The sequence below is a fragment of the Akebia trifoliata genome, chromosome 8 (genome assembly GCF_017979445.1).
Source record: "Akebia trifoliata isolate Shusen 1 chromosome 8, ASM1797944v1, whole genome shotgun sequence".
NCBI lineage: Eukaryota > Viridiplantae > Streptophyta > Magnoliopsida > Ranunculales > Lardizabalaceae > Akebia > Akebia trifoliata.
Window position 1 is genome coordinate 49,208,442 of NC_141382.1, and position 72,089 is coordinate 49,280,530.

The 72,089-nt window shown below is 33.4% G+C and overlaps 7 protein-coding genes and 1 long non-coding RNA gene across 15 annotated transcripts in view; 5 read left to right on the forward strand and 3 right to left on the reverse strand.

Moving 5' to 3' along the window:
* Positions 1–301: 301 nt before the first annotated feature.
* LOC147397463 (beta-glucosidase 22-like) lies at positions 302–16,068 on the reverse strand. Of its 7 annotated transcripts, none has more exons than XM_086449158.1 (12): positions 15,832–16,061; positions 15,585–15,648; positions 11,272–11,330; positions 10,073–10,148; positions 9,909–9,980; positions 9,527–9,614; positions 9,176–9,431; positions 8,557–8,672; positions 8,070–8,290; positions 7,320–7,442; positions 6,071–6,161; positions 302–1,264 (listed from the first exon to the last, which is right to left on the reverse strand). In XM_086449158.1, the coding sequence occupies exons 1-12, from the start codon at positions 15,964–15,966 to the stop codon at positions 1,261–1,263; spliced, it is 1,305 nt and encodes a 434-aa protein (XP_086305284.1). In that variant the 5' UTR covers positions 15,967–16,061; the 3' UTR covers positions 302–1,260. The 7 variants fall into 7 exon arrangements, with proteins under 7 accessions (XP_086305284.1, XP_086305280.1, XP_086305279.1 ...); XM_086449154.1 differs by lacking the exon at positions 302–1,264 and adding an exon at positions 5,426–5,910 and having other exon boundaries at positions 15,832–16,062; XM_086449153.1 differs by lacking the exon at positions 302–1,264 and adding an exon at positions 5,426–5,928 and having other exon boundaries at positions 15,832–16,062.
* Positions 16,069–22,395: 6,327 nt separating this feature from the next.
* On the forward strand, positions 22,396–23,124 carry LOC147397464 (uncharacterized). Its single transcript, XM_086450203.1, has one exon. The coding sequence runs from the start codon at positions 22,396–22,398 to the stop codon at positions 23,122–23,124; it is 729 nt and encodes a 242-aa protein (XP_086306329.1).
* A 6,526-nt stretch (positions 23,125–29,650) lies between these two features.
* LOC147397465 (uncharacterized) lies at positions 29,651–30,376 on the forward strand. Its single transcript, XM_086450204.1, has one exon. It carries the CDS (start codon positions 29,651–29,653, stop codon positions 30,374–30,376), a length of 726 nt encoding a protein of 241 aa, XP_086306330.1.
* Positions 30,377–36,268: 5,892 nt separating this feature from the next.
* On the forward strand, positions 36,269–36,994 carry LOC147397466 (uncharacterized). The gene has a single exon (XM_086450205.1). The coding sequence runs from the start codon at positions 36,269–36,271 to the stop codon at positions 36,992–36,994; it is 726 nt and encodes a 241-aa protein (XP_086306331.1).
* Positions 36,995–54,420: 17,426 nt separating this feature from the next.
* LOC147397467 (uncharacterized) lies at positions 54,421–56,781 on the reverse strand. The gene has a single exon (XM_086449161.1). It carries the CDS (start codon positions 56,468–56,470, stop codon positions 54,572–54,574), a length of 1,899 nt encoding a protein of 632 aa, XP_086305287.1. The 5' UTR covers positions 56,471–56,781; the 3' UTR covers positions 54,421–54,571.
* Positions 56,782–57,242: 461 nt separating this feature from the next.
* On the reverse strand, positions 57,243–57,768 carry LOC147397468 (histone H4). The gene has a single exon (XM_086449162.1). It carries the CDS (start codon positions 57,710–57,712, stop codon positions 57,401–57,403), a length of 312 nt encoding a protein of 103 aa, XP_086305288.1. The 5' UTR covers positions 57,713–57,768; the 3' UTR covers positions 57,243–57,400.
* Positions 57,769–59,681: 1,913 nt separating this feature from the next.
* LOC147397469 (uncharacterized) lies at positions 59,682–62,316 on the forward strand. The gene is made up of 2 exons (XR_015180686.1): positions 59,682–59,837; positions 61,908–62,316. It is a non-coding gene; the product is annotated as an uncharacterized LOC147397469 (long non-coding RNA).
* A 4,308-nt stretch (positions 62,317–66,624) lies between these two features.
* The window catches only part of VDAC4 (voltage dependent anion channel 4), a 6,927-nt gene continuing 1,462 nt past the window's right edge, over positions 66,625–72,089 (forward strand). The window contains exons 1-6 of one of the 2 annotated variants that reach the window (XM_086449163.1): positions 66,625–66,798; positions 67,820–67,901; positions 69,260–69,327; positions 70,948–71,064; positions 71,267–71,353; positions 72,032–72,089. The exon at positions 72,032–72,089 is cut by the window's right edge and continues 151 nt beyond it. In XM_086449163.1, coding sequence (XP_086305289.1) covers positions 67,853–67,901; positions 69,260–69,327; positions 70,948–71,064; positions 71,267–71,353; positions 72,032–72,089 — 379 coding nt within the window. In that variant the 5' untranslated portion in view covers positions 66,625–66,798; positions 67,820–67,852. The remainder of the gene's footprint in view (positions 66,799–67,819; positions 67,902–69,259; positions 69,328–70,947; positions 71,065–71,266; positions 71,354–72,031) is intronic. The other variant, XM_086449164.1, reaches the window with a different exon arrangement.

Here is a 72,089-nt window from a genome sequence, read left to right on the forward strand (position 1 = left end):
GGGTCAATCGGACCTTAGAGAGTGGAGTCTCAAGGAATTCATTTGTGAGGTTTCAAACATTTGACCAATCCTTCTTGAGAACTTACGAAGGCTCGGCTTGCCACTAGGACAACCCCTTGGAGTTTAATATAATCATCAGTTACGTGTTCCAGAGTAAATTCAACTCGATATTGCTATTCTGAGCAGTCAAATTACATTATTATTCTCTATGCTACATTTTAAGTGTAAGGAAGCCAAAAAAGGGTTAAAAAATATTATATTAAGTCGATGTCACATGTATTGAACCACCACCAGCTGCATCTTTTCATCGTAAGATGAAACATATATGATTAGATTCAACAGAATTATTGGCCTTCAATTAAAGCCCAATCACCATCTCTCCCTCTCTCTCTCATACATACACACGCGCTCGCACACACACACACACACACACACACAGAGGGTGGTGGTTGGTGGACCTCTAACTTTCTTTTCAGTCTTACTGTACACTTTTTGTTTTTGTCGACAAGAACTAAGGGATGAAGCTTTTCAAGCACACTTATCTATTTAGGTTCTGTTCATATGAAGTGTGTAGTATGTGGGTATAGCTTTTTTTCTGTTTTGGACCAAGAGCATTGGATTGGAGTGATCATGAATGGAATGGTGGGAAAGGGTAGTTTGATGCATGATAGGTGGCAGACAAGAGAGCAACACCAGTTGACCCGCTAAATGGACACCGTGGCCTATTGGAAGCTGAGCTGTCATCACTCTCTCCTATCCACAATCCTTCTCTCCATCTCCTCTCTCTCTGGTCCACTCGACTTGGCTAAGATCTTTCATACTCTTACCCAACCTCGACAATGAGGTGTATGCATGTTTTTGCTAAGTGAGGAAAGAATAAAAAAATATACAAAAATAAAAAATGGACCCCTAGTTTACAATCCGAATATTTGGAAGTCCAAGCCCATCACTCACAAACACCTGCTTAGCCAATGGTGGAAGATAACCAATATTTTAAAATTTAGCAAAAAAATGTACAATGGACTCCATTATTTGCTAGAGCATCAACAATATGTGTGCATATTTCTAAACAATAATGTGATTTACTAATGTTCTAAGATCACGAAATAGGAATAATATATAGAAGTGAATTAATAATCATAAATTACGTTCCTTGCATCAATATTTGGTGTACTCGATTTCCTGATCCACATAATTCTGAATCAATTCAAACTTTACCAATGACTTAGAATTCTCTTGGCTCACCTTCTCTCCTCTCTATTACCTACAAAAGACATATACTCTTACAAGAAATTAATGGTCCAATACCTTTCATTTATAGAGTGGAGATAGTGTCGAGAGTTTATATTTCAAGAATAATGATGCATGCACATGATTTTTGGTACGTGGCAAGGGCACAAAACTACAGTTTTTTTTCCTGTGTATCCCGAATAAAAAGATCTTTGGTTCTGTGCCCTTGCCACGTCAGCCACGTACCCAAAACTGCGTGTGTTCATCACGATTCATATTTCAATTAGATTTCTTAAATCATCAAGAAAAATATTTATTTAATATAAAACATTTATTTTTCACAGTAGTTGTAATATGATTTTCATTATTATTGGAGATTCTGATTAATTTCAGAAAGTGAGCTAATGTGGGCCACATATAATAGAAATCTAAGGGTCTCTACATAAAAGACAAGTTATACACATACATTCAAAGTAAGCATTGACTATTAACAACCTCAATTTCTTTTTTTTAAATGTCATAAATGTTCTTGAAAACAATTTTACTTTTTATTTTTAGTGGTAATAAGCAAAGAATTTTATTATTATTATGCAATCACTTTTGTATATTAACTTTTCGAGTTTAATTCGCGGTGTTTGTAAATTTCTCATTGCACAGTCCTTAGTTATATATACTTATGGATATCGTGTAGGATGATTCAACATTACAATGATTTGTTACACCGTGGATACCAATTTCACAAAAAATTAGTTCCTTTTGAAATCACTGATTTCATGAAACAGGAAAATTCAGATTCTTTGAACGTACCATTACCTGGGCTTCACTTTTTGCACGGTTCATAGTATCGAAGTGGACTTTCCTTTTTGAGGAGTTGATTGTAATGGGGAGTAAAAAGAAAAATGCTGAAATAACATTGAAATTGACATCGCTTCAGACATTGCTATCGTGGATATGTTTATAGAATCATAGATGCTTTTTATTGAGATACGAGTGAGAAGCATTTATGGTTTTATGCACACCAATGTCCCAAACAATACCAATTTCAATGTTACTCCAGCCCGACTCGTAAGAAAATATATGAGTTATACTTGATCCCTATTCACATGCATGCATTGTCGCTAGTGGACCCACATGTCATGTTGAAGGATTCTACCGTGCAGTACTGATTTCTTTATATTATAGAGTTCGTGTTCAAAACGAATCAAATCATTATGATATTAATGATCTCATCATTAAAACATAAGGTAAAATGAAAAAAATGAATTTTTAAATAAAATTATAATTTGAGCAATGTTTATATAATAAGTTAGTAATGTAAGAGTAGACTGATTTTTAATTGCATTGATGGTCCTGAGCAGGATGATGCACTTCACATAAGGTTCGTCCAACCTGATTTTCATGCAAGTACTATTAGTGATGTAGGAGAAGAGCAATCTCTAATTGGTTCGTTGATTTTCAAAAGAATACCCAACAATTGGACATAAAAAATTTGTTGATTCATATGCATAGAATATCAAGCAATTGAAAAACAAAAAAAAACAAAAAAAATTTAATAAGGTATAAATTTTATAGTCAAAAGTCATTTCTAAATTATTACATTCGTCAATTTATAGATTAAAAAATCTCAAATCTATCCAAAATAATTTTTTTCTTTCAAAAATAGTAAAAACTTCTAATTCGACTTAAACACTTCTAATACAGTTAAAATTACTATTTTTTTTCCTCAAGAGATTGATGTGACGAAGATGTTAGGTCATTTTGTTAGTTTCCTGGAGAAGACTAGTCAAGGGTTATACAAAAAAAATTGAAAATATAGTGGGGATCCATATCTCAAACATTCACTTTAATATGGAGGGAATGTCTAAATCACCATAAATTAAAGCATTGTTGGATTTGAATATCACAAGGCCAACACAAAAAGTTCATTCCATTAATGCATCTACGGTTATTTTCTTTAGAGAGCTGCTATCAGCAACCCTACTTTTACTTATTACACTCCAATTTTTAAAATTATTTATCACACCCCAATTAAAGATTAAAATACATCATTCAAAATATTACAAGGGTTTGGCTCAAATTATTATCTCAACATTACAAAACATTATAATATTTGTTCAAAAAATTTCAATAGTTGTTTAGAATTATGATTTGGCTCATATAAAATCTTAAACCCAAAAAAATAGAAATCTAGAAAGAAAGAAGAGAGAGCTTCTATTGGCATCCCAACCTTTACTTCTTCTCAACCATTTACTTATTGTTATCTATTTTTTAATTAATTTGGTTGTAATAAGTAAAAGTTGGGATGCCAATAGCAGCTCTCTTTCTTTAACCACAGAATGATTACCTACCTATAACCAAAAATGATTTTCAGATCAACAAACCAATGCATCCTGCAAAATAGGAAGAAAGAACAGAAAAAGAAAGAAACAAGGATATTTGGTATGGCTTTTTGCCAATTCCCTGCCATGAATAATACCTCTCCAAGCCATGAAGCATTTTGAATAGGTTGGCAGGTCCAAATATTATTATTTCCAACATATTTTTGACGAGTCCAATTTGCCCATAGGGAGTCATTTTCAAAAGAGATTTATTTTATCAATATCGTTCAAATCCTTTAGTCTCCTTAAGGCAAGGCCCCCCTCATTTAAAGGTTTGCAACAAAAATCCCACTTAATCAAATGATGGGAACGCACTAGGAAGGTCCACTCCAAAGAAATTTAGCGAGAATGGATTCAATTGTTTTTAAGACTTTGGAAGGAATACTAAATGCCGCCAACCAATAGATTTGGAAGGAAAGAAGGATTGATTTGATTAGCTTAATACGCCGCCCCGAAAAAGAGAAAAATCAGGATTTCCAACCCTCAATTCTCTTAGAAATTTTATCAATCAAAGGTTGACAATGGGAAAAAGACATTCTAGATAACGAATAGGAAGAGACCCAACACTGAAATGCAGGATATCCAAAATTCTGTCTCTTGAAGAACAAGATTCATTAAAAAAAATTTGACTCTTTCTATCATTAACTTCAAGACCAGAAAATTGGTGAAAGGTATCAAGGACTTTTTTGATCCCTAGAGCGGAAAGAGTTGAATTTGATGAAAAGAGCAAAACATCATTTGCAAAAATCAAATGAGATACACCCGACAAATTTTATTTTTTGGAATTTTTATCTCTCCTGAATCAATGCTTAAATCCAACAAGAGGCAAAAGCTTCCATGGCAATAATAAATAAATAGGGAGAAAGGGGGCAATCTTGATGAATGCCACACTCACAAGAAAAGAAGCCATGACTAGTACCATTAATAGCAACTGAGAAAGAAGGGGAAGAAATACATTCCAATACCCATCCTATGCAAATTCTAGGACAACTAAGTTGAATTAAAGCAAACTTGAGAAAATTCCAATTGACACTATCAAAAGCAATATCAATTTCGGTACCAAAAAATTGGGAAGTAGAATTAAGATGCATATAAAAAATTTAAGGTTTTTATTTATTTATAAAGTTCTTCAATTTTTCATAAAAACTATGTATAGGAACGTAAAATGGGCATCTCTTATAAAAAATTTATTACTTGTAAAAAATATGAATTTATTTATAAAAATAATAATAAATTCTAGAACAAATTCTAATTAAGTTGATATTTTGTAGATGATATGTTTTTTTTTTTTAAGGAAACAGTGTTTATAATAATTCGGAAGATTATTTTCTTCATTCAATTGTTGAGAATAAGAACTGATGGGTACCTGCATTTTTTTTTTTTTTTTTGGTTTCAATATCATTTATGTGTAATGATTTTCAAACTCAACTTTGATAGACTAACTCAAAAACTCACTGATGTGGCATGTGCAAGAACCGTAGATTTTAATCTCGAGATAAACACATCCCCATAAACATATGCAATTGTGTATCCCGAGGGAAAAATCTATGGTTCTTGCCCATGGCACAACGTCAGTGAGTTTTCGAGTTATTCTGTCAGGTTGAGTTAGAAAATCAGCACTCATAAAAAATAGGTGCAACGACACTACTTCAAACTGCAATTTATCAATCACCAAGGTGATTAGATTCCAGGACCTCACGTCAAAATAGTGGGTCATGTGCTTTTATGTTGGAAGTAGTAAGACCTACCATCCACTCAAGTGGGTCACAACAGATGCCACTCACCCATTAAAAAGAGAAGCATAGAGAGAGAGAAAATACATAAAAATTGCAATTCATAAGACTCGAATCCACAACCAATAAATGATCACCAACTAGATCACATCGATTTAAATAGTTTAACATAAAGGATATCACACCCTAAAAAGCTATGCAGCTCTTCTACATGATTAATGGAATACTACTAAATAACCAAAGTATGCATTTGCACAATGTTATTAAATTTATTGAGTCTTCATTACGTGTTGAGAAGCCGAGCCTACGAGAGACATCATTTGCGTCTCTACATGGCAAAATGAGAAGTTCTAGGGAAAGTCTTCTTCAATTCAAGACTACCAGTGATATTGATACCTCTTCCCTTGAGAAAATTGGAGTACCAATGCGCAGAAAGCTTGGGATGTCTCTTCAAATCCGGATCATTAAAATCCACATAATAGAGGCCGTAGCTTGTTTTGTGGCCGTCCAGTATTTCAAATAAGTCTAAGAAGGACCATGTAAAATACCCTCTAACATCCGCCCCATTCCTTCCAAAAAGAAAACATCTAACATATAATCCTGCTTAGAGACAAAATTTTATAGATATATTTGATGAAAAACTAAAATAAGCAAACCAAAAATAGGGACTTAAAAAGATAACAATATTAGACAAAATGTATATGATTATCAAAACCAAACCCGACATACCTCATTGCATTGAGCATACTTCGAATGTAACCATCCATATATTTCACCCTCGGTGTATCATTCAACATCGCGTTATGCGCAATACATTGACCTGTGAACAAGAAATGGATGAATAAGTTTCATAAGTGCCTCATGTGGGAATATGACCGCATTACATGTCCATTGGTCATATGGATTGACGCAGTTATCATTTATTTCCTTTAACATAATTGCTAACGGGAAAATGATGCTAATCATTCTCCAATTTGAGTCAATAACAGTTGGATTTTTGGTTAGAAGAGATATTTCAAAGTTCAAAATCATTAGCCTTTACCAAGACCTTTATAAGAGCAATTTTAATTTGAGACTTTATATCTTTGAACTAACTTTTTTATGGCTAACCAATTATTAGAATCATATACCATGTACCAAATGAAGGGTAGAGACATAGAATATAGGGGATTTTAAAACAAAAGGAAAAAAAAAATATATAGAAGAGGAAGAAGGGAGGTGCTCCAACGTCAATGGGACAGCGGCGCCGGCCAACCTTCAATTTCTTCCTTGACCACTTTCTCACTCTCATAACCAGTCCCTTTAGGGTTCGGAGTGACTTTCTCATCTGAGTAAAAAATCCAAATCGAAGTGCTTTTTTCAGGTAAGAAGAAGAAATGGAAAAGGTTTGCTGTCATAAAAAAATAGAATAGTCATCTGCACTTCAATTCCAAATTTTAGTTTCATTATTTTGTCTTATAAAAAAAATTTGGTTAACGGATGCATTACATGGATGTGTTGTCAAGGACCAGTGTTCCTCAAAACCGTGGACTCTTGTTGTTGTAATTTTTCTTTTACTTGTCAACAATTTTAACAGATAAAATATTATATTATTTTATATTATTAAAGAGAAATACTATGAATGAATTAATTGATCTATTCAATGATACTTTTATAATTAAAAAATGATCAATAAAACTCAGCCTTCTCTCTTATAATAATAGTACATATGAGAATTGCCTAAATGAAGAATTTTAAAATACTTTTATAGATGTTGGTGGGGCTTAATAATAATTTGAAAACATAAGTGAGAGAGAGAGTGAGAGGAAATGCCACTTAGCTAAATGGTAAGACTTGTGGAGGGTTGTTCCCACGTCTTAGGTTCAAACCCTCTTGAACCCATATTTCTTATGCTAATCACTAATCATATTACCTGTTCTAATCAAACATTTATCTATCAAAAGAGAGAGAGAGAGGGAGAGAGAGAAGGAAGTTGTACCATTTTCTTGGATATGGATAGGAGGGTTCCCATAAACAAGCTTTAAATACTCCAATAGTGATTGCAGACCAGATGGATAATCAGGGTTCTCCTTCAATCCAGTGGACACATTATGATTTAAAACTGAAACACAAGGTGGAAATGAGTTACATAGCTTCAGTCAAAACTCATTAGGATTTATTAGACCATGCCATGAGATACTCTAAAACGTTTTATGGTAATTTAGACATGCCCCTATGGATTTCTTTGAATATTTGAGATACCCATCTATTTTCTAACTTATCAAGTACCACTTGACTCTTGTCTTCTATGAAAAGTACCTACTATTACCAGTCTTTGAACTCTTGCCAAAAACCTTTCATTTTTACCACAAAACCCTTTGGCTTTGTCCTTGGGTTTTGAGACAAGACTGTGATTAATTAATCACTTGGGGTTAACTATCTTGCCTTTGATGACTTTGCCAAATAAATCAAGGGTTGAAGAAAATTTGTTTTGGAAATAACAATCAAGAGATTCTTAGTGGAGAATCAAAGGATTGCCATATATATTGAAGTTTGTGCCCCTGAAGATAGAATGGATGAAGACAAGGGTATTTCAGACATCTTCTATTAAACTTTTACGAAAACCGTGGTCAATGGCTATGTCATCATTTTAAAAATGAAATGGGTTGAGTATGTCTAAATTGTCCATACTGGAGTTTTCATTGAGTCGACAAGAACTCGCCAAAGCCTTTGAATCAACTCAACATACATGATTGCTGCATGGCCGCATCAGCAAGAAAATCTCTGTGGTCCTTCTCGAGGTTGTTGGGATTGTCTTTGACGTACATTGTGGTGTAGTGGTTCAGTCCTATGAAGTCATAAGAGCCCTTAACTTGTTTAGATTGTTGTGGGGTAAAAGAAGGGATCCTGGAGCCAGCCTTCTTCTTCATGATCTCGGGGTAGTCTCCAAACACCAAAGGATTAATGAGCCTACAATTAGATAAGAAGATCATGTAAAGTGGTAGACAAAATTTAAAATTTTGCCCCAAGCCAATATCTCGATTGGGAGAAAAATTAAACAGACTAGACCGAAATTTTCCAATACAACCTGAAATACTCTCGAAACATTGAATATTTTGAATCACTGTTTTGTTCCAGTCTCGAAGGAAACCTAAATGTCTCAAATGAAATATTCTGAATAGAAATCGGTATGAAACTTTGGTGGTGGATTATTTATAAAGATGTCAAAGACTCACCAACCAACATAGAAATCAAGGGCCCTTTTAGTCGCTCTCACATCTTCAGTATCATTTGTTAGAGGAATAAACCAGTAGGTGTAGACGTTCATCCCAATGAATCCTTGTTGCTTGGCCTACACCACCATCTCCCTCAAAATCATACTCATCCCATAAAATAAAATAAAAAAACAACAACAACAACGGAATTCTCAACTGCGAACTTCATGTTATGAATGGTGGATGAAGAATTTAAGATAGAGAAAAATCGATCTAACTACTTGGTAGATGAAGTCATATGATCCAACAATAAACGATTTTCCTAAACTAATTCTCATGAAGTAAGAGCAGCTAGTCAAGAAGGAATTTAACCAGTTCAAACAAGATTTCCAACAAGATAATTGTTAATTAATCAGAATCTGAAAAATAAAAATAAAATAAGACTTATTGATCTATTAAGGTGTTAAGTTTGGGATTTCTTCCTATCGAAACATTGGCTCGGGACAAAATTTTAAACTTTGTCTACCACTTCAATTACTTTTTGACTGTCTGCTCTAACTTCGCGAGAATTAACTATGTATCACAACATCAACTAAATTGCATTGTCAAGAAATTTGATAAGAAGACGATAAAGAGAAACCTGATATTTCTCCTTGTACAGTCTTGCAGCTGAAGCATGTGCAAGCAAGCTATTATGGATGACAATGTAGGGCTCCAAGGTGGAGTTTCCTAATGTGCAGTTAGTCCCGAATGGAGATGAACACCGTTTAGGAGGTAGCATTCCGACATCATAACTCGCTATTGCAAGTGAATTGGGCTCATTCAGAGTAGTCCAGTAAGAAACTCTATCACCAAATTCTCTAAAGCACACATCTGCATATACTGTGAAATCTTTCCTTCATATATATAGAAAGACAGGTTAATATCATCATCAATAAACCAAAATAAGAAAGAATTATTAGAAGGATAAGATGAGTTTCATGAGAAGTACACAATCTTTTCGCTCAGCCATCCACCATACTCATCTTCAAATGTTTGAGGTAGATCATAATGGGACAGCGTAACATATGGTTGAATTCCTTCTCAGTCATTTCAAGAAACGGAGAAATATAAAACTAGATTTATATAGGAATTACATGAAAATTATTTCATTAAGCAAACAAGGTACAGTAGAAGGAAACTTTTTGTGAGGATGATCTTCCCACCATAGAGATCATCCTCACAAAAAATCAGCCCAGTCCGAAACTTTTAACCCATATATGATAAATTTTGGGTCTCAACGTTGGCTGAATGTGTGTGAATGGATGTAGTAAAATATGATGTGCAAATAGTAATCGACTTTCGTTGTATTTGAGATGAAAGTTAGATGATACCATTCTTTAGAAGTTCATTGATGAGGTTGTTGTAGAATTCTAAACCCTTTGGATTAATTGGCCCTCTTCCATCTGCAAAACAAATAGATGACGATGGATGATTTTATGTCTGAATAAGCATAAAAAATCACTTGGCTAAATTTATCAGAACTTTGTGATCATACTTGGGATAAGCCTCGACCAAGATATGGAAAATCTATAAGCATCTAAGCCAAGATCCACCATGAGTTGAACATCTTCCTGCATGAGATTTTTTGACAAAAGAAGCTTAGAATCATAAAAAGTTCCTTTATAGCTCGAACATCTTTTTGTCAATTGAGTTTAAGAAACAGGAATGGGTTCTATCTTTAAAATGCTAGAATGGTTATCTGCAATCCAATCTACCATAGTTAGTTTGATTGTTTTGTGTGCTATAAAAAAGGACTTTTCTCAAGGTGCCAACTCCCTTGGTGGCAAAAGTCTACGGGTGATGATATCATAGACTTGGGTTCATTTCCCGTCATCACGGGATTACTGATCTCAACGAAAATGGGCATACCGATGCACATATATATAGAAGGGACATTTCCTTGAACCACATTTGATGCACTACATCAGACATACAGTTGATATGGGAGGAAAACAACATAGGTTTCTTAGGGATCAGTATATATCTCCTAGAAATCGATTTCATTTTTAGAAACCTTGATTAACATTCTCCCACCTCAGTCATTCGTTTGATGGAGAGCTTCAACCTTGTTTGAAGTTAGTGTGTTCTTATATTAAATCAAAAGTGTGGAAATATGTTCCTTTCATTGAATTGTGTGTCATTATAAAAGTTAGTGTGGCAATTTAAAAGAGTAATGATTTTCCGAGTCCCCACTCAAAATGCTCTCTTGATGTGGCATGTGTTAGAACCAGGAGCAGATTTACAGTGGAAGCTGTGGGGGGCACTTGCTCCTCAAGAATTTTCAAAAAACCCACTGCTATAACCCTCACAAATATTTTTTTCACTCTTAGTTGCCTCCACAAAAAAATTTCTACTCTTAGTTGCCTCCACATGAGCAAAATCCTGACTCGCCCTAGCTAGAACCATAGGTCTTTTGTCCTCAGGATACACAACTGCAAATATTTATGGGGTGTATCCCAAGGCATATATCTATGGTTCTAGCACATGCTCGTGAGGAGAGTATTTTTAGTATGCCAAGTGGGGGAGTCAGATTATCACGACTCGATATAAAATTCAAATTGGTTCTCCTAGAAATGTTATACATAACCAAACTCTAATACCATTTATCTCATACCCTTTGATCATGAACCAAGTTACAGGATCATCCCTCATTCCACTTATATGTAGAAAAAAAAAAAAATGACAAACTTCAACCTTATATTTGTGATATTGGTTGCAAGCTATATCTCCAGTGCTTTTATCTGCCATACCTCCTGAAAATAAAATTTTAATGAACTTGTTGTGTTATCCAAATAATTGAAAAATAATTATCAAATATTTACTAGCGTAATAAGAGAAGGTGAAGTAGAGTATTGTCAACATCTAAATTTTAAATACTACAAGTCAGTCCATTCCAAAACTTTTAACGCATATAAGGACAAAAAAAAAAAAATTAGCTATGATGTGGGGATGCCATTGATAATAATTGGGGTGCCTTTAACCCTACCCTACATAAAATCTTTTTATATTATTAATGACTGAAGACTGATTAGTGAGTATTATTGACATCAAATCCATGTTCATTGATTTCCTAAGTTACAATTTATGCAAACGGTCATATACCTAAATTTTTGAGTTGTGATAATATGCGCCCCCTTCTAATAAACAATCCCATCACAAAATCATAGATCATTTGCCTTGGGATATGCCGAACCATAAATCTTTTTCTTGTGTATTTAATTCCCAAGGCAAATGATCTACGATTCTGTGATGGGGGCGTTTGTCAAAGGAGAGCATCATATTATCACGATTCTAATTTTATAGTTAATTATTGGAAAATGCTTAAGTGACATTAAAATTCACATCGATTCACACATTGCAGTGTAAGGAGTCATAGATGCTTTTCATTGAGAAACAATTGAATAGCTTCTATGGTTCTAGGTGCACCTCTACATCAGCAATGAGTGAATCGATGTTTGTTTTAATGTTACTCCAGCACGACTCTTATTTATTTATACCAAAATGGTCAAATTTTGTACCTCTAGCATTTTTTTTATTTACTTATTTACTCATCCTATGGACCTACATTCAATTCAAGAGCTTAAGGATAAATTAATCAGATTGATCCCCAAATAACTGTTTTAGTAAAAAATATATGAAATTGGGATAAAGATCATTATACTTAATATTTAAAAAGCATGACTGATTCAGTAATTTTGAAAAAAACACATTGATGTTTTTGTAAGGGAACACAGATTCTTCAGGAAATGAACCATGTTGATTGCACCTTGCAAAATATTAAAAACAGAGTTGTTTTTTAGGATTTAAAAAAAAAAAAAAAAAGGCGCGGTCAGCTTGAAACTTGCCTGAGTTGACTCGACTCAATTGGACATCGAGGTATTTCAGCCTCAAAATTTGATGGAAGCAATTCATTGACTCTACTAAAAAATCATTGGTGAACTAAAAAATGAAAAAATGTTGACTTGACTCGATGATGGGAAAATCATTTTTCAAAAGAGCCGTGAGACACTGACTTCAACTCTGGGCTTACAGAGAACTATCCATTTTCCTCAAGTGTACAAACTCACGTTTCGAGGAAAAGCATCTAAGGTTCTGTATAGACCAACACGCAGCACAGTATTGCAAGAAGTCAGTTTAGCATTTCTAAATTTGAAAAATATATAAATGACCCAAATTTATATTTAACTTTAATATTATTAAGGCCATTTTAATCAAAAGAAATTAGCCCCACGGTTAGTTTTCAAAAATTGTAAAAGTATACCTTAATTAATATTTTAAATTACAAAAGCTGCCTTACAAAAATTGCATAAATCCTAATCTGTGGGAGTAGGAGTGGTTCGGCACCAAAATTTGGATTTCAAAAATGTCCTGCCTTATCATTTAAACTTAATATAACCAAGGCATTTTAGTCAAAAACTAAGAAATTGCAATCCCACAGTCCCAAAAATCATGTCTCAATTTTAAAAATTACAAAAATTACCTTTTTACGAGATAATCTTCAAAATCACCTTTTAATTAATATTTTAAATTACAAATAAGCGCTTTAGATACATGTGCGTTTGCACATGCCAACTTCTATTACCACACTTTTGCTAATGCCACCCTAATTTAGATGTAAATCACCAAAGAATTAGTACACATCTTGAGGTGGTGTTAATAAAAAGGACTGATTAGTTGCACATCACATAAAACAAGTTGCACTCCATCACTTAAAAAAACAAGGGAAAATTACTTTAAGAGAGTTAAATATTTTAATATTTACAAAAAAAATTATTTTTTCAAAAATTACCAAAAATATATGAATTAAGTCGTTGGACAGTCCAACGTGTTAGTAACTTAATGGACTGTCCATGGTTGTAAATGGAGGTTAAATTGTTGGAGTGTTAAAGGAAGCTGTTAAAACGTTGGACAATTCAGTGTTTTAATCATTTGGAGGGCATATTTGGTAAATCCATGTATTTTAACACATTAAAAAGTTGGAAAGTCAAGCAATTTACTGAAACCCTGGACTGTCCAACAACTTCATTCTTTTTGGTAATTTTTGAATATATATATATATATATATTGTAAATATTAAAATATTTAACCATTTTTTAATAATTTTCCTAACAAAAAAAGATGACCTTCCACCACTATAACTTATAATTGCACTCCAAAACAAAAAAGAATAATGATTTTCTGACTCCCCTCTGACATACTCCCCCTCTACTCTTCTGACGTGGTATGTGAAAATAACCATAGATTTTTTTCCTTGGAATATACAGTTGCACATATTTATGGGGATGTGTAATTGTATTTCCGGAGGAAAAAAATTGATGGTTCTAAGCATTTGTCACATCAAGAGAGTATATCAGAGGGGGAATTAGATTATCATGACTCAATAAAAAAATGTTGCACTACTTTTCTTCTTCTTGAAAGTCATATAGGTACTACAATACTAAAGCTTCATAAACTCTAGATTTAGCTTTCAAACTTCATGATTTACAAGTAGGGTAAAAATCTTTAGAAGTTCTTACTATCTTAGTTTTTGATGTAAAATTGTTAGGAGTTTCTTCAAATGATGGGTTCTTTATCTTTAGTTTTAGTGTAAAATTCTATTTGGGAGGGTGGGATTAGGATGAAAATTTAAGAAAGACTAATGATAATCTGACGCTCTTTTTTAAACACTCCCCACATGCTTTCTAACCAAGAAGCATAAATTTTTTTCTAGTGCATCCCGAAGCAATTGATCTATGATTTTGTGATGGGGACATCTGAAAAAGAGCGTCAGATTATCATGACTTAGAAAGAAAAGAAAGGCACATTTAGGAGTGGCAATCTCAACACATCCCACGAACATGACTCGAAAACGACACGAAGTTAGTGGGTTTGGGTCAAGCTTAATTGGGTTTTGTTTATAATAGTGTCAACCCGTCTAACGCGATTATTAAATGGGTTGGATTTGGGTTATGGTCTTCAACCTGCCTAACCCATTTAAATAGTTATTGTGTCATTAGCGTGTAATTTTAAATATATTAACAATTATTTAAGAATTTTTTAAATTATTCATTTTTTTTTTTTTTTTGTAGAATTCCCTAGAACTTTTTCATAATACATTTTTTTTTTAAATCAAATTCTATAAAATATAAAGGGTGTTTTAAAATATTTTTAAATTAATAAATGATTTAGTTTTAGTTTGGAAAAGAAAAAATATTTTTCTTAATAAGTTATTTATTTATATTTTTTTTACTCCATTTTTTCATTAAAATCTAGAAGTATGCAGTGTTTGATTCTTAATATTGGCAAACTGACCCTCAATAAGATTTAAAATCTTACCAAATAAGGCTATTATGTCCCATGTGATAATGAAATGCACTTTGCTTAGTCAATAATAATCATAATAATAAAAAAAATTTGGAAGGTATAATAATAATAATAATATTGAAAAACATTTTCCTTACTAAGTTAGTAAAGAGATTTTCCAACCTCATCACCTTATGGCATCCAAAAAATATGATTTGATACCGCATGAGTATGAAGAACAAAATTCTATGAACTTCAAATTTTTTTCAAAAGAAGCTTATTTTTCACCATTGAACTTAATTTATTATTGTTTGACTTTATTTTTACTAATGATATTTTATTTTCGAGGGTAGAAATGGAACTTATATTTTTCAATTAATATTAGAATTTTATTAAATAGGTTATATATGGGTTCGGTCAAGTATACTTATTTATAAATAAGTTGGGTTTGGTAAATTTTCATAATACCCTTATCTTAACCCAACCCAACCCATTGTCATCCCTAAGCACATACTTCAATACTTGGTTGATGTATTACGGACACGGAATTGTAGATCTATTTCTTTAGGATACACAAATACAAATCCATATAAAAGACGTGTGTATCCTGAGGAAATAGATCTATGGTTTTGTGTCCTAATAAGTCAGTCGAGTATTGACTGAGTGAATTAAGACTTTCTACTTTGAAAATCATTATTCAATAAAGAAAAAAAAAGCAAACTTGCCAGCGTGTGTAAACGTGTCCCAAATGCAGGGTGTCCTCCCATCTTCCGCTGCCGCACCTTCAACCTACACACATCATATTTCGCATATATTTTTTTTATTTTTCTAAAATTACTATTAGTATAAAGAACAATAGAGGATTTTTAAAGAAGCAATTTTTGCACGAAAAGTCATACTAACCAAAATAAAAATATTAAAAGAAATAAAACATTATGTGTTTTTTTATAAATAAAATAAAAAATAGGTGACCTGATATGCTGAGGTTCCTGAACCAAAAAGAAAATTGGGTGGAAAATCATCTCTACTTAATTTGGTTGTTTTAGCAATGGAAACCACCGCTAAAGTTAGCAGAAGAAATAGCGAAGAAGAAAAGGTTCTCGACATTATTTCCAGACTTGGATGCGAGCGAGCGATTCGCTTAAAGCGACTGTATGAAATGAAGAAGAGGCGAAACTCACGAGGAGAAACCACAACCACTCGTAGAGTTATAAAGGTGGTTTACGTTCTTGAATCTGCATACGTGGCTTCAATTCCTGGCGGTAGGAGGACTCACAGTATTGAGCCTAAATGCTACAACTACACGTCACGTGATTTGCACTTTTGAGGGTTTTGCTAACGACACGTCACGTTTTTCTTTATACTTTTTGAGAGTTTTGAGAATGTGTGCCCTGAGGGCACATTTTAAGATGCATTTAAAACACCTTTGTAATGCCATTCCGTAGGAAAAAAAAAAAAAAAAAACCTCATTCTTAGCGGTTTGTTTGGGTTGCGAGAGAAATTTTTTTTTTAATTTTTGAGTTTCTCACCATTTCTCTTGTTTGGATTGTTAAAAGGGCACGAAAAGAATACTAATGGAGAGAAAAATGGGTCAATGTTTTCTCTCCAAATTGCCAAGAAATGGAGACCCATAAAAATACTAAAAATTACAACTCTACCATTTTCTCTTCAAACTTTAGTTTTTCTACTATTAAATCAAATAAGATGATACTCAGTTTCTTTTCTCTTCATTTCTCTCAATCCAAACAAAATGTAAGGTATATATCTTAAGTAATAAAATAAGTTTCACAACAGCACAATAAAATAAGATGTATTTAATGCATCTTAACATATGTCCCAACAGCACAAGGTAACAAAACCACAATATTTATGGTAAAACTATTAAGTTTCACATTCTTATTGTCCCACCCCCTTTCAATTGTGAGATTAATGATGATTCAAATTGTCAGCATTGAATTGATGATTAAGATAGTTGATCTCGATGTATGAAAATGAACAATTTAGATCAATGACTCAAATCGTCAATATCGAGGATTTGAGTTCGTGACTTTATCAAGGTAGAGCATTCAAGAAAGATTTTACTAATTGGATTATTAAGGTACCACCTTAAAAGTCAGGTGCATTCAGAGTGGCATCACTATTATTACAAGGTCTATTAAGTAATTTTCCGCTTCTAATGATATAATATAGGTGAGGCTAGTGTGCCTAACTTAATCTTTTACAAATCTTACATGGTGGTCATGGAGTAATGTGGATTGCAATGTTTGCCAAAATAACACCATGCTATTGTGTTCTAGAAAAAATAATTCAAAATAAAACTTTTATGGGTTTTATTTGTGATTTTGTAAAGAGTCGTGATAATCTGACTGCCCCACGTGCATACTCAATCGACTACTTGACGTGACAAGTTTGGCATCTATATATTTGGACTCCTCAGGAAACACGATTCCCTCGAGATACACTTTTGCAGTCATGTATCCCGAGGAGTGCAGATCTACGAATCCCAAACTTGTCACGTCAGGGTAGTCAATTGAGTTTGCCACATGGGATAGTCAGATTATCACGATTCTTTTGTAAATGAATGATAATTGAACTCCAAAATATATATTTAAAATTCAACAATAAAACATATATTTTTTTCCAATCTTATACATATATATAATGTTTTAAGTTCTTAATATTTCGAAATCTACATCCCTATATGACACCCAATCATGATTTTGAAAGATACGAGAATGAGTCTCTAAACATTCCTATCTAACTTAATCACAAAAGCGTTTTTTCTATTATAATTATGGTCCGCCATTCATTTTCTTAGAAAACGATGTGAGAGAACACATTTTGGTGAGGGCTTTCAAGTATTTTAAGAAGACCAAACTGTTGCATTTTTAGTAAACCTTGGAGTGTGGATCCACATCATAAAATTCAAATTTATGATGTCAATCCAGTACTTAATATACCTTGGAGTGGATTCTAATTGCATCAATTTTTAGCATCCAAAAACATGATATGATGTCATAGGGTTATAAAGGAAAATATTCTAAGAAATTCAAAAAAAAGTTTAGAAAAAAAATTAATTTTTAATATTGAATTTTAGATTTAAATTTGGGAATTTGGTAGCCATCAATTTTCAATTCCTACGATCAAACTCAAAAAAGGTTCTTTTAAATTTAAACTCTTACCATTTGTTTGGTATTACCATACTCATTGATTTAAGAGTATTGATTTTCTATCTCAACTTGACAGAATAACTTAAAAACTCACTAACATGGCATGTGCAAGAATCGTAGATTTTTTTTCTCTCAAGATACACAATTGTACATGTTTAGGGGGATGTGCAGTTGTGTATCCTATAGGAAAAAACCTACGATTCTTCCACATGCCATGTCAGTGAGTTTTTGAGTTCATTTGTCAAAATTGAGTTAGAAAATCATTACACTTAATTTAATAATTTAACTTTGAATCATAATAGTTTTTTTTATTTTTTAATTTGGATTGTCAAAGAAATTTTTGCAATGACTTATTGATAAGTTTATGATTCTTGTGTACTCAAGTCATCCAAGTCTTTCTACGCACCTTAGCCATAAGCTTCATTGTTCCACCTTGTACTTGTGATTTTTATTGGTAGCACCAGGGTGGAGTTAGTAACAAAACAGTCGGTGCAATTGCCCCCACAAAATTTTGAGACATTGTATTTTAAGGTAATTACATGTCTCGTTTGCCCCCACTCCCTCACTAATTACCTTCCTCCTCATTTGCCCCCCCCCCCCCCCCTTTCAATTCTTTGAAGATGATATTCCCTTTTTATTGAGCCTTCTCTCATAGACTAATTGAAAATGACGTAAATATCCTTTTCTTCAACTTCCAACTAAAAATCTCTAAATTTCTCCCCAAAATCATTCATCTTCAAGAAAATCTCTATAATTTGCTCGCACTACAAGAAAATCCTTGCTTGCCCTTGGTTAACACCGAAGTCCCACTAACAAAAAGAAAAATCCAAGCTTCACCCCAGACAAGATTGGTTAATCATCACTTCAGCAAGACTTAGAAGTATTTCTCAAAATATTAAACTTATCATTTAGAAATAGATTTTTTTATTTTAAATTGGAAAATTTTCCACCATGTTTTTTTGAAAATTACATTGATTCATCCAAACTTATGAAAAATAACTTAAATACCTCCATCTTCAAACTGCAATGGAAAATGGTCTAGTTTAAAGTTTTTTTTGTCGAGAGATTTATAGAGACAAAATTTTAATTTTTGAATTCACAAATCTAAATGCGTGTTTGAAATAATTACAAGGAGATATACTCATTTTTAAATAACTTTCTTGTAACAAAACGTTTACGTTTGTTTATGAGATGTGGGATGGTTGGATGCTAAAATTCTGGTGGACTCCACTATAAAGCAACACAAAATTTAATTAAAATTGCAATGAAATCTTCGTAAAGTGTTATGGAGAAAATACCTCCACAAAAAATTACGTTATGTTAAGTTTCCTCTTTCTCCTTCTCTCTCTCTAACTTTTTAAATATCTCTCTCCGCTATCTCTCACTTTCCTCAACTTTTTAAACATTACCTAGCGTTAATATAAGTATTATTTAAACAAAAAATCGTGGGATAGAATCTTACTTGGAGCTAGTTTCTATTTATATTTTAAAATTACAAAACAAAAACAAAAAATGATTTTTTAAATATTGATGTTTTTTTTTTAAATATAAGAAAAATGAAGGATAAAATCCTACCTCGTTAATTTATATTTATTTTTTATAAATTAAAAAAAAAAATTATTTTTCATTAGATGTAAGATATTAAAATGATTTTAAGGCGAGTTACATTTAGACACTATCAATGCTAATATTGGCATGTTTAGGACAATAATAGGATTTCTTTCCAAAATAAAAAATTAGCAAGTGAAAATTGGTATCATGTAGTAAATGTTTTAAGATAAATTGTAGCTGATTAAAGAGATTTTGGATTTTTATTATAACCTTGGTTTAAAGAGAATAGCATTGTATGACCTATATGGAAATGTTTTGTCTATAATTTTTTGATTTATTTTAAAGTGATATGTAATTATTTATCATTTTTTATTTAACTTTAAACAAAATTTTAAAAAGAAAATTATTATTATTATTATTTTACATTTATATGATAAGCAAGCAAACGTAAAATTTTAGATTGAACACAACCAAGCACTCTAATCACAAAATTATGTAAAATTTTGTGTTTGTAGTAGTTTAAACGAGGCCTATATGGTAGAAAATTGAATTGTTTCGAAATTTATCTTTAAGCATACATTATTTAATTTCTGTAATACATGCAAATCGAGTTAAAATTTTAATTGACTCGGTGAGTGGATAGTCGTATTTGCGCCAACGGTACTCTTCGAGAAGCAAAGTTTGTAAATAAGCATTGTCTTCGGGTGGCGCTAATAATAGCCCTCTAGAAGCCAACTTTAATAACCCCTTTATGAGGAAAGATGAGCTAGAAAGCAGGTACCAAGAAACCTCTACTCACAAGCAGACAATGGGGGGCTCCACTTCAGTTCAATCACACCTATAACTTGAACGCATTTCAATTTTCAACATGAGTTCAATAATATTAAAAGGGAAATGCTGGTCAACATGCTATTTTAAAGAGACATTTGGTCAACATGCTATGTTAAAGATAAACATTTTCCTTAATAATTTAGTAAGATTTTGGTTTTACTCAAACGGATTACCACATTAGTGATGCAACATCACAGCCCTATAAATTTTGTCGAAAAACTCAGATTCATTTTTTATTTTATTTAAAAATAAATAAAAAAATTCTTTGAACTTGATTTAAGATTTTGAAAATGGATGACAACCAAACTTCCACCTAACATCAAAACTTAAAATTTTAACTTCAATGGTTTTGGATTTTTTTTTTTGAAGTTCATAGAATTTTTTCCTATACAATCCTGAAGTATTAATTGGATTATGTTTTTGTTATCACAAGGTGAACCCAAATACCCCAAGTAAGGTTAAAATCTGGACTTCTTAGGAAGGCTAAATCAGACTCTACTTTAAATGATAAAAGTGCCTACGTTCATGTTACTTAGTTTGTTGATTCAGTCAGTTTGAATTTGGATTTGCAGTTTGTGGTTCCAAGACTCTTGAAGAGCCGAGTTTGTTGAGGATGTTCAAGTCATTTATGTTAATCTTATAAAAGTATACTCACGTTAAGGGTACATTTGACTAGTTTGAAAAAGAGAGGATATCTTAAAATGTAAATAGTGGAAGGAGGCTATAAGCCGTTTTTGAGTGTTGGGCATTTGTTGGTATTCGAAAAAGTGTTTTGCCCTATACTGCCAACCATCCTGATCAACTCTATCAAATCTTGGAAACTCCTAACACACCACCCAAGCATGTATTCCCTTATCATCAAGGTCTTTGAAGTCAATTGGTCAATTAATCATTCTTTGATTTGAATTCTCTTCGACTTCCTTGGCACGTTCTTTGGAAATTTTCTCAATTTTGAAATCTAAGATTGATATTTCCACCATTAATTTATGGAGCATCTTCTCATGAATCTCAGTTGTCTCCCTCAACAAATTTGTTATCTCATCGAGTTTTGAATTATGTGTTCCCTTTGCCATCCCAGAATTGACGGAGAAAAATGGATACTTTGATAATAATAAAAATCAAGTTTTAAATAAGATTTAGATCATAAATCTTTGAAATGATAAATGACATTTGCCCTCAAAACGGGTAATCATTTGTGTTGAAAAACTCGATTAAGCTTTGAAACATTTGCTAAAGTGAGGAGGACATTTAGATGGAAAAATGAGCAAGACCGATTATACAATTACTGTCTAAGAATTTGAAGTAGTTAATTAGAAATATATAAACCAATATTAGGGTCCTTAAGTAATTTTCTTCTCAAGTTGCCATCTAGAACAGTGTCCGTTTGTATAACAATCAGTGATGTCCACGTGACATGTTTTTATTGAAGATTAAATCCATGGAATAGAAAATAGTAGGAATTAACTCTAAGAATTTGTTTTCTTGTCTCGCTCTTCTAGAAAGTCAAGTAGCCAAACTATCATCACTACAAAGGACCCGCCACAGTTACACCTTCTGCTCTTTGCTGTTAAGAAATGAGGATGTTTAACAATTTGAAAGTAATTAAAACAACTGCCACGTGTTATATTTCCTCATTATTTTATTTTCTAGGACACGTGGTTACATAATGTTGATTTAAACATCTTAATACCCTAGTTCAGTATGAGCAAATCCTCAACCCGACAAACTAAACTTATTCTCTGTTTTTTTCTTTCCTTCCTCTCTTCTTTCTAGAATTCCAAATGGCGTGTCAACCACTCATCCCGAAAATTTCTACTTTTCAATCCTTCTCGCAAGTCTCGTGCGTCAGCTTAGAAGACTCAGATCCTTATATATTTGAAGTTTAAACACCTCAAATCCAACTCTACAACATAACAAACTATCCTCGACTACTCTGACGTTAGTCTTCTTCTTAGCTTCTAGAATCGCTTTCGTATTGGAATCCATGAGGGATTTGATGGAAAATCAAAAGGAAGATCAATATGAAGAATCAGAAGCAGAGGAGGAAGCGCTCTCATTCTGCGATTTTGCTTTGGGAGGAGATCGGGAAGATTTACCAGATTCTAGAGAATTTGATCATCGAAGATCAACAGAGGAGGAGTTGTTCGAGTTCTTTAACGATCTGACTTCTGAGAAGTGCTTCTCTCAAGATATCATATTCTGCGGAAAGCTTCTCTCTTACAGCTCACCTGTTACTCTTTCTAATTATTCCAATAAAATTGAAGAAGAAAGTGATGATCAATTCTTTGATTTTACTTCAGAATCGGATTCTTTGAATGAATCACAAAGATCTAATTCGATGAGAAGTTTTTATTCTTTAGACTACCGTAAATCGAAGAGATCAATGTCTCCGGCAAAGAAGAATAATCGTAATCGGATTCTTGCACGGAAATGTGATTTTCCGGTGAGGAAAGTAACGGTGAGGCCGAAATGGAATTTTTTCATGTTCGGATTGATGAAATTTCCGACGAATATGAAATTGAGGGATATTAGAATCCGGCAGAGTCAACTGAATCGGTCGTCTATGTTTCCGTCGTTTGACGGAGGAGAAACGGTTTCCGTTGAGAGAGGTGGAGGTAAAAGGTCTTCATGGTGGAGAAGAGTCCTTCGCGCCTTGGGTTGTAAGAGTCACGTTAGGGCATCGTTAGGTTGTATTCCTCACGGATTGACATAAATTTTAGGAAATTTATTTGTATCTTTTTTGCTTATAGAGATATTCGATCCATCACGCTCGAATTTTTTTTTGCATTACCCTTAATTTCTTGAGTGGATATCTTCTACGAAAATCATTCTAAATCAGAGTCGTAGAAATTTAATAAAACCAACGGTTCAACAAAACAAATGAAACTATATTAACCTTATAAATTCATTTAGAAAAGATATTTCCTTAATAAGTTGGTATGGAAAATTTTCTTTTGACATGGAGAGACATTTGTTGATGCAATCACAAAATTAAAGAACTTTAAAAAAAAAAAAAAAGCATCGTCAATGTCATCTTTGAATTTTAATTTTAAATTTAGAGTTCAATGATTATCCATTTTCAAGACCTTTGATCAAGTTCTCGAAGTGTTTTTAGTTAAATGAAATAGTGACAACGTCAACATCCAAAGAAAATTGGTATCCACTACTTTTAGAGAAGTCTTAAGATAAATTTGTTTGATTCAAAGATGTCTTTTAATAGTAGCTAGAGTGACGTTGAACTAACATTGAAATTGACATTGTATGGGACAATGCTGACGTGAATGTGTCTATCATGGTTTTAAAACTCGGTTTCATGCCTCGTCTCATCTAGACCTGATAATGAGTTGTCTCGAACGAGTTTTCTGATATGTTTGAGACGTCACATTCAAAAAATAAAAAAAAATTGGACGTGACTCCTAAATCTCAATAAATAAAAAAGTGACTTTGTAGTTGGTCTCGTTCAACTCCAATACCGAGTTAACTCAAACGATACGTCTCGATCTCAGACAAGTTTTAAAATCATGATGCCGATAGAATCATAGATACCTTTCATTGACATACATATGAGTGAAAAACATTTATTTTTCTATGCACATTAATATCCCAAACAATGTCAATTTCAATGTTACTCCAGCATAACTCATATTTTTATATAAAAGGAGTTTTATTCCTACAAATCTTAACGATTGTCTTCAAAAATGAGTCTCATTGAATGATTCAAAATCCAGGTCTCGTGATTTCTAATAATGCATTTGGCTTTTCACTTGGACTTTTGGAGGTCAAAACAGTCCTTAAAATCATTTTCCACTATTGCTACATCATTCAATCTCATTTCTACCATGATATCTAGAAGGTTGTGGTGTCAGATTGCCAACCATGTGGTCCAAACCAGAAGGGCATCCTGTAGGCAATTCCCTGAAGTGATGTTTTAATTGTGGAAAGAGACATAGTTAAAAGAAAAATTAGGATCATGGTGTAGATCAGATTTTTTTTTTTAAAATATTGAATTTTTTTTTTTTTAAGTCAAATGAAAGGCTTTGAAAATGGATGAACCTGCTCTACAATTTTTTAACGCATGGATTTTTGACATGGCAATCCCTCAACCGTAAAAATCAATTACACATAACTGCAAGGAAAAACTAGTATAGAGAATCCACCCTCGCCCAAATCATCCTTGGATTTGAAATATTGCTAGAAGACTTTTTAAACAACTACATAAATTACTATTTTGAGAAAGAAGATATTTATAAAGGAGATTGTTTATTGGACATTTAGCATAAAAATTCCATATGTTTATGGCAATGGGAAAAAATGGACAGATTTTTTAATATTCAAAATAGGATTATTTCTTATGGTAACTCATGTTTTCGGATAGAATTACCCTCACCTACAATTTCTCTAATAAACGCTTAAAATTAATCTATAAATTATAACTTCCTCTTTCTTCAACATTTTATGCCTTCAAAATAAAGAGAGATTTGCTATCTCTAGCAATATCTAGCAAAAAGTCATTGGAGATCACCAAAGAGGCAATAAATTCGATGACCAATAGTGAATCTTGTAACTCTCACCCATTTCTTTTATTTTTTAAATCATTTCTATAGTCTAAGTCTCATCTATTTCTTTCATTTTTTTAAATCATTTATAAATTCTTATAATCTTAATATATTTCTTTTCCATAACTACAAAATGAAAAATAGTCACAAAAAAAAATTTAATTAATTTCATGAATTTTTTACAATTTTGTTCATAATATTTATCCAGTGTCGAACCTTGACGCTGGAATGTATCATATTGTTAGGGTTCTACTTTAGTCGAGGCTCAAGGATACCTATAGTTGAATCTTAACAAAATTGTCCAACAGAAATTTGTGTAAGTAAAAAATGTTCATAACGTCGAACCTTAACAATAGGTATTGTTTAGCCTCGACTCTATAATACATTACAGTGTCGAGGTTCAACACTAGGTAAATTTTATAAACAAAACCTTAAAATTTTCATGAAATCAAAAAAAAAAAAAAATTGTTACCATTTTTCATTTAGATAACTATGAATGAGAAATGCATCAAGATTAGAAGATTATATAAATAATTTAAAAACAAATGAAAGAAATAGAGGAAAATTTGATTGTCTTTGGTTAATATCTTCAATAGATCAAGAATCAAACACAAAAGTACGTAGATCTACAAGGCTCTTTATGGTTCCTCATAGCTAGAGTCTATATGTTAGAAAACGGATCTCTCTCTATTTATTTATTTTGATGGTATAAAATTTTGAGAGGGATGAAGTTACAATTTACAAGATTATTTTTAAGGGTTTATTGGAGAAATTGTCCAGCAGAAATTTGTGTAAGTGAAAAATTATTTATTCATAGAACCATCATAAAAAATAATAGAAATTTGTATCTATCTCTCCATTTTCTTTTCTAATAATAGAGATACCCTACATCTTGAAATAGAAGACAATACACCTTTGATTTAGGTCTTCACGAAAAGAGTAACAGGTGAGGTTGAGATGTGAACCATCATTTGTTTATGAAATTACTAAAAGGGAAGTGTTCTGAGGCCCAAAAATAATTATAAATTGAGTTAAATAATTTATATAGTTCGGAATAAAATAATTTGGCGAAGTCAATTAGATATCAATGGGGGACAAGACAAGACAAATATCGAGATTTAAAATAGTGTCAAGGTCGATTACTAGATGCTCAATCACAAAATCTTTTTATTTCATAGAAATAAAATATTAAAATCAATTGACTCAACTAGATTTTTATAAATTTGGATGAGATTTTCAACTATTGATAGAGTCATCAAATCTCAGACATTTTTACTATTAAAAAAGGTTGTTTTAAACTCTTACCATTTATTTGGTATTTATAAAGGATTCTTTATTTGGAGTTTATCATACTCATTAATTTAAGAGTATTGATATTCTAACTCAACTTGACGAAATAACTCAAAAACTCACTGACGTGGCATGTGAAAAAATTATAGATTTTTTTACCCTCAGGATACACAACTGCATATGTTTAGGGGGATGTGCAATTGTGTATCCTGAAGGAAAAAAAATCGACGGCTCTTGCACGTGCCATGTCAGTGAGTTTTTAAGTTAGTTTGTCAAAGTTGAGTTAGAAAATCATTACACTTAAGTTAATAATTTAAGTTGGAACCATAATAGCTTCCTTTTTTCTTTGGATTGTCAAAGAATTTTTGCAATGACTTATGGATAAGTTTATGATTCTTGTGTACTCAAGTCATCCAGGTCTTTCTAGGCACCTTAGCCATAAGCTTCATTGCTCCACCTTATACTTGCCATTTTTATTTTTAGCACCAGGATAGAGTTGGTAAGGAAACAATGGGGGCAATTGCCCCCACTGAACTTTGAGACACCTATGCATTTTAAACTTATTACATGTCCCGTTTACCCACACCAATCACCTCCCTCCTCATTTGTGCCCCCCCCATCCTCGGTTCTTTCAATTTTTTGAAGATGACATTTCCTCTTGATTGAGCATTTTCTCATAAACTAAATGAAAATGACATAAATATCATTTTCTTCAATTTCCAACTAAAAATCTCTAAATTTCTTTTAAAAACCATTCATCTTCAAGCTCTTCAGTTGTACCATTATCCATAATTTGTCCCCACTACAAGAAAATCCTAGCTCACCCTTGGTTAGCACCTAGGCCCCACTAACAAAAAAAAAAAATCCAAACTTTACCCATGCAAGATTGGTTAATTATCACTTCAGCTAGACTTACAAGTATTTCTCAAAATATTAAACTTATCAGTTAGAAATAGATTTTTTTTTTTTAAATCAAAATTTTTTTCTCTATGTTTTTTTTTTTTTTTTTCAAAATTACATTGATTCATCCAAACTTATGAAAAATAACTTAAATACCTCCATCTTCAACCTGCAATGAAAAATGGTCTAATTTGAAAGTTTTTTCTGTCGAGAGATTTAGAAAAACGAAATTTTAATTTTGAATTCACAAATCCAAATGCGTGTTTGAAATTAATTACAGAGAGGTATACTCATTTTTAAATAACTTCTTGTAAAAGTTAAGAACTTTCACAATTATATGGTAGAAATTTTAATTGTTTCAAAATTTATCGTTAAGCTTACATTATTTAATTTCTGTAATACATGCAAATCGATTTGATAGTCGTATTTGCGTCAAAGATACTCTTCGAGAAGCAAACTTTGCAAATAAGCTGATGCACCACATTGTCTTCTTGGGTTGGCGCTAATAATAACCCTCTAGAAGCGCATTTTAATAAGCCCCGTATGAGAAAAAATGAGATACCAAGAAACCTCTACTCACAATAAGACAATGGGTGGGCTCCACTTCAGTTCAATCACACCAACTACTTGAACGCATTTCAATTTTCAACATGAGTCCACGAATACTTTCGAGAGACATTTGGTCAACATGCTATTTTAAAGAGAAACATTTTCCTTAATAATTTAATAAGATTTTGGTTTTACTCAAACGGATAACACATTAGCCACCCAACACTACAGCCCTATAAATTTCGTCGAAAAACTCGGATTCTTTTTTTTTTTTGAAAAAAACAATTTCTTTGGACTTGATTTAAGATTTTGAAAATATACAGCAACTAACCTTCCACCTAACTCCAAAACTTAAAATTTTAATTTTCAATTTTAAAAATTAATTTTAATTTTTTTGGATTTTTTTAAAAAAGTTCATAAAAAAATTTCCCATACAATCTTGAAGCATTGGATTATGTTTTTGATGTCAACTCAAAGACCCTCAGTAAGAGTAAAATCTTTATTACTTGTTAAAATCTATGATTTAAATTTTCCTTAACTTCCTTGGTATGTTCTCTGGAAAGTTTCTCAATTTTGAAATCCATTAATATTTCTACCATCAATTTATGGGGCATCTTCCCATGAATCTCTATTGTCTCCCTCAACAAATTCATCATCTCATCGAATTTGGAATTATGTGTTCCGTCTGTCATCTTAGAATTTGTGGTGAAAAATGGATACTTTGATTTTTTTTTTAAATCATGTTCTAAATAAGATTTGGATTATAAATCTTTGACATGATAAATGTCATTCGCTTTCTGAAATCATAAGAACGGATAATAATTAATGTTGAAAAACTCAATTAAGTTAAAAGAATGTGGGGGGGATGTTGAAACATTTGCTAAAGTGAGGACATTTAGATGGAAAAATGAACAAAACGAATTGAGTCGTGTTGGGGTGACACAGGATTTATTGTGATTCTCACAAGTCTGACATGGAGATGCGTACATAACCATAGATGATTTTTACTCGTATCGCAAGGAAACACATCTATGGTTATATGCACATATCCCACGTAAGAATTGTGAGAATCGCAGTAAATACCTTGTGTCACCTCAGCATTTTTCAAACGGATTATACATTTACTACCTAAGAATTTGAAGTACTTAAATTATGATCCTTAAGTAATTTTTCCCACACTTAAAATTGGACGTAAGGAAAGGGTATGACAAAATTTAATATATTTTATCAGGAAAAAGATCATTTTTTTCTCGAGTTGGATCTAGAACAGTGTTCGTTTGTATAACAACCAGTCGTGTCTATGTGACATGTTTTTATTAGAGATTAAATACATCAAACTACTAATGACTAGAGAAAGAGTAGGAATTAACTCTAAGAATTTGTTTTAACCTCTAACATAAAACTGCCACTTAGACACCGTTCCTATTACATAGGAACGGAACACCGTATGTGATTCTGATTCTTGTCTCGCTCTTCTAGAAAGCCGAACTATCATCACACCTGCCACAATTACACCCTCCTGCTATTTGCTGTTAAGTAATAAGGATGTTTAATTATTTGAAAGTAATTAAAAACTGCCACGTGTTATATTACTCATTATTTTATTTTTCTAGGACACGTGGTTACATAATGTGGATTTAAACATCTTAATACCCTAGTTCAGTATGAGCAAATCCTCAACCCGACAAACTAAACCTTATTCTCTCTTTCATTGCTTCCCCTCTTCTTTCTAGAATTCCAAATGGCGTTTCAACCACTCATCCCGAAAATTTCTACTTGTCAATCCTTCTCGCTAGTCTCGCGCGTCAGCTTAGAAGACTCAGATCCTTATATATTTGAAGTTTAAACACCTCAAATCCAACTCTCCAACATAACAAACTATCCTCAACTACTCTGACGTTAGTCTTCTTCTTAGCTTCTAGAATCGCTTTTGTATTGGAATCGATGAAGGATTTGATGGAAAATCAAAAGGAAGATCAATATGAAGAATCAGAAGCAGAGGATGCGCTCTCATTCTGCGATCTTGCTTTGGGAGGAGATCGGGAAGATGTACCAGATTCTAGAGAATTTGATCATCGAAGATCAACAGAGGAGGAGTTGTTCGAGTTCTTTAACGATCTGACTTCTGAGAAGTGCTTCTCTCAAGATATCATATTCTGCGGAAAGCTTCTCTCTTACAGCTCACCTGTTACTCTTTCTAATTATTCCAATAAAATTGAAGAAGAAAGTGATGATCAATTCTTTGATTTTACTTCAGAATCGGATTCTTTGAATGAATCACAAAGATCTAATTCGATGAGGAATTTTTATTCATTAGATTACCGTAAATCGAAGAGATCAATGTCTCCGGCAAAGAAGATTAATCCTAATCGGATTCTTGCACGGAAATGTAATTTTCCGGTGAGGAAAGTAACGGTGAGGCCGAAATGGAATTTTTTCATGTTCGGATTGATGAAATTTCCGACGAATATGAAATTGAGGGATATTAGAATCCGGCAGAGTCAATTGAATCCACCGTCTATGTTTCCGTCGTTTGGCGGCGGAGAAACGGTTTCCGTTAAGAGAGGTGGAGGTAAAGGGTCTTCATGGTGGAGAAGAGTCCTTCGTGCTTTGGGTTTTAAGAGTCACATTAGGGCATCGTTAGGTTGTATTCCACACGTATTGACATAAATTTTAGGAAATTTATTTGTATCTTTTTGCTTACAGAGATATTCGATCAATCATGCTCGAAATATTTTTGCATTACCCTTAATTTCTTGAGTGGGTATCTTCTACGAAAAACATTCTAAATCAGAGTCGTAAAAATTTAATGAAACCAACGGTTCAACTAAACAAATGAAACCATATTAATCTTATAAATTCTTTTAGAAAAGATATTTTCTCAATAAGTTGGTATGGAAAATTTTCGTATGTCATACAGAGACATTTGTTGGATGCCATCACAAAATTAAGGAACTTTCCAAAAAAAAAAAAAAAAAAATATATATATATATATATATATATATATATATATATATATATTCATTTTCATTCTTGAATTTTAAATTTAAATTTAGAGTTGAATGATCATCCATTTTCAAGACATTTGATCAAGTTCTCAAAGTGTTTTTGGTTAAATGAAGTAGTGACAGTGTTTTTTGGTTAAATGAAGTAGTGACAGTGTCAACATCCAAACAAAATTGGTATCCACTATATTTAGAGAAGTCCAAAGAACGAACATTGAAATTGACATTGTTTGGGACAATGCTGATGTGCATGTGTCTATCATGATTTTAAAACTTAGTTTCGCATCTCATCTCGTCCAAGCCCTATACTAAATCGTCTCGAACTAGTTTTCTGTTATGTTTGAGCCATTTCGTTCAAAAATAAAAGAATTGGACGTGAGTCCTAAATCTCGATAAAAAAAAGTGACTTTGTGAGTTGGTCTCGTTCAACTCCAATACGGAGTTATCTTGGGCCATATGTCTCGATCTCGGGCGAGTTTTAAAATCATGGTGTCCATAAAATCATAGATTCTTTTCATTGACATACATATGAGTGAAAAGCATTTATGTTTCTATGCACACTAATGTCTCAAATGATTTCAATTACAATGTTACTCTAGCATAACTCAAATTTTTATATAAAAGAAGTTTATTCCTACAAATCTTAACGAGTCTCTTCAAAAATGAGTCTCATTGAATGAATCAAAATCCAGGTCTCGTGATTTCCAATAATGCATTTAGGTTTTTCACTTGGACTTTTGGGGGTCTAAACATTTCTTAAAATCATTTTCCACTTGTGCTACATCATTCAATCTCATTTCTACCATGATATCTAGAAGGTTGTGGTGTCAGATTGCCAACGTGGCAATTCATGTGGTCCAAACCAGAAGAGCATCACGCAGGGTAGATTTTTCCAGCAATTCCCTCGAGTGATGTTTTACTTGTGAAAAGAGACATAGTAAAAAGGAAAAATTAGGATCAGAATGTAGATCAGATTTTAAATAAATATATATTGAAAAAAAAAATTAGCCAGATCAAAAGCTTTGAAAATGGATGATCCTACCCTACAATTTTTTAACGGATGGATTTTCAACATGGCAATCCCTCACCCGTAAAAATCAATTACACATAACTGCAAGGAAAAACGAGTATAGAGGATCCACCCTCGCCCAAATCATCCTTGGATTTGAAATATTGCTAGAAAACTTTTTAAACAAATACATAAATTACTATTTTGAGAAAGAAGATATGTATAAAGGAGATTGTTTATTGGACATTTAGCATAAAAATTCCATATGTTTATGGCAATGGGAAAACATGGCCAGATATTTTAATACTCATAATAGGGTTATTTAACTCATGTTTTTTTTATAGAAATACCCTCACCTACAATTTCTCTAATAAACGCTTAAAAATAATCTATAAATTATAACTTACTCTTTCTTCAACATTTCATGCCATCAAAATACAGAGAGATTTGTTATCTCTAGCAAAACCTAGCGAAAAGTCATAGGAGATCACTAAAGAGGCTATAGATTCGATGACCAATAGTGAATCTTGTAACTCTCGTCTATTTCTTTTATTTTTTAAATCATTTCTATAGTCTAAGTCTCATCTATTTCTTTCATTTTTTTTTAAATCATTTATAAATTCTTATAACTTTGATATATTTCGCATCCATAGCTTTAACATGAAAAATAGTTACAAAAAAGAAAAAAAATTAATTTCATGAAATTGTTACGATTTTGTTGATAACATTTATCCAGTGTCCAACCTTGACGCTGGAATTTATCATAGTGTCAAGGTTCAACTTTAGTTGAGGCTCAAAGATACCTACAGTTGAATCTCGACAAAATTGTCCAACAAAATTTTGTGTAAGTGAAAAATGTTCATAACGTCGAACCTTGATAATAGGTATCGTTTAGCCTCAACTCTATAATACATTACAGCGTCGAGGTTCAACACTGGGTAAATTTTATAAACAAAACCTTAAAATTTCATGAAATAAAAAAAAAAAATTTGCTACCATTTTTCATTTAGATAACTATGAATGAGAAACACATCAAGATTAGCAGATTATATAAATGATTTAAAAACAAATGAAATAAATAAAGGAAGAATTGATTGTCTTTGGTGAATATCTTCAATAGATCAAGAATCAAACACAGAAGTGCGTAGATCTACAAGGTTCTTTATGGTTCCTCACATCTAGAATCTATTGTTAGAAAATCTCTCTCTCTCTCTCTCTCTCTCTCACTCTATATATATGTAGTGAACGGTTCAGCAGCCCTAAAGTTTTTTTTATATATCCCTCCATTTTTATTTTTCTATTAATAGAGATACCATGCATCTTGACTACTAATAGAGTCATCAAATCTCAAACATTCTTACTGTAAAAATGTTGTTTTAAACTCTTACCATTTGTTTGGTATTTATAAAGGATTCTTTATTTGGAGTTTATCATACTCATTAATTTAAGAGTATTGATGTTCTTACTCAACTAGATAGAATAACTAAAAAACTCACTGACATGGTATGTGAAAAAATTGTAAATTTTTTTCCCTCATGATACACAACTGCACATGTTTAGGGGGATGTGCAGTTGTGTATCCTAAAGGAAAAAAAAATCTACAGCTCTTGCAGATGCCATGTTAGTGAGTTTTTGGGTTAGTCTGTCAAAGTTGAGTTAGAAAATCATTATACTTAAGTTAATAATTTAAGTTGGATTGTCGAGGAATTTTTTGCAATGACTTATTGATAAGCTTATGATTCTTGTGTACTCAAGTCATCCAAGTCTTTCTAAGCACCTTAGCCATAAGCTTCATTGCTCCACCTTATACTTGTGATTTTTATTGTTAGCACTAGCGCGGAGTTAGTAAAGAAACAGTGGGGGCAATTGCCCTCATAGAACTTTGAGACACCCATGCATTTTAAACTAATTACATATCATGAATCCCCCCCCCCCCCCCCCCTCCCTTTCCTTTCAATTTTTTGAATATGACATTTCCTCTTGATTGAGCATTCTCTCATAAACTAAATGAATAACATAAATGTCATTTTCTTCAATTTCCAACTAAAAATCTCTAAATCTCTTTTCAAAACCATTCATCTTCAAACTCTTTAGATGTATCATTATCTATAATTTGCCCCCACTACAAGAAAATCCTAACTCACCCTTGGTTAGTACCTAGGCCCCACTAATCGAAAAAAACATCCTAGCTTTACCTCAGGCAAGATTGGTTAATTATCACTTCAGCAAGACTTGGAAGTATTATCAAAATATTAAAACTTATCATTTAAAAATATATATTTTTTTTTTAATTAGAAAATTTTTCTCTATGTTTGATTTTTTTTTTTCAAAATTACATTGTGTCATCCAAATTTATGAAAAATAACTTAAATACCTCCATCTTCAACCTGCAATGGAAAATGATCTAATTTGAAGTTTTTTCTGTCGAGAGATTTAGAAAAATAAAATTTTAATTTTTGAATTTACAAATCCAAATGCGTGTTTGAAATAATTATAGAGAGATATACCCATTTTTAAATAACTTCTTGTAAGAGTTAAGAACTTTCACAATTATATGATAGAAAATTTAATTATTTTGAAATTTATCGTTAAGCATACATTATTTAATTTCTGTAATACATGCAAATCGATTTGCGTCAAAGATACTCTTCGAGAAGCAAACTTTGTAAATAAGCTGCACCACATTGTCTTCTCGGGATGGCGCTAATAATAGCCCTCTAGAAGCCAACTATGATAACCCCTTTATGAGGAAAGAAGACTTAGAAAGTAGGTACCAAGAAACCTCTACTCAGAATAAGACAATGGGTGGGCTCCACTTCAGTTCAATCACACCAACTACTCGAACGCATTTCAATTTTCAACATGAGTTCAAGAATATTTTAAAGGGACATTTGGTCAACATGCCATTTTAAAGAGAAACATTTTCTTTAATAATTTAATAAGATTTTTGTTTTATTGAAACGGATTACCACATTAGTAATCCAACACTGCAGCCCTATAAATTTGGTTGAAAAATTCAAATTCATTTTATTTTAGTTTTTGAAAAAAATAATTTCTTTAGACTTGATTTAAGGTTTTGAAAATGGAAGGCAACCAACCTTCCACCTAACTCTAAAACTTAAAAATTTAAATTCAATGTTGAAAATTAACTTTAATTGTTTAGAATTTTTTTTTAGAAATTTATAGAATTTTTTCTTATACAACCTTAAGCATTGGATTATGTTTTTTATGTCACAAGGTGAACTCAAAGACCCTCAGTAAGGGTAAAATCTTTATTACTAGTTAAAATCTTTTATTTGAATCTTCCTTGATTTTCTGGGAACATCCTTTGGAAAGTTTGTCAATTTTGAGATTCATGATTTCTATTTCTACCATCAATTTATGGAGTATCTTCTCATGAATCTCAATTGTCTCTCTCAACAAATTCATCATCTCATCGAATTTGGAGTTTTGTGTTCCCTCCACCATCCCAAAATTGATGGTGAAAAATGGATACTCTGATTAAAAAACAAATCATGCTCTAAATAAGATTTGGATTATAAATCTTTGAAATGATAAATGACATTTACCTTCTGAAATCATAAGAATGAATGATAGTTAGTGTTGAAAAACCCAATTAATTTAAAAGAAGGGAGGGGGGGAGAGGTATTCTGGATACTTTGAAACATTTGCTAAAGTTTAGATGGAAAAATGAGCAAAACGGATTATGCAATTACTACCTAAGAATTTGAAGTAGTTAAGTAGAAAGATAAACCTATATTATGGTCCTTAAGTAATTTTTCGCACACTTAAAATTGGACGTAAGGAAGGTGTACGATAAAATTTTATATATTTTAACAAGAAAAAGATCATTTTTTTTTTCTGGAGTTGCGATCTAGAACAGTATCCATTTGTATAACAATCAGTCGTGTCTACGGGACATGTTTTTATTAGAGATTAAATAAATCAAACTGAGAATGACTAGAGAAAGTATAGGAGTTAACTCTTAAGAATTTGTTTTAATTTCTAACAAAAAAACTGCCACATGGACACCGTATGTGATTCTGATTCTTGTCTCGCTCTTCTAGAAAGTCAAGCCAACAAAACTATCATACTATAGGGACCCGCCGCAATTACACCCTCCTGCTATTTGCTGTTTAGAAATGAGGATGTTTAATTATTTGAAGTAATTAAAAACTGCCACCTGTTATATTACCTCATTATTTTATTTTCTAGGACTCGTGGCTACATACTGTCGATTTAAACATCTAAATACCCTAGTTCAGAATGAGCAAATCCTCAACCCGACAAACTGACCTTATTTTCTGTTTTTTCTTTCCTTCTTCTCTTCTTTCTAGAATTCCAAATGGCGTGTCAACCACTCATGCCGAAAATTTCTACTTTTCAATCCTTCTCGCTAGTCTCGCGCGTCAGCTTAGAAGACTCAGATCCTTATATATTTAAAGTTTAAACACCTCAAATCCAAGTCTACGACATAACAAACTATCCTCAACTACTCTAACGTTAGTCTTCTTCTTAGCTTCTAGAATCGCTTTTGTATCGGAATCGATGAAGAATTTGATGGAAAATCAAAAGAAAGATCAATATGAAGAATCAGAAGTAGAGGAAGCGCTCTCACTCTGCGATCTTCCTTTGGGAGGAGATTGGGAAGATTTATCAGATTCTAGAGAATTTGATCATCGAAGATCAACAGAGGAGGAGTTGTTCGAGTTCTTTAACGATCTGACTTCTGAGAAGTGCTTCTCTCAAGATATCATATTCTGCGGAAAGCTTCTTTCTTACAGCTCACCTATTACTCTTTCTAATTATCCCAATAAAATTGAAGAAGAAAGTGATGATCAATTCTTTGATTTTACTTCAGAATCGGATTCTTTGAATGAATCACAAAGATCTAATTCGATGAGGAGTTTTTATTCTTTAGATTACCGTAAATCGAAGAGATCAATGTCTCCGGCAAAGAAGATTAATCGTAATCAGATTCTTGCACGGAATTGTGATTTTCCGGTGAGGAAAGTAACGGTGAGGCCGAAATGGAATTTTTTCATGTTCGGATTGATGAAATTTCCGACGAACATGAAATTGAGGGATATTAGAATCCGGCAGAGTCAACTGAATCGGTCGTCTATGTTTCCGTCGTTTGACGGAGGAGAAACGGTTTCCGTTAAGAGAGGTGGAGGTAAAGGGTCTTCATGGTGGAGAAAAGCCCTTCGTGTTTTGGGTTGTAAGAGTCACGTTAGGGCATCGTTAGGTTGTATTCCACACGTATTGACATAAATTTTAGGAAATTTATCTGTACTTTTTTTTTTCATATAGTATAGAGATATTCGATCCATTATGCTCGAAATATTTTTGACATTGAGTACAAATAGAAAGATGAACTAAACCCTAGAGTAAAGAAGAATTCACCGTGAGTGATTTTGATTTTTATATTTAAAGTTATTATTACAACAACAAATTTATTAGAAAATAAAACTAATGAAAGAATTTGTCCTAAAAGTGAAAATCGAAGTAAAAATGGATCCTAAATTTTTTAAAATGATGGGACCCATTTCATGATTCTAAATCCAGGTCTTGTGATTTCTACTAGCGCGTTTATACCCTTCACTTGAACTTTTGGAGGCCTTAACATTCCTTGAAATCATTATTGGCTTGTGCCACATCATTAAATCTGATTTATACCATAGTATCTAAAAGATTGTGGTATTAGATTACCTTGGTGATAGATTGCCAACATGGCAATTCATGTGGCCCACACTAGGAGCAGATTCTCTTGAGTTCATTTTCCGTATAATTCCCTATAATGATGTTTTAATTTTTGAAAGAGATGTATTTAAAAGAAAAATTAATACACACACCGCGTAAGGATCATGGTGTAGGTCAGATTTTTTTGAAGTATAACTAGAAATCTTTTATAAAAAAAATACATGAATTACTATTTTGAAAAAGAAGATAAGTATAAAGGAGATTGTTTATTAATAGAACCATAATAGAACATAAACATTATTTGTGAATTGTTTCTTAAGGACTTTCTCAATTATATGGTAGAAAATTTAATTGTTTTGAAATTTATTGGTAATCATACATTATTTAATGAGTTGTGCTGGGGTGACACAAACAGAGACACAAAAGTGACAAAAACTCATGGTGGCACACACATTACCATAAATGCTTTTCTGTGATATACAAGTAAAAAGCATCTACAGTTATATTCGCACCACCACATCATTTTTGTCACCTTTATGTCTCCGTTTGCATCGTTCCAGCATTTTTCTTATTTAATTTATGTAAATATACAAATCAACTTGAAATTTTAATTAACTCGGTGAGTGGATAGTTGTATTTGCATCAAAGGTACTTTTCGAAGCAAAATTTAATAAGCTGATGCACCACATTGTCTTCTTAGGAGGGCGATAATAATAGCCCTCTAGAAGCACATTTTAGCAAGCCCCGTTTGAGGAAAAATGAGATACCAAGAAACCTCTACTTACAGTCAGACAATGGGTGGGCTCCACTTCAGTTGAATCACACCTACTACTTGAACGCATTTCAATTAATTTTCAACATGGGAAATGCTGGTCAACATGCTATTTTAAAGATGAACATTTTCTTCCTTTGTTTTACTCAAATGGATTACCACATTAGCAATCTAACACCACACCCCTATAATTTCATCGAAAAACTCAGATCTTTTTTTTTTTTCTTTTAACAATTTCTTTTTGACTTAATTTAAGGATTTGAAAATGGGCAACAACCAAACTTCCAGCTAACTCCAAAATTTAAAAGTAAAATTCAACAGTGAAAATTTACTTTAAATTTTTTGGATTTTTTTTTTTTTTTTTTTGAAGTTCATACAATTTTATCCTATACAACCCTGATGCATCATAGTATGTTTTCTGTTGTCTCTAGGTAAGCCCAAAGACCCTTAGTTGGGGTAAAATCCTTATCACTTAGTAAGGCTAGTTGGATTTTATTTTAAACGATGAAAGTGCCCCCATTGATTTCTAACCTATGTTACCTAGTTTGTTGGTCTAGTCAGTTTGAATTTGGCTTTGCGGTTTGTGGTTTCACCAATCTTGAACGAACCTCGTTCGTTCGTAGAGGTTATTCAAGTCATTTATGGTAATCTCATAAAGGAAGACTCACGTTAATGGAGCATTTGACTAGTTTGAAAGAAGAAAAAAAATAGAAGATATCTTTAAGGGAAAATAGTGCCTTGCCTTCCATGTGGAAGGAGGTTATAAGCAAGTTTTCAGTGTTGGGCATTTGTTGGTACATGAAAAAGTGTCCTCCCTTTTGCTACCCCCACCGTCTGGATCAACTCCATCAAATCATGGAAACTCCAAACGCACCATCTAAGCATGTATTCCCTTATCATCAAGGTATTGGAAGTCAATTGGTCGATTAATCGTTCTTTCATTTGAATTCTCCCTGACTTCCTTGGTATGTTCTTTGGAAAGTTGCTCAATTTTTGAATCCATGACTGAAATATTCACAATCAATTTATGGAGCATCTTCTCTCATGTATATCAGGCGTCTCCCTCAACAAACTCATCGTCTCATCGAGTTTGGAATTATGTGTTCCCTCTGCCATCCCCGGAATTGCTGGTGAAAAATGGATATACTTAGATAATAAAGTTACCATTCAAGAATTTGAAGTAGTTGAAAGTAATCTTTCTCACTTAAAATTGGATGTGAGGAAGGGGTTTCATGAGATTTAATATATTTTAGACAAAGATCATTTTCTTCTTGAGTTGCATTCTAAAACATTGTCTGTTTGCATAGCAACTTGTGGTGTTTACGTGACACATTTTTATTAGAGATTAAATACATCGAATTGTGAATGACTAGAAAAAAAATACCAATTAACTCTTAAGAAATTTCTATGCTAAGTTGATGAGCCAACGCCACCTGTATTGAAAAAACAAGTGTGATTGATTCGTGGAGAAAAATTTTTGAAAAATACATTGCAACACATCCTATTGAATCATCTGGTAGGCAGATGAATATTTTAACAGCAAATTCGTACTCTTAAGTTATGTTTGAACTGAGAGAAGTGGAGAGAAAAAAATGCATTAACAGAAAAGAAGAGAAGAGAAATTTAATTTCTCGCCACCATGTTTAGATTGATTAGAGAGAACTTGAGATACCATTAGAATTTTAAAATATTTTAAAAGTAATATATGGGCAGAGTTGGAATTATAACATATTTTAAAAGGATTTTTTTTATCTTCTCTCCACTTTTGAAGAGAAAGAAAATTTACCTATTTTTCTCTCCAATTATTTTCTCTTCTCTCTCCACTTAACAATCCAATTTCGAATAAGAGAAATGAAGAAAAACTCATTTATTTTCTCTTCTCTTCTCTTCTCTCCATTTCTCTCAATCCAAACACAACGTTAAGAGACTGCGTTTGGAGCCTGATTTGTTTTAAATTCCAACCAAACACTGTCAGTAGACACCGCTCATATTATATAGGTGTGTGATTCTGATTCTTGTCTCGCTCTTTTAGTAAGCCAACATCACTACATCACTTAGAAGGGACACGCCCTGTTCAGAAATGAGGATGTTTGTAAGTAATTCAAAACTGCCACGTGTTATATTTTCTCATATTTTATTTTCCTAGGACACGTGGCTAGATTTAAACATCTTAAATACCTTCATTAAATATGATCAAATCCTCAATCCGACAAACTAACCTCATTCTCTGTTTCTTCTTTCCTTCCTCTCTTCCTTCTAGAATGAACAATAGGTTATGTGCAGTGTGTATCCCGAGGAAAAATCAATGGTTTCATGTCCTTGACATGTCAGCCGAGTATTGACCAAGTGAAAGACCTTTTTTTTCTACTTAGAAAATCAGCACTCTTCTAGAATTCGAAATTACGTGTCAACCACTCATGCCCAAAAATTTCTACTTTTCAATCCTACTCGCAAATCTCGCGCATGAGCGTAGCAGACTCAGATCCTTATATATTTAAAGTTTAAACACCTCAAATCTCACTCTACGAAATAACAAGAGAAACTATCCTCAACTACTCTGACGATAGTCTTCTTCTTAGCTTCTAGAATCGCTTTTGCATTGGAATCGAAAAAGAATTTGATGGAAAATCGGAACGAAGATCAATATGACGAATCGGAAGCAGAGGAAGCGATCTCATTGTGCAATCTTCCTTTGGGAGGAGATTGGGAAGATTTATCAGATGCTAGAGAATTTGATCATCGAAGATCAACAGAGGAGGAATTGTTCGAGTTCTTAAACAATCTGACTTTTGAGAAGCACTTCTCTGAAGATATCATATTCTGCGGAAAGCTTATATCTTACAGCTCACCTGCTACTCTTTCTAATTATTCCAATAAAATCGAAGAAGAAAGTGAAGATCAATTCTTTGATTTCTCTACAGAATCGGATTCTTTGAGTGATTCTCAAAGATCTCAATCTATGAAGAGTTATTATGGATCAATACCTCCGGTGAAGAAGAATGACCGTAGGAAAGTACCGATTTCTTCCTCTCAGACCAGGTCTAAATGGAATTTGTTCACGTTCGTATTGATGAAACCACCGACAATTATGAAATTGAGAGATATCAAATACCGGCAGAGTCACCGGAATCCTTCACCTATGTTTCCGTCCATTCACAGCGGAGAAACAATTTCCGGTAAGAGAGGTGTAGGTAAAAGGTCTTCTTGGTGGAGCACTCCGTGCTTTGGGTTGTAAGAGTCCGGCATCGTTAGGTTGTATTCCATGCATATTGACGTAAATTTATATGTTTTTTTTTTTTTTTTGCTTATAGTTATTCGATCCATCATTTTATTATCTTTAATTTTTCTTACACTAAAAAAGCAGGGTTTAATGCAACGCAGTAGCCAAGCTCTATTTTGTAGTTTCTCTTAAAGATAAAGAAGTTTTAAAGAAAAATTTTATTGATTCAAACGCATTCAGTCAAAGCATCTCCAACAATGCTATTTGAAAGAGAGAATATTTTTTATCAAAATCTGACAAATGTTATTTTAGCTAGTCTAAAATTTCTTGTGTGCTCCAATAGACTCAACAAATCTTTTATTTCTTGAAAATTGAATCAAATATTAATAATTGTCGGTGACCTCACATTTTGGAATCAAAAAACATAATCCGATGCCACATGCAGAAAGAGAGCGAAATTCTAAAAACTTTGAATACATATATTATTTTTCATTGTTAAATTTTAATTTTAAATTTTGGTAGTTCGGTAGTCATCTATTTCAACAACTTGGATCAAGTTCAAAATATCTTTTTTTTTTTTTTAATTTATTTTTGTAAATATGAGTTTTTCTATAAAATTTAAAAGGATCTTGTGTTGGATTATCAATGTGATAATTCATGTGGGCCTATCGACCTTTGTAATTTTTGAAATCTTACTAAATTGGTAAGTAAAGGATTTTTATATTATATTTTTATTTATAATAAGTCAAAAGACTTCGCTACATGTAACGACTATTCTCCTCTATTTTTAAGCTCGCTACTTTAATTATGACATCTAGCAAGTCCATTAAATGTGAAAAAGTGGTGTTTCATTTTTTATTTTAAAGAGAGTCTGACAGCCAACAAGTCTCTTGGAGTTGCTCTTATAATACCATTTATTAAAGAATAGTGATAATATGACTCACCGGGGGCATACTCAATTGACTCCTTGATGTGGATACGTTTGGGAATCGTAGATTTGTACACCTTGGGATACACAATTCCACCGAGATACACTTTTTATGAGGAAGTGCAATCATGTATCTCGAGACGTATCGATCTACGATTTTCAAACTTGTCACATTAGGCAGTCGATTGAATATGCCACCTGACGAGTCATATTATCAAGACTCTTTGTAAAATAATAATAATAATAATTCTTAAAAAATATGAAATATGAAAATAATTACAATAGAAAAAACAAACTAAATCCTAAAAGTATGAAGAATCCACATTAAGTGATTTTAACTTCTATAAGTAAAGTTAGTACTATAACAAATTTGTTGAGAAAAAGGTTTAGGGTATGTTTGATTGCACATAGAAAATAGGGTGGAAAATCAATTTCCATGAAAAATGACATTTTTCAAGTGTTTGATTGCACATGGAAATGGAAATTCACTTTCCACCCCATTCAAAAAGTCCACTAAATCATGGATTTCACTTTCCCACCCATATGGGTGGGAAAATGAAATCCACCTATATTTTCCATCCTCAATTCTTCCCTACCATCACCACCACTACTACCACCACCACCACCACCATTACACTAATCTCGCCGTCGTCGTCATCGCCGTCGTCACCATCGCCGTCGCCGTCGGTTCCGTCTCCGACCACCTTCTCTCTCTCTCTTCTTCTTTTTCTTCTTCTCCATCCCTCACTTCCGCCACCACCACCACGTTCTCCCCCCATCTTCCTCACTTACCTCCGTCGCCGTCACCACCGTCGCCGTCGCCACCACCACCTTTATTGTCACCGTCGTCACATCATCCCCCCTCCCTCTTCCTCGTCATCTTCTTCTTCCTCTCCCCCTCCTCTCATCTTCTTCTTCCTTCTCCTCTTCTTCTTTTTTCTCATATTTTTTCCATGATTTTATCCAAGTGAAATCAAACAATGGAATTTGATTTTCCAACCCTACCTATTTTCCACAACTAATTTTCTATGGATTTCAAATTCCATGGAGAGTGACTTTCCATGCAATCAAACATACCCTTAATTGAAATAATTTGACCTAGAAGTAAAGAATATCCAATGAAAAGCTATCCTTAAAATCTTAACAATTCTATTAAAAAAAAGGGCCCTCAATTTTGAATTCAGCTTGTGATGCCTAATGGTACATTTTGGCCTTTCACTCGAACTTTTGGTGGTCTAAGCGCTCCATATAAAACAATTTTCCACTAGTGACACATCATTAAATTTGATTTATACCATAATGACAAGAAGGAATTAGAAACCTTATCGCATGACAATCTATTCCAAATTAAACTAGTATTTTTAAAGTAGACTCCTAATAAAATTCTACATTCTTTTGAGACTCCTAATTAAAATTTGACTTTGAGATAAATCAATCCTTATCCGAAATTATAATCCTTCTAAGCAATGAACTCTTAACAAGGTTGAGGTGTTAGATTGCCAACGTGGCAATTCATGTGAGTCAAACCACCCTTGGATTTCAAATATTACTAGAAAACATAAGCAACATTTGTGGATTTTATAAAAAAAGTGTACAAAATTGGTTAATTATAGCATTTGCCCGACTTGAAAATATTTCAAAGTCAAATATAACTTAAAAGAAAAAAAAAAATCAGCAAACCTTTCTATATGATTTTTTTTAAATTACATTGATACATCCTAACTTATGAAAAATAACTTAAATACCTCCGTCTTCAACTTGAATAGCAAAACCCTTGCGATGTTTTAACCCCAATTTCTTTCTAGCGCCAATAAATTTACCATCCTCAATAACCATATTTCGATATACTTTAACTTTCAAACACAAGAACTAGATAGATTTTTGAGGTTGAAGATGAATAGGCAAACTAATTTTGAAAATTTTAAATAGAAAAATTAAGGGCTTCGACAAGAGATTTAGGCAACCTTGAAAATGCTGAATTAAAGACAAGGTTTAATAGATTAAAATATCATAAAGGTTTTTTACTATGGTTTCTTCCTAAAACCAGTCATATTCAATCTCTTTGGTAACAAAATCTTACCTTATTCTTTAATCGCAAGATTTTATCTACCTCAACATTAAATGACCTAGTTTGACGTTTTTCTCTAGAGAGATTTATGAAAACAAAATTGTAAATTTTGAAAGTCAGATATCGAAATGCGTGTTTAAAATAATAACAAAGAGGTATACCCAATTTTTAGATAACTTTCATGTAGAAGTTAAGGAATTTCACAATTCTATGATATGGAATTTAATTGTTTCAAAATTTAAGCTAACATACAATGTTTAATTTCCTTAATACATGCAAATTGATCCGAAATTTTAAGTAACTCAGTGAGTGGAAAGATTGTATTTGAGTCAAGAGTACTCCTCAAGATTTGGAAAGCTCATACTTGAGGCCGATGCACCACATTGTCTTCTGAAGAGGGTGCTAATGCATGATAGAGTCGTGATAATCTGAAGGATTTCTGATTCTGCATATCCCAAGGCAAATGATCTACTATTTTATGCTTGGGGAATATGTCAAAGGGGCGGCGTCAGATTAGAATTATTCTAATTAACAATAGCCCTCTAGAAGCAAAGTTTAATAAGCCGATGCACCACATTAACACTAGCCCTCTATAAGCAAAGTTTAAGTAGTCCCTTGAGAGAGAGGCTGAAAATCAGACAATGGATGGGCTCCACCTGCACTTCAGTCCAATCAAGCCTACCACTTGAACCCATTTCAATTTTCAATGTGAGTTCTAGAATATTACAAGGGAAATGCTGGCCAATATGCTATTTTAAATGATAAATGATAAAAGTGCTCACGTTGATTTCTATTAACAATGGTGATAGTCTGATTACCCCACCTGACAAATTCAATTGACTATCCTGACGTGACAAATTCTGAAATTGTAGATATGCAAACCTTAGGATAAAGCTGTACTTTCAATAATAATAATAATAATAAAGTGTATCTCTAAGGAACCGTGTATCCCAAGAAACACAGATCTATGATTTCTGAATTTGTCACGTCAAATAGTTGATTGAGTATGACACGTGGGATAGTCAAATTATCACAACTCTTCTATTAATACTTTGATTTTATGTTACTTAACTTAATTGTGATAATTTGACGTTCCTTTTTGTATAATTCTGTAAAGAGAGCATACAAAGAACGTACAAAAAAGAGCGACAGATTATCATGATTCTACCTAATTCATTGGTTCAGTCAGTTCAAATTTGGGTTGTGATTTCGCCACTATTGAACGAACCTAATTCGTAAAAGATACTTAAGTCATTTATGTTAGGAAAATGCTGAAGTAATAACATTAAAATGTACATTGATTCTCATGTTGTGAAAAGCATTTATGTACGAACGCATAAATGCTTTTCATCGAGATACGAGTGAAAAGCATCTATGGTTATGTGTGCACCTCCACATCAGCAATGTGAGACTCTATGTCCATTTCAATGTTACTCCAACACGACTCTTTATGTTAATCTCATAGAGGAAGACTCAGGTCAAGGGGGAATATCACTTGTTGGAAGCTAATTTAAATGATGATTAGTTACATTTTGAATTTTTTCTCGCCTTGCAAATTATTTGCATGAACCTCTTAAATCCTTCATAAATTTTAGCAAATAGTTTGCAGTTCAAAAAATATTGCAAATTATTTGCATGGTACAAAGCAGGGCCTAAGAATCTAAAAATTTTATCACATGGTCTGCATATAGAAAAATGCTTGTCTGAGTCAAAAGTTTCAAAATAAATCCAAAAACTCAACTCGAATATATGTTGAGTTGAGTTGAGTCAACTAAAAAACTTAGGAGTCAATCCGGATGGTTCAAACCATAATATCTTCAACCTCTAACTAGATATTCTTGATTTTTCTCCCTAAATCAAACTTCTTCAACCTAGCATCCCTCACATTCGACCTTAAGATCAATCTTGTGCAACCTTTCCAACTCATGAATGAGATATGAATTTTGATAAAGTCGAAGATGGTGGATTTTTTTTTTTTTTTTGGCAAAAAAGATTTTTCTTCAGGAGGTTGAAATTGATGAATTAAAGATGATCAAATTAAAGAGCTTGAAGATGGTAGAGTTTTAAGTAGAATCATTAAGGGTTTTCTTCTTGACATTGAGGTCTATTGATTGGAAACAAAATTGAGCAGATTTAAAAGCTTGAAGATGATGGATTTTTTGGAAATAGGGTTTTCATCATTGACTTGGGTATTTTCGGACTGACTTAATGAAGTTCCAATTTTAATCATCCAAGCTTTTGAGTTGAACAGTTGGTTGCATCAAGTATTGTGAACAAATCACCTCAAAATCCAATTGTGTTGAACTGATTCGGTGACATGGTCATATTTGTTATGGTTTGTGGAAGAATAATGATGAATGCACGCGGTTGGGTATGTGGCTGGCGTGCAAAAGGCACATAACCGCACATCTTTTTCATGTGTATCTAGATGAAAATGATCCATGGTATGTGGCTGACGTGCAAAAGGCACAAAATCGCACATCTTTTTCTTGTGTATCTCGATGAAAATTATCCATAGTTTCGTGCCCTTACCACGCCAGCCATGTGAATTCATCACGACTCTTTGTGGAATGTGATAGTAATCGTTAAAACTCTAGTTACCTAATTTGCTTAAAATATTTTCGTAGTTTCAATCTTATGTAAAACCCTAACCCTAATTACATTTTTTGGGTGTATGTATTTCCTTTTGTTTAGTGAAAGTGTCAAATTTGTAGTAAAGAGTTTTCTCTTCATAATAGAATTCATGTGAATTATAGACATGCCTCAATCTTGATGGAATCAAATAAATCTCTGTGTTTTATTAAAGTGATTTAGTGATTACATCATTATTTATACATTCATGCACAACCCTAGTTGTGTAAATGTGAAATCCTAATGGTAGGATGTATGAAACACATCCCAAGAATACATCACGACTTTTTAAGATAAATATCAATTCTTGGATTTCTCATTTACACAATTAAGATTGTGAGTGAACATATGAATTCATTTTCGTTAATTTATAGATTCCAAATTTTTTTTATAGACTAATGATAAGTTGTCGCTCTTTTTTCATACGCTCCCCCATCTAACAGTTACAGAATCATAATTTTTTTTTTTTTTTTTTTGTACATCCGGAAACAAAAGATCTACAATTCTGTGATGGGAATGTACAAGAGGCGTCTAAAAAAATGCCAGATTATCACGGATTTTTTCTATATTATTCTTGGATCAAATTCTTTACCTTCTAATCTTATATACTAAGAAATCTAAAATAAAGATTTTATAATATATAAGTCAATTTTTCAAAAGATAAGAAATCCAAATAAGATGAAGTAAAGGATCTTATAAAATATATTTAAGAAGCCACAACGACGCTGTCCTCAATTTCAAAAGCTAAAATAACTTCTCTCTTTTAATATGGCCCTTCTAGAAGCCGATAAACAATTCCACGTCACTTAAAAATGGGTCCAAACACCCAAAACTTCCTTCCTTCTAGAATTTCAAATAGCGCGTCTTACATTAATCCCCAATACTTCTTCCATTTTTAATTCTACACCTCACGTCAGCTTAGCAGACTAAGATTCTTATATATTTATGTTCCTCAACTCAAATCCCACACTCCATCAATAACGATTAACGATCATCAACTTCTCTGACGGACTTCTTCGTCTTCTGCTACTTATTCTAGAATCTCTTTTTGTGGTGGAATCAAAGAAGAATTTGATGGGATATCAGAACGAAGATCTATATGACGAATCAGAAGCAGAGGAAGCGCTTTCGTTCTGCGATCTCCCTTTAGATGGAGATTGGGAAGATCTCTCTGATTCTAGAGATTTTGATAATCGAAGATCTTCAGAGGAAGAGTTGTTCGAGTTCTTTAACGACCTGACTTCTGAGATGTGCTTCTCTGAAGATCTCATATTCTGTGGAAAGCTTCTCCCTTATAGCTCACCTTCTTCTCTTTCAAATTTCTCCAATAAAACTGAAAAAATTACTAAAGATCAAAACTTTGATTTCTCTACAGAGAGCTTTTATCATTGTAAATCGAATTCTTTGAGTGGATCTCAAAAATCTCAATCGAATGTGAAAGATCGGTTTATTAGGAGTTCTTGTTCTTTAGATTACCGGAAATTGAAGAAATCAACGGCTCCGGCGAAGGAGAATGATCGTATTCGGATTCCTGCCGTTAAGAATTTAGGGAAAAGTGATGTTCCAGCCCCGAAAGTACCTGTTTCTTCGTCTCCGGCGAAGTCGAAATGGAATTTGTTCATGTTTGGATTGATGAAATCCCCAACGGATATGAAATTGAGGGATATCAAAAAACGGCAGAGTCGCCGAAATCCATCGTCTCTGTTCCCGTCATTTGACGGCGGAGAAACGGTTTCCGTTAGTAGAGATGGAGGTAAAAGGTCTTCCTGGGGACTGCTTCGTGCTTTGGGTTGTAAAGGTCACGTTAGGGCATCGTTAGGTTGCATTCCACACGAATTGACATAAATTATAGGAAATTTATATGTATTTTGTATTTTCTTGTAGTCTTTCGATTCATCCTCTATTTTATTTTTTTTATTTGTTCTTAAATTTTTTGTTCATACTTTTGATTTTTCTTATACAAATTAGGGTTGAATATATGTTTCTCTTTTTTCTTTGATTTTTTTAAACATTGGACTCCAAATCACCACAAAGTAATTTTTGCTCTAAAAACAAGGCCAGCAATCTAAATGGATATGACCAAATGGATAATCTAACTAAGACACATGGCATACTCAATTAATTTACCTGGCGTGACAAGCTTGCAAATCCTAAATGTGTTTTCCTCAAGATACAAAACTACAACTTTTATAGGGAATCATAGTTTTGTATCTCGAGAAGAGCACATCTATGATTCCCAAGACTATCACGTTAGGTAAGTCAATATCAATACTCATGATTAAATACTTTGGGAAAGTATATTAGATTCGAGAGTAGTGTTGTAGTGAGTAGTTACTTTAAAATTGACATAGATTCACAATTTGCTAATGTGGAGGTGTGTGCAGAACTATAGATGTTTTACTCGTATCTTAATGAAAAGTATTTGTAGTTCACTACGTACCTCCACGTGAGCAAAGTATGAATTGATGTCAATTTTAAAGTCACCCCAATATTATTCAAGATTCAAATATAAAAAAAGGGCACAATGACTACGAAGGACACTTTACTAAGATTATGTACCAAATAGTCTCTTAGTAAAGAATACAAACTATTTAAAACCCACTTAATAAAATATTAACCTATTAAAGATTTTTTTTTTGAAGGTTTTTAAATATATATATAAAATGCCCTTTTAACAATTTTATAAAGTGGTGTGATCTAAAAATATATCGAGTCAAATAAAAAACTTGACAAATTTATTGGGTTATTAATATTTATGTGAAAAATTAAAATAAAAATTTATATATTAAAAGCTATTCATAAATTCAAAATAATTTTATTTGACTCATTTAAGTCGATTTACTAATTTTTGAGTTGAATCAATTCGACGAACGTTCAAGTCAAGTTTTAAAATCATGTTTTAATTATTAAAAAATTATTTATATATTTTAATAATTCTAACATAGATAAATCAAACCAGTTTGATGATGATGATGACCATACTCATCTTCATCATCACCATCTATGTGAGTTAAAGAATACTAGTTTTGGGAAAAGAAAATCATGACTTTTTTTCATTTATATCACATTTTTTTTCATTGTTCTATAAGAGATGACCATAGTCAATGGGTTTGTCATTAATTTTAAAACATAAGAGTACCTCAAATATTCTCAAATAAACACGTTTCTTTAAACCTCAAAAATTGTTGAAAAGGAAATTACATTGTTTTCGCTTTAAAAATTCTTTTTAGAATAAAATTTGATAAGAAGAGTCCATATTTTTTTGAAAGAGACTTTTTTGTACATATTTTTTTTTTAAATAGGTCTTTGCATTCATTGTCCCTAAAAAAATGAAAAATGCTTGATCGCCTATATTGGACACTGAACTGACCTGGCAATACATAGAGAATCGTTGATTTTCTAATTTGTACCTCGAAAAAAAAAAATCTATAGTTATTTGTGCACTACCAGGTTAACTCAGTGTTGAACTCAATGTCCAAGGCAAGTGGTGTAGCGAGACTAATAAAAATAAAATATGGTTCGTTGCGAACTGCTACGTCAGTGCATTGTCAAAGAAAGTCATTTTTAGAACCACTCATTTTGTAAATCGGTTTAATAAACAAACTTTTCATAATAATTTTTTATTAGGGCTTAGACTCATAACTCAATTCATTTGCAGATCGCAAAACATCTTTGAGGTCGTTCGTTCAAGTCTAGCTTATCCATAAAAATAAAAATAAATTTTTTTTCTTGGTAAGATTTTGGAAAAGACAACATATTTGGAGAGGAATTTTTTGATAATCTATCGTGAAGATGATCACTAGGAAAATCTTATCTCAAAGATTTGGGAGTTGGCCAAAGGACGTAGCAGTACACAACTACACATAGTGCTTGTTCAAACTACCATGTGTGTGATCCCAATACAAAACATGTAATCAATCGATGAATTAATCAAAGAGATCTAAATCAATCTCTCTATTGAGTAATGAAAAGATAATCTCAATAATTGTGTTGAATCATTCAAATTGTTTTTAGGAAAGCCCTTGATTCTGTAAATGGACCAACTAGTTCCACACCACCCATTACCAATTGCACTCCATCAATTAAAATATCCCATTTCCACTTCATTGGGATGATTACACTCCAAAAATAATTAAAATAATGTTGGACTCTTTTTTTTCCTTCCTCGCTCGTGCGCATAGAAATTATTGTTGGTTCAATAATTTTTACAAAGAATACATGGTCGATTCTAAATCATGTTTACAAAATTGCATATTTTAAAATTATTTTACAAGAAATACTTTGGTTCCAAGGAGAACACGAGCAAAAATCAATCGTGAGAAAAATAGAGCACTAGTAGAGATCACAGGCAAAGTAGAGAATGAACAAAGAATACAAAGTTACAGGAAGATGAATAAGCTTTAAATCCTAAAAAGTTAGGTATTGAAGTGCAATTAGTGGTTTAAAAAAAATAGTTATAAGTAGAGAAAAAAAATTATGGTTGGTGTGCAACCAATGATTCGATGTGTGCAACTAGTTGGTCCCTTTTGTAAATATCCTCCTCCTTATTAAGAGAATTAAAGTTGTATCATTTCCTTAAACAGTGAAGAAGGTGATCGCTCACAATTCACCTTGAGTTGGAGAGATTTACCAAAAGTCTACTTTGTAAAGTCTTGATTGAGATTTTCTTGTTATGTAATTTAGAAAAAAATTAATGGATAAACATCACTGGACATCGAATAGCCTATATGGCATATTCACCGACACATTAAGGGTATGTTTGATTGCATGGAAAGTCACTTTCCATGGAATTTGAAATCCATGAAAAATACGTAGGGTTGGAAAATCAAATTTCATTGTTTGCTTTCACTTGGATAAAATCAGGAAAAATTATGAGAAAAAATAAGAAGTGAAGAAAGAGGAAGATGATGAGATGAGGGGGAGAGGGGGAGAGGAAGAAGAAGATGACGAGAAAGAGGGAGGGGGGAGGATGTGGTGACGGTGGCGACGAAAGTGGTGACGGCGACGACGGCGGTGGCGGTGGCGGCGGCGACGGCGACGGAGATAAGCAGGAAGATGGGCGGAAAACGTCGTGGTGGTGGTGGTGGCGGAAGAGGTAAGGGATGAAGAAGAAGGAGAAGAAGAAAAAGAAGAAGAGAGAGAGAGAAGGTGGTCGGAGATGGAGCCAACGGCGATGGTAACGACGGCGATGACAACGACGACGAGGTTAATGTAATGGTAGTGGTGATGGTAGTGGTGGTAGTGGTGGTGATAGGGAAAAATTGAGAATGAAAAATATGGGTGGATTTCATTTTCCCACCCATATGGGTGGAAAAGTGAAATATATGATTTAGTGGACTTTTTGAATGAGGTGGAAAATGAATTTCCATTTCCATGTGCAATCAAACACTTGAAAAATGTCAATTTCCATGAAAAATGACATTTTTCAAGTGTTTGATTGCACATGAAAATAGAAATTCATTTTCCACCCCAATCAAAAAGTCCATCAAAACATGGATTTCACTTTCCTACCCATATGGATGGGAAAGTGAAATCCACCCATATTTTCCATCCCCAATTCTTCCCCAGTCATATCTTCTTCTTTCCTACCACCACCACCACCACCACCATTACACTAACCTCGTCATCATCGTTGCCGTTGTCGTCTCCGTCTTTATCATCACCATCTCCGGCCACCTTCTCTCTCTCTCTCTCTCTCTCTCTCTCTCTCTCTCTTCTTCTCCATCCCTCATCTCCTCCGCCACCACCACAACCACGTTTTCCCCCCATCTTCCTCACTTACCTCCGCCATCGTCACCATCACATTCTCCCTTCTTCTTCTTCACTTACCTCCATCGTCACTATCACCGCCGCCACCGCCACATCCTCCCCCCTCCCTCTTCCTCATATTTTTTCCAAGATTTTATCCAAGTAAAATCAAACAATGAAATTTGATTTTCCTACCCTACTTATTTTCCACCACTATTTTTCCATGGATTTGAAATTCTATGAAAAGTCACTTTCTATATAATCAAACATACCCTAAGTCTATTAGACCCACCTACATGGTTTTAAAACTCGTTTTGACATCTCGTCTCAGCCATGCACAGAGACAGAGTCATCTCAGACAAGTCTGATTTATTCAAGTAGTCTCGATCAGCCTATATGGTATATTTCATTGACACATGAAGTCTATTAGACCCATCTAGGGCTGTCAACGGATAGGTATCCGATCGGATATTGTTATATCTGAATTCGAATCCGAAAAAAAAAGAATAATATCCGAATTCGAATTCAAATCCGATCGGATAGCACTAACAAACATTCGAATCCGAACTTGAAAATTATATCGGATATCCGATAATATCCGATCCGACAAAAATCCTACAAATGGGATTTTCCTCTTTGTGTGAGAGTAAAATAGGGTTTTACTGTCTTTGAGAGAGAGGAAGTATGCTTGGATGCTCGTCGATCGGAGAAGATGACGACAATGGAACTCGCACAAGTCGAGAAGATAGTTTTTACCGAGAGAGAGAGAGAGTATGTATGTACCTGGATGAAGCCGACTGGAGAAGACGGTGGGTTATGGAGCTCGCAACCTCGCACGGTCCAAACCCTCCATTACCGACTGATTATGCGTTTCAGATTGAGGTTGAGAGAAGATGAAACAGAAATACACATCACCATATATATGTGTGTTAAAGTTTTGTTGTAAAACATAAATACACGATATACATATTCTTATCGGAGTGGATGTTATCGAATCGGATATCGGAATATCCGAATTTGTATCTGAAACTCATTCGAATGTTAAACTGACATCCGAATCCGAATCCGAAATCCGAAAATTTTGGATAATATCCGATTTTTCGAATTCGAATTCAAATTCGGATTCGGATTTCGACTATCCATTGACACCCCTAGACCCACCTACATGGTTTTAAAACTCGTTTTGACATCTCGTCTTGGCCATAAATGAGAGACCGAGTCATCTCAGGCAAGTCTGATTTATTCAAGTCGTCTCATTCAATAATGAGACGATGGAGTGACATTTCAAAAACACCTCAGGTTTGAGAGTACTTATCAACCCATCTGGCTGGTGGATGATACCAAGACGACTCGGACGAGTCCTGTCAGTTTTATACAAAATTTAAAACCATGCCTCACCTAGCAATTGAATAATCACTAGAAACAAGAATCAAGATAACAATGTCCCATTCCTATAGAATAGAAACGGTGTCCATGTGGCATGTTTTAATAGGAGTTTAAAACACATCGGCTCCTAACCAAATCATTTTTATATTGCACACAGCCTAATGTGTTTAATCTCCAACCAAAATGTGCCACGTAGACATCATATGTTGTTATAGGAACAGGACACCGCTCTGGATAGCCACTCTTAAAAACATAAAGAATATATGATCCTAACATAAGGCAATGACGTTCATTATGTTAAATCTGACATAAAATTACTCATTGGGAGTGAGTAAATCAACGCCCCATGGAAGCTATCTCAGTTCAGTTAAATGAATCATCTTTCCTAGCACTTTTTATTCTTCTAAAGCCATTCTATAATCCTTTTGCGGTACATAGCCCACTCTCTTCATCTTGACATGAAGATCTTGGAGCAAAGAACTAATCAGCTTAGCTTGACTATGAGACTCATCACCAACCATGAAAATATGAACTCTATTCTCCCCTTCAATCCAACTACACCCAGGTTTCTTCTTCAACCTCTTATTCTTCATCTTCAACCTCACATTCGCTGCCTCTTGCCACATCCCAGCCGAAGCATATATGTTCGATAACAATAAATAAGTGCCCTCATTTTCTGGCTCCATCTCCAAAAGCCTTGTTGCCGCTAACTTCCCTATCCTTACATTCCCATGAACACTACAACCCCCCAAAAGTGCCCCCCACACAAATGCCGACAGCTTAATTCCTAGCCGTTCAATAAAATCAAAGGCCTTCTCAAGTCTCCCAGCTCGCCCACAAAGATCAACGAAGCATGCATAATGGTCTTCTCTCACTTCGATTGATCCTTCTCTTAACAACTCATCGAAGTACTTTAACCCTTCATCCACCATACCCGAGTGGCTACAGGCAGAGAGCACACCAATGTAGGTGACATCATCGGGTTTAAACCCTAATTCACGCATTTCTTCCATTAATACAATTGCTTCTCTTCCGTAGCCATGGTGAGCATAGGCAGCAATCATACAATTCCAAGAAACCAAGTCCCTTTGACCAGACCTATCAAACATCTCCCTAGCAACACCAATTTCCCCACACTTCGAGTACATATTTACAAGAGCTGACACCACGAATATGCTATCCTGATAGATTGTTTTATTTATAATCTGATGAATTTGTCTTCCCTCACCGAGTCCTGCTAAATTGCTACAAGCACTCAAGATGCTTACAAAAGCTCCTTCATTAGGCCTAATTCCCTCAGCTTGCATTCTCACAAAAACCTTCAATGCCTCCTCACTCTGCCCGTCAATTACATACCCTGTAATCATTGTTGCCCAAGAAACCACATTTCTTTCGTCCATCAAACTGAACAATTCCCGAGCTTGACTTAAATCGCCATTCTGGATGAGCCCAGCAATGATCGTATTCCAAGATGTTAAATCCCTCTCAGGCATTTGATTGAAGAGATCAATAGCTTCGTCGAGCCTCAGATTCTTAGCATACCCAGTGACCATAGCATTCCAAGAAACTACATTTCGCTCGGGCATCTGATCGAATAGCCCCTTTGCTTCATCGATTCTCCTATTTTGGGATAAACCAGCAATCATTGCAGTCCAAGAAACCACATCTCTCTTGGACATTCGATCAAAAATCTGCCGAGCTTCATCAATTCTCCCACATTTGGTCAAAGCCGATATAATCGTGTTACAAGAGACAACACTTCTCTCCTGCATTTTCTTAAACAAATCAAAAGCTTGATCTATCCGACCATTTTGTGCGTATCCAGAAATCATAGTGTTCCAAGAAACAACATCTTTATTGGGCATTCGTTCGAAAAGCTTTTCTGCTTCAGAAATCTGATTTGATCGGAAACACCCACGGATCATGGCTGTCCAAGTGACGACATTCTTCTTGGCATCAGCTTCGTCAAAGAGAATTCGAGCTTCTTTGATCAAACCACATTTGATATAGCCAGAAATTAGAGTCGTCCAAGTAACAACATCTCGATCAGGCAATTGATCAAACAGTTGGCGTGCTTCGTAGATCTTCCCTTCTCTAATGAACTTAGTGATCAACCAATTTGACCGACCCAAGTTGTAATGGACTGTGTGATCTCTTTCCGTTGTGGGGATTTTGGTGGGACTGTTCCTCGAATGAAAAAGATTGCAAGGATGAAGCCATGAGAGGAAGAAAGGAAGTAATGTTGGAAAAGTCCCAAGAAGACGAGAATTGGAGAGACTTCTTATTGCTAACATGGACTACTTTGATTGCTGATCGAAACAATGCGGTCCATCTCTTGGAGAATCTCCACCGTCGAAGTTTGAAGTAGAAACAACAAAATAATTTGGGATAATTTAGACATACCCATCTAGGGTTTGGTGAATGTTTGCCATGTCCCTGTGCTTTTTTGCTGATTACATATATACCCCTTGACTGCAATCTTCAGTAAGAGATTAACTAGAAATGACCAAAAGGCCTCCATTTTCCATCATTTTTACAAAGCCATTTTTTAGACTTGCTATTATCACACCATCTGTGAAATGTTGAATTGGTTTATTTACGTATGAATTGGTGTAGCATTAGTAATGTTAAATTGGTTTATTTACGTATGAATTGGTGTAGCATTAGTAAAAGTTGGTGTGTCAATAGCAGCTCTCTTTATTTACTTTCTTTAGGTTTTAGCTAAAATTCATGCTTGTTTTCTGCATCCTCTCAAGAATCATTCAATTTTTTTTCCCTAAGTCTTTAAAATCAATGATAAAAATAAATAAAATTTTGCCAAATAAATGGATTTGACCCAAATAACCTTGCCAAATTTCAATTTTAAAACCCTAATCTGTAATGTAATTGTGAAGATTTAGCTTCGTGAACATAAATAAAACCCAGTAATCCGTTTAAATAACACAAAATTAATGATCCTGAATTGTTGATCTCACAATTATTAGATCATTTTTCAGAGCGATTCTTATTAAGGCGATATTTCTTGCAATTATTTTCCGCAAAAATAAATATTGATTCAAAGAAAAATACCTTAAATTTCTTCATTCGCACAAACTTCAAAAGTACATAATAAACCCCAACAAATCAAAAATAACTTCTCCATCAGAAATAGAAGAAAACTAAATCTAACATCTTACTGAAAATTTTTACAGAAATCTCAAAACCACAACCAAACCCTAGATAAATCAACCACCAAACCCATAAAGGGTCCTGCCCTGTCGTTTGAGAGCATAAACAACGTCCATGGCGGTAACGGTCTTCCTACGTGCGTGCTCAGTGTAAGTAACGGCGTCACGAATAACGTTCTCAAGGAAGATCTTGAGAACCCCTCTTGTCTCCTCATAGATCAGACCACTGATACGCTTGACCCCACCACGCCTCGCCAACCGTCTGATTGCAGGCTTTGTGATGCCTTGGATGTTATCCCTCAACACCTTACGATGCCTCTTCGCTCCACCCTTTCCCAAACCTTTGCCTCCCTTACCTCTCCCAGACATTTTTCTCGCTCGCGAAAATGTATTAAACTTCTCTGTGAAATTGGAAAGATTTCTGTTTGGTGTTGTGGTGTGGATTTGTTTTTATAGGTGATGGGTAGTTTGCTGGCCGTTGGATTGAGTAGCGATCCGTGTGAAATGTTGGGTTTTAGATTTGTGACTGTTGGATGGAGAGATCTTGAATTTGATTGGTTGGAATTAGAGTTGTTGGATTGAGGTCAAAAAAGAAGCACGGGGTTTCTGAGATTAAAGAAACACAACTTTCACTCAAACGAGAAAAAACACATGGGGGTATATTATACCCCTTGACCCAAGTTTGTTATAGATGATTAATAAAGATGACTTAAATGCCCTCATTGTCAATCTCTAACCTCACATCCTTTATTTACTCATAAAAATTCATCCCGTTCAACATTTTCAACCTTTTGAAGAAAATCTTTGATTTTTTTTTTCCGCAAAATTTCAGTAATTTTGTCAATCAATTTGACATGAATGACGTTATTATATTTAGGAGTGCAACTTGATTCTGTTTGGTTTGAGTTGAAGTCAAATTGGAACTGAACCGACATAGATTGATTCCACTTTATAAGAATCAGAATCCAATCAAATTCTATTGAAACCAAACCAATCCAAACCATACTAAAGTCAGTTTGGTTCAATTCAATTTTATGGGTTGCCAATATTTTATAAATTGTAAGTAACATTTTTAATGAAAAAATAAATATATAATAAACATAAATTTTCATAAAATAAATCACTATTCTATCAATAACAAGTCATTAGTTTATCAATAAAAGATTATTAATCTATGTCCTAACTCCTAAAATAATTCATAACAAAATATTATTATTATATATATTGCATAAGGGTTTGGTTCAATCAATACAAGCTTGATCCAATAACCGAATCAAATTGATCGGTTCTCCATTTTTGTAACCCATAACCAAATCGCAACTTGTTCCAAACCAATCCAAAGCTATTACTTTGATTCGATTCTCGGTTTGAACCAGACTAAGTTGCACCTCTAATTATATCAGTCACTAGGGAGCTAATCCTCTATAGCGCAACTTCCAAATAGCCCTTTTATGACGCAATCCAACTAATGGAAGAGTTCCACATCAAGAAGATGCTTAAACCCATGTTTGAAATTGAGAGTTCATTGACAGTCCATTTTAAGCATTTGGATTTGGCCAAAAGAAAAAAAGAAAAATCCTTTTTATTTTTAAAATCAAATATTGGCCATGTACTCTACAGGCCTAAGTTGTTATTTTTCCCAATACAAGTCATTCCCGCCTGTAGAGATCACATTATAGAGGGGCTACAGGGAAGTTGCGCTACAGAGGATTCGCTCCTTAACCATTGATGATCAATCCATACATTTGCTACAGTTATTTTCTTTCATGATTTGGGATCAAGTAACTCGTGAAAATTGACTCCTAGAAAAACACATGGTCTGGATTATTAAAATTGACTCATGAGTCACCTAGTCTCAACCCCTTAAATTTTATTATGACTAATGATAATCTGACTCGAAAATTTTCAATTGATCTATACTTGGTCAATTTGGTAAGTACACAAAACCGTAGATCTTTTTCTTTATGTATTCCGAAGAAAAAGATCTATGGTTCTATGCACTTGCCACGTTGACCGAGTACAAATTGAGTGAAAATTTTCAAGTCAGAATATCGCAACTCTTTTATTATTTTCTATAATATTGTTTATGTTATTTTATCTAAGAATCAATAGATTTCCAATGTTCTCCAAGTCATGATTTTGATCAATCCGAAAACACATGAAGTCCATATCAGCCCACTTGGGTGATTGTGCACGTATCCATCGTAATCCCTGAAACAGCAAATCGTTAGAGTCTTAGCTAAGATACAAACAGCTCATGACGTATAACATAACAACCTTAGCCAAATGTCCATATGAAAGAGAAAAAGGTCCACATGCACATTAGCATTGGGCCATGTTCAACCATTTATAAAGCTGTGAGAAGTTCAACCAACAACAATGGTGTGTGATCTTCACTATTCAACTCTTGTATAGCTTTTTTGAGTTAACATAGAGAAAAGATGGTTGGGGCAATAGCAAGAGGAGCTCAATCCATAAATTTCAATCTTTTCAAGTAAGGTTTTGAATCTTTAGAATCATATTTAGTCTCATTCTCATGCATTGAATCTCCATATGATTTGATTTGCTTGAAACTTTTCAGCAATTGATGATGCATGCATGTCCATTCAACAGGTCTTCTAGACCCCAAAACTTTAATTATTGGAAATTTCTTGCCATTTGGATAGCCCCCTTTGTTTTTTTCATTATGAATCTCATTTGAACCGTTAGGATTATCCATCATTTGAATCTTGGAATGATCACACAAATGTGATGCACATGATACTCATGTAAATACATATTTTATATTAACATGTTGAAAGGGTAGATAGAATATCTGATATACATATTTATACTATCATAATGAGAGAATGACAAGTGTAGAGGTAAATGCCGCTCCACCACATTATTCTAAAGCTTTGTTACGATACCTTAACTTGTTTATTAAGATCTCATAAAAAGTTACAAAAATCATTGAAAATATGAAAAATAATAAGAACACTGATTTTTTACGTGGTTCAACAAAAATACTTACATCCATAAATTCAAGGAACCATTCCATTATAATTTGTATTCTGAATTCTAATATTACATGGCTACATGATAGTTATTAAGCTTATTTCTCCTCCGAGTCCCTCTTTTCGACTCCCCCTTTATAATGTATTTTACCCCTTTAACCTTAATCCGTTTAAAGAATTATAATCTTTATTAGATTATAATTACTTGATTCATCATTAGCTAAAAAAGATAGTTATCCAGAGGGAAATAATCGTTTTCTATTGGGATTATTTCTTGATTAGATAGAATTGAATATGGAGCGAATTATCTATAGCGCAACTTCCTTTAGTCCTCTATAGCACGATCCCTATAGGCAAAAAAGACTCATGATGGGAAAAAATTACAACTCGGACTTGCAAAGTACATGCCAAGATTTGATTCCAAAGGTTTCAAATCGACGGTTAATGAACTCCCAATTTCAAACGGTGGTTTTTAAGTATCTCGTTGATGTGGCACTCTTCCAACCATTGGATCACGCTACAGAGAGTTACAGGGATGTTGTGCTATAGAGGATCTGCTCCCGACTCAATCTTGAAAATGCTACATGATATGATAGTATTTTTATATACATATCAATTGAACAAACCAGATGAGATGATGATTCCCCCTCCCTCCCTCCCTCCCCCCAACAAGTATTGTTCAGGAAAATCCATATTAATTAGCACTTGTAAAATTATAAATATGCCATCAAATAAATTCATTTATATATTTTAATTAATCTAACTGTAATATTAAAATGAAATAATTATTTTATGTTTTAAAATTGTCTTGGCATAAATCAAATGTGTCATGGCAAAAGTCTATAGTTTTAAATCTTTGTCCTAGCAACAGGTGCATAGCGCATGTCCATTCCCAACTTGATACTAATAGTAAAATTTCACTTCGGGGTACTTCAGGAATTTAAGAATAAAGTAAATATTAATTTGTATTTGATATAAATTTGTATTGCTAAATATTACTTTCTAATGAAATTCATTTCCTTCATCAACCAATTTACAAATTAGAAGACAAAATCTTTGAAAAAGAAAAAATATGGCTCTTAATTTTAAAACTTTTCAAAAAATACACTAACAAAACAGATTTTTATGTGTGCATCCTCTACTCTTGGACTTTTCACGCCATGTGTCGTGATCTTTTGGGTTGAGTAATCCACAACATCTGATTGTCCATTGAGTAGGTCCATACATAAAAATCGAATAATGATTTTTTGACGCCCCCCTCTGAAATACGCTCCCATCACATAACCGTATATCATTTACCTCGGGATATGTACTACTATCAATCTTTTCTTGTGTGTATCTAGGCAAATGATCCACGATTCTATGATGGGGGACGTTGGATATTAAGGAGTCATAAAAATCAGTCTGATCGATTATTTATGTATTGGGCGCATTTGAAACCCATGATGAAAAATGCTCTGTTTCCAATTGTAAGAAATGAACAATCAAACTAGCTAACACATGAAGGAGACTGATTTGCATCCGAACTCATGAAGTGCGGGACTATCTAAAATGATTGTTATTTACAGGGCAATACTATGGCAAGGTTACCACAGAGAGAGGTCCCACAGAGAGCTAATGAGAATGACAGTAAGAATAGATGAAGAGGCGAGTAAAGATTGCCAAGTGGACGATTTCGATTCGACAATGTGGATCCCACATCTTCGGACTGGAATTTACTATCCCAAGGGAAAGGAGAGTGTGATGGATGACATACCAAATGGAGTCTCAAAGATAATGGAGATTCATTATTTTTCATATAGCGAAGATGTACTGGATCACCTCAGCAGCAAATAAAGTTTCCTATGAAGGGGACTACCCACCTAACCACCTACCTACCTGGTCTTGTGATCCTTCCTTGGCGGCCATAAATTACAAAACCAACAACAAATAAAAAAAAGTTTGTATTTTAATTGGTCAATCGAATAACAAATTAATTGTGTTAGAATTTACTCTTGATTGGTTTGTATTGTATGTCAATATAGATATCATGTTAATACCCAATCATAAAATAACTTTTCATACTCGAAGAACCAAAAAATCACTCGTTGAGATTAGTAAAGGTACCAAATCAAAGTATTGGAGCTCGGTTTCGACGATGCAAACCCGATTATCTTAGTATATTCAAACATCAATGGTTACGATCCATACCACGTTCGGTTCAGTTAAAAGGGATCCGACCCATTCACCCTTGCTCACAAAGTGATTTAGTCTCCATAGGAATCGACCCCATTAAACTCTCAATAATAAGGACGTTGGCCTCCATAGGAGCCAACCCCTACAACCTTAAAACCATGAGGAGGTTCAACTCTATAAAAGTCGACCCCTTCAACCTCTCAACCATAAGGTGATTTGGTCACCTTAGGAGCCGACCTCTTCAACCTTTTATCTATAATGTGATTCGATCTCCCTTAAGAGTTAATCTCTTCACTTATTGTCTTAAGGTCGTTCAGCCTCCCTTAAGAGTCATCTCCTTCATTCATTAATATAAGATGGTTCGGCCCTCTCAAGAAGCCAACCCCATATTAATTCATCATAAAACAGATTGGTCTTCTCAAGGAGTAAACCCTTTAATACAATATCTTCACAAGAATCAATCCCTTTAGAGAGTCAATCTCTTTATCAAATATTATTTACACTCTAACTTAGAACTATCTAAGTAGTGTCAAAATAAAAAAATTATAATATTGGCAGAATAAATCCTATAAACAAAACACGATTGAGTCAACTCGAGGACCTTAATAACCATCGAGTTGAATCGGTTACAAAACAAAAGTCACTTCTCTTGTCAATTATGAAAGTCAAGATAGTAGAGTTTAAACGTCATTATGAGCTTAGATAGTGGAGATTTAAGGCAATTATGAGCCTAGAGAATGGGTCTTTAAATTCATAAGGACATTGTGAGTCATTAATGGTAGGCATCATGGGAAGAAGTTAGATGCTCCAAGTTAATAAATCAATTCTATAAATAGGGAGGCCTCTCCTACTCAAGTCACAAAGCAATGAAAGCGTAAGCTACACAAAAGTCTATTGTTAGTAATTTATTCTTCTTGCTCCGCAACTTATATCAAGCACTAATTTGATTGTCAAAGACTCTTTGGACGACATACTGGCGTCCTTTCAAGTTAAAATAATTGAGACTTAAGATTATAAACTTAGAAGCATCACCGGAGAAGACAACCAAATTTTAGAAACATCACCAGAGAAGACAGCCAAATTTTATAAGCTTCACCGAAAAAGACGACTAAATCTTAGAAGCTTCACAAGAAAAGAAGACTAAAGTTGATCATTATTTGTATTTATTGTAACACATATCTCGAAGAGTAAGGGATTCGAAAAATCCACCACACATACCTTGGAAATTTCCTTAATAAAAATTTAACCCATTCAAACATCATAAAAAGTTGATTTTAAAATTGAATATTTTGAATTATTCATTTAATCATAATTTACATAAAAAGGGCTATTTGCTGGCTGTTTTGATAAAATGGTTTCTTTTCCCGTAATTGATTCCTCAAAAACTATTCTAACATAAACAATTTTATTATAAGGGCCTCCAAACAAGAAAAATGTCCAATTCTAATTTACATAATGTAGACACCTCATTTTTACACTTGTCCGATTAATCAACTCGTCAACTCGATTGCGATAGTTCCCAATGATGGATGAATATTCTAAAGTTTTATTTGTTGTTAGATGTGTTTCTAAAGCTCAGATGAAATATTTCAAGCAAGTAAATTTTAGAAGCCACACTACGTTAGAAAAATATTGCTCAAAACATAGAAATCATCATTTTGAGATTAAAATAAGCTTTAAGATAAATCATAAAAAATGATCAAATTATCAAAATGCCCCTAACACTAGAAATCCTAGAGGCAATGCTAAACTTAAAAAAATCTTTTCAAACACATAAAACAACAAATCAAATACACTGTTTATCCAATTTTCACAAAATTCAATAAAATTATAAAAATATCCCTCACAAGATCCACGATTATTTCACATAAAAAATCCAAAAGTGACACAAACCAATAATCTCATCAAATTCCTTACGAAAAAATGATGTTAAAATACTCTAAAACGTCAAAAAATGACATTCCAATACAACAGCCCTTTTTGAGGGTAAAATAATAATTTTTTAAGTTAAAAATATTCTGAAATTAATAATTAAAATATCAATTATTGTAAAGTAAATCTTAATAAATCAAATAAAAATATTGAATAAATAAATTCAATTAATTAAGCTCATGAGCCAAATTTCAAGTGGCAACCCATTTATTCAAGTGGAGCCCATTTGATATTTAATAAAAAATCTTCCATCAAGGGGTTCAAAGAATTCAAAATAATTTAATAAAGAACCTTCTATAGAGGGGGTTCCCCAAAATTTAAAATTTCAATCTACGTAAGTCAAAAAATTAAAATGTAAATAAAACGTAATTGAAATCTTACATAAAATTTTATCAAAACCACTTAAAAGATTAGTTAGATATAGACCATATCTTTAAGAAACCTAATCAAACCTTAATCTTATCAATAAAACTTTTTAAAAATGAAATTCTACCACTTAATCTTGGAGGTCTGGAGAAACCCTAGAAGATAAAGGTAAAAATCTCACCAAAACTTTTCCTGAACCCTAAATCTAAAGTCCCAGGTCAATACTTAACCTCCAAGTCTTAATTTTAAACTTAAAAATACTCATAAATTCTCAAAAATACTATAAAAAATTATAGAAACATTAAGATCTAGAAGACGAAAGTCTTATCTCGAATATCATAAGCAGATCTAAGAACTAAGATAAAGACGAGAAAATTCACATAAAGAACGCTCACCGCTAGTTTCTAAGGGACCTAATCGTCGTAATCACTCAAATAAAAGAATGGTACAATGCAAAATTGTTTGATTCGCATTGGAAGTGCTTATTCTTGAGATATGTGCTCGAGGAGAAATCTTAATAATTGAGAAATAACATAGGTGATATCTCTTCGAGATCTCCTAAGTTCTCACCAAATCAGAGAGGTGGGTTAGGATAAAAGAAAATGGTCCAAGGGTAAGGATAAGAGATTTTCAGTTCGTTAGTTTTATAAATCTTTACTCTCTTCTTTTGAAACGTCCTTCTTAGAGTTTTTTGTTTGGTTTGTTCTTGCCCATCCATGGTTTCTTTTTCATGTGACTTGCTTCCTTTGAGAGGATCCTAGTCCTGGATAATTTGATTTTACGAGAGTGGATTTGTCCCCAACTTCTGTGCTATTTGCAAAGGAGACGAGAATCCATTAGCCACATTTTATAATTCATTACCCCTTCTAAAAACGTTTTCTTTTACGTTTCCAAATGAGGTGGGTTTTTCCTAGAGCTTTCTTTTCATTTTTGGAATGGTGGACATATAATGTGTTTTCTTGTAGAAAAATACATCTTTGAACTATTCTTCTATTAGTTATTGGTTGGGGTCTTTGGAAAGAGAAATAATATAGTGTTTTAGGACAAGGAAAGTAACTCTCAAGTGATGTTTTTGAATATCTTGGAATTTTTCTACTTATGATTTAAGTTGAGTAGAGACTTTGTAGATGTCTTGTTTGATGATTTTATTTTCAAATGGGATGCGCTCTGCGAAGTATAGATCCTAAAGTTCTTTTTGTATTTTTCTTTTGATTTCCTTTTTTTCTGTTTTGGTTGGTTCTCAATATGCAAGGGACTACCTTAGGCTCTTTTGTTGCATTTTTCTAATAAATTTATACTAATAAAAAATATGATTATACAAAATAATACTACAAGATTGAGGTCTAATTATTTAATAGGTTGGAATCCGTATACTCACGAAGGTGAATGCATATGTTGTGTAAGTGTGAGATTCAACGGTTAATATTTATCTTAGAGATCCAAAAAATATTCTTAAGATATTTCTTTTATACGAACAGTTGGATCTTCCACCTAAACGGTTGGGATGAGTTCACTTTTCACGTGTTTACTGATCTCGACCCTTATTCAATATTGAAAATTACAAATTCAAGTCACGTACGGCTCCGACGGATGGACTACTTTCCGGAAAAAATAAATCCCTCATATCTGTAGGCTAGCGACGACAGTACCGGTCTATATTTATACGACACGTGTTGCGTTTTTTACACGACACGTGTATCAGCAACAACCCTAGAATCCCAACGCTCATAGCGAACTTGCTACAATTAAGGGCATTGATGTCATTTTAAATATGTCACGGCCCCTTGTCGTAACTTTCGTTAGATATTAGCAAGCTTAGCTGACCTTTGGCTTTCCCTTTCTAGCTTCTCTATTATCTCTGCTACATCGCCTGCCCGTAGCAGTTGCTGCTGCGGAGCCGCCGTCGAACGTTGGATAGAGCCTCGCTATTGACCAACGGTCGTGATCCTCCGATCACAGCCAATCATTTTTCTGATTCGAGCATCTGTAAGTTCTCTTTGTTTTGGTCATTTCATTTCTCTCTCTGCTATTGTTCTTCTGTAGTTCAAGCTCGAAAAGAGAAACTAGGGTTTTATATGAACTATATAAGAACCCTAACCCTAGTTTTATGGTTCGTTAATCTCGCGTTTCTCTTAAATCTGCGCATTTAGATAGTTTCAATGGTGGTTTTGGAGTTGGAATTCGGCTTAAGTGTTTATGAAAAATGTTTTTGGTGGTTCTATATTTGGATTTTGATTCGAGTTAAAGTTTCATTGCAAGAGATTAGGCTTTTCCAATGGTTAGAACCTGTTTGGACTTGTTCAAGACTGCAAATGGTGTGATCCTAATTGGTGGAAAACGTTGTATTGGATTTATCATATAAATAGCAAAATCGATTCAATATCGGCTGATACATACCCGATACATTGAATGTTTTGGGTCGATGTTTTGTATCGGTCTTGACCGATACCAATACATTCTGATATTTTAATCCATGATAACGACGAGGTGTAGAGTGAGCGTCATCCAAATGTGCACATTCAAGGATAGTGATGGCTATGTTTAGGGGCTCTCCAAACAGGCCCTTATGATCTGAGAGGCTCCTGTTTTATGTTTTTTTTAAAATATTTTTACTTTGTATCATCAATCATCATCTACGTCTTACTCCAAATAATGGTTATTATTCGTATCAAGAATGATAATTATTGATTATTTTTATTGCTCGTAAAAGAGAAGTGATTGGGACACATATTTTTGGCCAATGGTGCCGTGCCTTCTTACTCAATGACAAAGTTACCCACCCCTAATACATTGATCGAAACATTAGTCACATTCAAAATTTTTAAGAGTGGGTTTGTAATTTCACTTGGAGTGCCAATAGTTGGTGTCCCAAATCCCAATCACTTACATTCCTGGAATTGTTCTGATTAGTTGGAGTTGATGCACTCAGTTATTCTTTAACGTGAATTAGTATGTCTCTTGTTCCAAGCTGTAATATATACAAAGTAACTAACTTATGGATTCACAGGGTAGGTGGGGTACATTTTCACTTGCATTTGAAATGGCAAATGGTCCAGCTCCATTTTCAAACATTGGCAAAAGTACAAAAGGTTACAACTAAAACTTTTCCAATGTTTCTTGCATGTATAAGAGAACTAAGATATGTTTGGATATAATTGAGTTGGTTCGATTGATATCTGTTTTGTGTGATATTATGACTTTCAAGTTTTATTTTTATACCATGTGGCACTATATAGACTCTTGACCAATGAACAAAAGATACAAACAGCTGTATTACTGTCTGAAACCAACAAGAAGTTTCACATATGATAAGCCCCGTAAATGGGGAAATATATATTTCAAATACAATAGTTCATGTTAAGCATATAGCATTGAAACTGTCTCTTTAAAGAAATTGTTATACACTAAATCATGTTAACAATATATAAATAATAGTTGTAAACAAAATAATTTAATTGAGAAAGTGTGCCAAGTGTATATAAAGACACTGTCCTGCAAAACACATTTGTGGAAAATGGAGTGGTGTTGTTCCATTGTTCTTGACCATCATGCGATTTATTAGGAGTTCTCTGTATCAGATGAAACATTTTCAATCAAACGAATTACATTACTTTAATGCTTCACACAGATTCGATATGTGCTTGCGTTTCTGCTCAAAGTTTGCGAGGTGATCTAGATTGATCATTAGGAACTGTTGGAAACTGGCCTTGTAGTTGGATGCAGGGAATTATTGTTGTTATTTTCAGTTTGAATCCTTAACAAGGTCTAGTTATTGCTGAAGTGACAACAGTGTTACTGAAAATAACCATTATTGATCCAGCTATTTGTTTGCATTGAATTCTTGAATTATAGAGAATTCTTGAATAAATTCTCTAAGAGTGCAAAGGGGTTTTATGTGCAATTCCCCCCCCCCAAAATCCAAAAATTAAATAAATAATAATAAAATAAATATAGTATCAAGAGTCTCCTGCTTAGGAAATCTTTGCACGAGGAAGATCCACAAATATTTTACTTACTATTCTCAGTAATGGAGGAACATGATTCGTTTAGCTAACCCCATATCTTTGGGATAAGCCTTTGATGATGATTCTCAGTAAATGTAGAAAGCTTAAAAAGTTATGACAATGAGATATAAAATTCTGATACTTTATTCACTAAATTAATTATAAAAAATAAGTAAATAATTCAATTAATTATAAATATTGAAATTCAAAGGAGGTATTGTGAAGTATCAGAACTTTATTCACTAAGTTCGACACACTATTCATAGAGCTTTCCGCACGATATGGGAGCTTTATTACGTGCTGCCCATTCTCATGACAGTAATTCTGTTCTATTTGGATGCCAAGATGACTTAATATGCACTATTTAGTATTATATTTATTCCTCTTGTTTTGCACTTCCCATTAACCATTCTGTCATTTAAATATTGCGTGCTTCTTTGCAGATCTTTTGACCAAAGACTATAACTTTGATCACAAGTTCACACTAACGATGCTGAGTGACACTGCGATGGTATTTTCTAATATTTCTACTCTAGGGTTAGCCTTCCTACATAATTCTTTTTTTATTGCTAACAAATATAATACCTCAAATTAATCTTCTATTGATAGAGATTGGCTTATGGCAATCAATTTGGCTGAAGATATTTTGCTTGTATGATGTATCTCATGATGGTTCATCGCATTTTATAGGCTTGTAGGAATATGGTAGTTGCGTTCTAGTGATGAGGTGAAGTGTGGCTGTGGTAAAAGGGAATTTCCACTTTTGACATTTCGGTTTTTAGGAAATCTAAGGTTTTAAATCTGTCTTTTCAGTTGTATGCTGAAGAAATGAGATTTTGGATAGATATTGTTATGTTTTGATACAGTATGTGAAGATGTTACACGAAACATTTTAATACTTAGTTAAGCTGAAAAAATGTTGTTTGATGAAATAATACTACTTTCGAGCATGAAATAGTTTTACTTTTTTACCTTCCAAAAATAGACATTTTTGACATGATACTTGGGCCTAAGATGCCCGGATATGGGTACTGACTGGTATGGGTGAATGAGGATGCAATTCTTCATTTCTTGAAATCTTGGACATGGATACAAATACAGGTATTACACCCAATATGTTTACACTCTGGTTTAATTTTAGTAGGGACTCTTTCAATCCTTTAAGGCCTCAAAATTTTTAGATTATGAAGTAGACAAAACTAAAAGTGGTTATATGTTGGGCATTAGGTAAAAGAAAGAGTATGAGGGAGCTATCCTAGGTTTGCATAAGGTGGGTATTCTTTTGTAAGGACTCCGACTCCTCCGTGGGGATGTTTTGTAGACTGATGTACAGATGCCATTGTAACCTCTTATATTCTTTTTTTTCTTTGCTAGTTTAACTTTCTTTCTTTTTTCAAGTAAACATTTTTTTTTTTAACAATTATAATAAAGGACCTTCATATCATCTTGAATCAATAATTGATCAACTAGTGGTAAATGATCTACTAGAACAACCTGTCCTAGTTGACAGTGGAACTACACTGGCGATCTTTATCTTTATTGCCAAATCCATTCATGTCCTCAACAATAGAATCTAAGTTAAGTGGATAGATCCTGTTTGTAAATTTTAATTTCCTTCAAACTTTTCAGATCATCCATTACAACAAATTGCCATGGATGTTTTCTCCTTTCTATATTTTTGTCTGTCGGTTCTTGATTTTGGGTCTAATTTGTTGGATAGGAGCTACTAAATGATTGATCAGCACTGCTAGACAATCTAATATGATTGATCAATAAGCGCAAATGTTTCCAGCATGATCTTAACCGTCAGTACCTGTTAATCATAACCATCCAATTAAGTTAAAAGGAACAGACTATCTTGCCCTATTTAAAATGATTTATAAGCTATAACCTAAAGCTCTTAAACTTACTATTAATTGAAAACTCTGTTTTTTATTTTTTTTATAAACAATTACTAAGTTTGTTATGTATAAAATTTTGAGCTCTTTGGAAAGAATATTCTTCACATTGAGTCCAACTTTAGGCTTTGGACATTGTTTGACTCAAAGGAATGGCAGTAAATAGGTAATATAAGATTATTGCATTATCTATTTTCCCCTTTTGCGAGCTAATACTACATTTTCGATGGCAGGGGTTCACAGCTACTGGTGTGAAGCGTGATCAACTTTTTATTGGTGATATTCATATAAGCACGCCGTACAAGAATGGACGTACTGTAGTGGATGTGAAAATTGATACCGATTCTAATGTAAGGAGAGCGATTCTTCTACTAACTGAACCATTTGTTCAGATTTTTCTATTTATTGTTGCTGGTTCTTTGTTATTCCATTCATGCTTGTGTCATTGTTTGGGTATATATGGCTCATTCTCCTTTGAGAGCATGTATACTGCATGTTCATTTTTTATTTGATCTTAAAGCCGCGAAAGAATGCTAAACCTATTTATTGCAGGTCTCCACAACAGTTACTGTGAATGAAGTACTCCCATGCACCAAGGCAGCACTTAGCTTTAAAATACCTGATCATAAGTCTGGCAAGGTCAGTAAATTAATGTCTTTAAGACATTATTCAGAAACTATGATGTCTGCCGAAAGTTGATTGGATTTAGATGACCATTGCCATCCAAGCTTTACTTGACAGAGTTATTCGTTATGAGGATGGTTTTATCTGTAAGCCAAACCTATTATCATTTGGTATTATTTGAATTGTGGCTGTGGTCCACAACTTATGTTCCACATATTCCAATATTTGGTTTCGGGATGATCATAGCACTTCGACTATGTATTTGATCTCACCATAGTTTGAGGACAATGCATAATTCTAGAAGTAGTGACAATGCATTTGTTTTCTTCACAAAAATTTTGAGAACTAAGTGAAAACTGGAAATTTTGACAGACCAAGACCCACAAATTTTAGAAACCGAATTTCAACTACCCAAGGCAGTTGAAATTTCGATGTTTCCCAGATTCGACCGCTTAGAGCTGTCAAATATGGACCTTTTCACGTTGTGTAAGAAACGAGTCTATTCAGTAGCCACCAGCAACTCACATGCACATACACAACCGAATGTGTACTTTTGCCATTTTTGTTGAAATTCTGTGTCGAAGTTTTCAGGGTAGTTTGAGCAATTTATTTACATGAGACCGAGGTTTCTCCGATAAAAAATAGACGCAAAACCAAATTTCTAATTATTTTATGTGCCTGGTGTTTCCTCAGCTGGATGTGCAATACCTTCATCATCATGCATCCATCAACTCCAGCATTGGCTTGACCC

Bases quoted from the DNA above. Each gene is read 5' to 3' on its own strand.
- LOC147397463 (XM_086449153.1), bottom strand. From the start codon at position 15,966: ATGTCGAGAACCTTTTCTTCTTCGCTATTTCTTCTGCTAACTTTAGCG. The intron at 10,149-11,271 runs GTTGAAGTTTGT...AATCTCATGCAG, and splicing joins ACCAATATCACAAATATAAG to GAAGATGTTCAACTCATGGT. The intron at 8,673-9,175 runs GTTTCTCTTTAT...ATGGTGGTGTAG, and splicing joins TGTACAAGGAGAAATATCAG to GCCAAGCAACAAGGATTCAT.
- LOC147397464 (XM_086450203.1), top strand. From the start codon at position 22,396: ATGAGGGATTTGATGGAAAATCAAAAGGAAGATCAATATGAAGAATCA.
- LOC147397465 (XM_086450204.1), top strand. From the start codon at position 29,651: ATGAAGGATTTGATGGAAAATCAAAAGGAAGATCAATATGAAGAATCA.
- LOC147397466 (XM_086450205.1), top strand. From the start codon at position 36,269: ATGAAGAATTTGATGGAAAATCAAAAGAAAGATCAATATGAAGAATCA.
- LOC147397467 (XM_086449161.1), bottom strand. From the start codon at position 56,470: ATGTTAGCAATAAGAAGTCTCTCCAATTCTCGTCTTCTTGGGACTTTT.
- LOC147397468 (XM_086449162.1), bottom strand. From the start codon at position 57,712: ATGTCTGGGAGAGGTAAGGGAGGCAAAGGTTTGGGAAAGGGTGGAGCG.